Consider the following 71,358-nt stretch of genomic DNA (forward strand, 5'->3'; position numbering starts at 1 on the left):
GAAAACTCAGGAAACTATTACTGATGGCATGGTAAGGACAGAGGGAACTTACAGACATGTTAGGGGAACAGAAAGGAAACATACTTGAACAGGCTGGAATAACCAACAATCTTTGTGCTGTAGATATTTGACTCCTTTTTTTTCCAGAGTTTGATCCCAACTCCCTTTTATCTTCCAGTGTAGGAAGCCATTTTTTCTTCAGATACATTAGCAGATCACCAAGTTATGTTTTACCTCTTAACTACAGAGAAGGAAGAGTAGAAAGTTCTTCAGCTGAGTTTGTTGTTCCTTTTTTTAGAACATCCATTCAATAACTTAGGACATTTTCCAGTGTAAACCACACCGTAGTCCCTCTGGGTGTCTGTCCTGTTCTTAATGCGTGAGCTCATCAGGCATCAAATTTGCCCTGAGAGCCTGAAGCTTCCAGTACAATTCCCTTTTCCCAGCTTATGCGTTAAATAGCAACCAGACAAGAAGACAACTGAGTACATGATCTGCAAAGGCTGCAAACTGAGCATAATACCTCAGAGGGAATACCCATTCTCCACCCACAGGAAGACATCTGCTGAAGAAGAGACCAGCCACTAAACAACCCATAGGAAGCTCATGTACATGAAGCTGCATGTATGTGGGACCACTTGCAGCACACTGAAACACTTAAACCCCAAACCCAGCAGACAAACCAAGTGAGGCTACTAGTAAATGTTTTGTAAAAGATTTATTTAAGTAACCTTTATCACAAAGAGAAAAATACATATAAGATTAGAAGCATGCAACCATCTTCACATTTCTATTTATTTTTCTTGCATTTGTAGCACATGGTAATAGATGTCCTGTGCCACTCTCACTTCTTCCTGAAAACTCCTATGTTTCAAGACATAGGATAACAAAGAAACCCACAATGAAGGTAAGATAACATATCAGGAAAGTGCAAAGTAAAAAAAGTCACATATATACCACATTCAAACCCTGTCCCCCTCCAGAAACTGGATAAAGGCAAACTGTCATATTGCTGCACAACCAGATTGTCTTTATGACCTACTTTACAAAAAAAATATAAATTAAGGGTATGATCCTGCAGATGCTTATAATTGTAGCTAACTTCAATTGCAGATTGGCTCAGTTGGTATTATTAAAAGCCACAAGTTAGTCACATGCATAAGTTCTTGCAGTATAAGGCCCTAAGGCAAGAAAATGTTTAAGAGCATTAAGGAGAACAAAAATTAAAGCAAACAAAATCACTCTCAGATGTGTTTTGCTTAGTAAAGTTTGTATCAAACAGTTGAAACAGAACAGTTTGCTCCTAAAGCCCTGAATATTTTTATTTGCAAGATTAAAAGACAGAACCCCCAGGAAGCTGGTACAGATGTTAATCAACATAAAAATTGCTTCAGGCAGGTATGTAGGGAGGTGGAGGTTCCTTCTCAGGCATCTTCACTGCCATTTCATAGGTGGGCAGAACATACTGAGGAGAAGACATTTTGAAGAGATTAATGTAAAGGTTTAGGAAAAAAAAACAAACCCCAAAACAACAAAAGTGTTGTTGCCCCATCAGCATCTTAACCCTCTGTTGCAGGTAAATGTTTAAGAACTTGCTGCTGTTTCCAGTAAGACAGTGATGAAGCGGAAGAAGGTGCAATGGTGTTTACCGCTCTGCTGAACCTAACCAAAGGTCATCCATTCCACCCCACCACCTCTAGGTTTTGCAAAGCAGCAACAAAGAATTTGACTGGTGTCATCAGAAAGCTGCACTACAAGAACATTCACGGACTCCTCTCTATAAAGCCTCCTACTTTATGCACTGTAAGATTGTAACTAAAAAATAACCCACCATAAAATCAAGCTGCTTTAACTTTTTTTCATTTTTCTAGTCTTTGTTTAGAAAGCTGGACAAGGGTTGTAAACATACATGATACAGTGTTTTTATACAGGTTCCTTTTATTTCAAAAAAGAGGTTTTACCTGTGGAGGAGCTTCAAAAGCCGGGTACACAGCTATCTCTGGGAAACGTCCGTTGCTGATGTATTTATAGCAGTTCCATACACAGTTAATTAGATATGCCTAAAAGAAGAGAGATTTCTCTTTTTAAAGACCTCATACAAATTAACTGATTCAGAAATCAGATGCTGGCTTACATTCATATGACAAAAAGGAGCATAAATCAACTTAGTCAACACATCCCTAAAGCACAGTTGCCATTTCCCAGATGTAGCCATGCATTTAGCTTCTGCTATAACAATGACTCAGAGCATGAGCCACACACACGTTTTAGCAAAAGAATTCACGGATCCATTCAGCTAATCTATCTGCCTCAGCAGTGCTAGTTGAATTAATCCTCAACTGGCTCGTGCTTCTGTGGGTATCAGTCCAAACTTGCCAGGAGGAAGATGAGGAGGAGGAGGAGGAAGATAAACCAGCACAGTCCTACTCATCCCTGAGATAACATTGCTACTTGTCCAACTACCAGTGAGAAAAAGAAGGCACAAACGCACAACTGGGAAAGGCAAGAAGATGGCAGAGCAGCCTGGACTTTCAGTTCGCATTAACTGCTGCAGAAAGACATCCTGTCATGTTGCGTAGATTATTACGTTTTTTATTATCATCATCTGTATAACATTAATCTCTCAATTTTTCACTGTCAGGCTAGCATGTGGTTATACACAAGGTACTGAATTTTCTAATCATTACAAAAATCTACCATATTAGGCTTCCACTCCCTCAGCAAGACATTCCTCTTGGAAAAAGTACAGAGGATTAGGAAAATTCTTTTTTATTCATTTTTTCTTAAATACAATATAGAATCATAGAATAGTTAGGGTTGGAAAGGACCCTAAGATCATCAAGTTCCAACCCCCCTGCCATGGGCAGGGACACCTCACTCTAAACTATCACCCAAGGCCTCGTCCAACCTGGCCTTGAACACTGCCAGGGATGGAGCATTCACAACCTCCTTGGGCAACAATATGAATGCAGTAAAGGAATATTATCATGGCCAATGTATATTACCAACTCGTTTCTCTAACCTGCTTTGTCAGCACAACAGTTTTTGTAATTCAAATGAATGCCTCTGTATTTAGATTTGCAATAAGAAAATAACTGGTCAGATCACCCTTTAGTAGATAGAAAGATGCAGCTCTGAATTAACCTATGCATTTCCTCCTTCCACTGCCTTCCTTTCAAAACATTCACCCCTGGTTTGTTAGGCACAGTGAGTGACAACATCAAGCACTGGGAATTAACCCAGACTGATAACATCTTTATATAGTAACTCATGGAACAGACACATGTTTAAGTTTTAACTTACCTTTAAGATGATAAATAAAGCAAAGACCACCAAAACAATAAACAAGAGACAGCTGGAGTCCAAGGCAAGAAGATCATCTTTGTAAGGGAAATCCGGCTAGTTAAAAAAAAAATAAGGAAGGGAGAGAAAGGGAACAGATAAGCGTGAACACTGCATAGTAACAAATATGACAGAACATCCAAACTTCACACCAAATGCAATCAAACTCTTGCATAAACTACTCTGCCATAAACAAAGAGCTCTGTTTCTCACTAGTTTCTTCTTTATCTTCCCATGAAGCACAGTATTCGTACTGCCTGTTCTGCAAGAACAGGTCAGTTCAGAGAAGGGCTACCTATACAGCAGCCTTGTACTATGCCCCTACTCACTTCCTCAACCCCATGCTGATACAAATATCCATGAAATTTCCTTTTTAACAGCCGTAGCACAACATTTGTACCTGTGGTCCACTACAAGTCTTCAATGACTTACATGTCAATTACCCCCTGTCAGTCCAACAGTAAGTAACATGTGTGCAAAGCAGAACACAAAAATTTGCCCAAGCTTAAGAGCTAAAACAAACAACTTGTGAGTTTCACCCTTCTGTTTCCCTGACCACAGTAACAAAGCCTCTCTCCAATACAATTTTTTAATCTATTTTTAAAAGTTGTTTTTTTTTTACATCTACTTGAACAAATCTAAACACCAGCCAGAAAGAACGTGTAAACACCATTAACTCAGCATATTCTACCCATTGAGTCTTATTGCAGTTAAAATATAGGCAGTGTTAATGAAAACTCTTTTACAGTTTCCTTAGAAGATATTGTTGCAAAATAAGAAGAGCCATGCAGAACGTAAAAAGGAACCCTCAGAATCCCAGATCCCATCCCATAATCGTGTAGGATCCTATACAGCTACACTTATCTATGCTTTTCTTCCCTTTCCCCACCAAATAAGCATCAACACATTTTCAATCTGCAGGAGCAAACCTACAGTAGAACCACATTGCTTAAAGGGTCACAAACATTATTGTTTTGAGTACAAATGCAGCAAAGACAGTTTAAACCAACAATTCCCATCACAATTCTTTACTCTCACTGGCTTTCCTTCTAGGGAACAAGGACACCTTTAGCACTTCCACCTCTGTTAAAGTCTCCTTCTTATAACCACCCTAGCACTCACCCCCTGTGGCTGCTGTAGTCTGAATTTCTCATTCTTAGGCACAGGAAAGTAACTATAGCTTAGTCACACAATTAAACCAAAGTTTAATTTCAAATGTAAAGGACTAACTGAAGCTGAACAAACACTTACCAACTGATCCAGGTAATCCTTGATTCTGGGCAGGTAGGTTAGAGAACTGATGGCAACCAGACAGCTGAGCACAAAGTCAAAGAGCTGGTAACAGAAGAAGGGGATGAGCCAGCCTACACGATGCTAAGGAGTGGGGGGGAAAAGAAAAATAGTGACCCTCTGGAAGATACTCGGTTAAAAATTAAAGTAGCAAGTTTTAAACCAGGGGCTATAAACATACTTACAGCAATTGCACCATACACCATCATTGCACTGATTGTGAACATGAGGAGGGAGATTGCAAACAGAACACAAGCATTTTCTGCATTAAAAGAAAAACAATCATCAGTCATTTCCTGTAGCTGTCACACTGCATCTCACAGATACCTGAGATCTATCCATCACCAGGTTCTGCTCTCAACAGTTACATTTGATCAAACGAGCAGCAGCAGAACCAAGTTAAGTCTCATCTTTACCAATGGGAGAAGACCTGATTCAAGAAAACCAGAAGGCATTTGTAAAAATCCCTCTGCCTTAATCAAAAGCCTGAACAAGGCTCAAATACATGAGTTAGAAGCCTGACATAGACTGACAGTAATGCAACATAAAGATGCTGATTTGCAATATACGTCAGTGCTAAAGTTATGTGGGTGATTATCTTTACAACTGGAAAGAATTTTAAGTAAAGCCAGCCCAGTATCAACCTTTACACTTTAAAATGGTTTGATTATATAATTCAGTCATTGGTAGCAAGAGTAGCACGGTTCCTTCAGTAACAATAAGGAAAACAGGAAATCACTGCATGGAAGGTATCCCATTATTTACAAGAAAAGGCAGCTGAACAGAAGCCAAGTGGTAGCAGAATCCAGGACACTCAGGGAAACTGAATGATAAAGATTCTTCCTGTGTATCACAATTACTGATGACAGAAAAACAGCTGCTTTCCACAAGTTAGGTTATACTCACTCTCATACAGCAAGCACAGTTCACACTTTTAAACACAGAGAAAGAAACCAGTTTGAGAGTCTATAGATGTGTTAAGTTAATGCTTTTAGCAATGCTGAAGCCAAACTGTTGTGGTTCCCATGCTTGAAAGAGATGATCTGAGAATCATAACTTTCTAGTCTGCAACTGATTTGAGAAGATACAATGCAGAAGCACTCATTTACCCAATTCAGTACAAGATAGTATCTACACACACAGATGGCATCAAGAAGGACGTCCTCCCATGACCAAAATACACTGCATTGATCAGGAAACCCTAAGTACTCAGCATAAGCAGCAAGTACTGTTACTCACAATAGCCACATGGCACAATCAAAATCGTAATATCCCTTCATGCATACAAAACCCTCTGGCCTATATCCTAACATGGCAAACAAGAATCTTAGAGTCAAAAGCACATGATAGCCATTTGACACTAAAAGTGTTTCAGTCATATAAGCTTAAGGCTACCAAGAACACCAACACTCATTACTGAACATGTGACATTTTACATGTATCTGCTTTAATTTCATTTGAAATCTTGGCAGAGGTGTTTGTCCCTTTTCCACTCTCATTTCATTACTAGCAAATGTGAGATACAGTCACAGGTCAGAACTGAGAAATCTCCTCAAGCCAGACCATGAATAATTAACATGAAGACTATAAAACAGAACTCTGGAACCCTCAAAAACAGTCCTGTAGTACAACTCAATCCCAGAATAATTAAAAAGAACTTCAGACAACAAGACAACCATATAAAAAAAGCTGTATGCATGTTACACATCTAGTGTAAGGCAATTACACCACGATATTGCACGCTTTATTTCTAATCAGACAACAGAATTGTACACCTACCAGTCACTCTCTCAGAAGCATAGTAATTTCCGATGACTTCATAGTGGATATCAACAGTTGGCACTGTATTTGGATGAGTCACCTCTACTGTCAGCAAGATGCCCATCAGCAAGTTCACCACCTGAGAAGGATCACAGTTACCTAAAGGTTATTTACACTGAAACAGCTATGAGCTTCTCAAAGACACATTAACAAAACTTTTATTTTAGTTAGAATCTTTGCTTTACCGGGGGGGGGGGGGGGGGGGGGGGAAAGAACAAAACCACCCAACACAAAACTGAATAAAGTTTCAATATGGTTTAGTTAAACTACTAACAACCAGAAGAGCACTGAACTCTTGCTAGTTTTAATGAATCATAACTAAACAACTTTGTAAACAAACAGGATGGATAGGGTTTGTAGAGAGCAAATGATATAGTTTAAATGATGCTGCATGATGAATGCAGAGATCCATGAACCAGAAAACTGGAAACAGTTAAAAAGGCCAGGAAGGAAACAGACACAACAAGGGACATCTGGAAAGAGTTTATGCTTTCTACAACAAATTGAAAGGCAGAGTTAACTCAATGCACAAATACGGTACTGTACCCTTCTCTCAGACAGCACTGAGGGGGCAGGCAGAACAAGGCAATGTGTAAGCATCACACAGTAAATACTGAGAGCATGAGGAATAACTTCCGCTACAGCTCTGATCAAATGTAGCTTGCTTCTTGGTTTCTTCCAAGAAATGAAAATTTAATACAAGGACTGAACGCACATGCAGATGTCTCTCCCCTCACATTTTGTTACATACCAGAAATGCTTTCAGTACTAGTAAGCTCAAGAGAATCAAAAGTAGCTGAAGATTCTGGAGGGGGGTGGGGTTGGGGGGTGGGGGGAAACAAAAAAAAACCCCATGCCTTCACAGTATTTACAACTTATTCAAGACTTACAGGGCACAATTTCTGTTACTAGTATGTGGAGAGACATGCCAAAGGTTGCATAACAAAAAGAAGTGTAATGGTGGCATTTTGAAGCTGCCAATCAGTATTCAGTGCAGGCACCGCCAGCAGGATCTTTCACAATTTGCCTCAAGAGAAAATAACCAAACTGGTTTGCACTTTCTTACAACTTACACATGTCTGCCTGATAGTTCTTACACTGGCTTGGTTCCAGGAGTTAATAATAGCAGTAGTGGCTATGCACAATTACAAAAGTTTTCAGTAACATAAAAAAAGCTTTTGACCATTTAAAAGGAGTTTTAGCTTTTAAGACTTAAGAGTTCCTACCATCAACTCACTGTTGCTACCAGGTTTTGTTTTTGCGGGGTTTCCCCCCCCCCCCTTTAAACAGGATTTTGTTGTTTGGTTTAGCTTTAGTGGTTTGGGTGTCTTCCGCCCCCCCCCGGTTTATAGCTATCATGGCAATAAGCTCGCTTACTCTTTCTGCTAAGAAGAACCTTTCAGTGAAATCAAAGCTGATCGCTCTGTAGAAATGCTATCATGTCATCATGTATTATACAAACTAATTAGAAATTCCAGCTACTTTCATCCACTTGTATCCTTTGTTTTATGCCTTGGAATGTAAAAATACAGTAACTAGTACAGCTGCCAATGAAGAACTAAGTTTAGACACCAATATGTTTAGCCTTGAAACGAGCATATTTTTCCCCCTCACAACACACTTCTTTCAGGGCTTACTGTCAAGTTGTTCATCTGCCACTTGTCTTAGGTCTTGTATTTTGCTTCCCCATTATTCAAATGTATAGAATACTACATTCTCTTACTATTCCCATTTCATCCTTCTGTACTCTGGCTTTCTGCTCTCAAGGTATTTTCCAGGCTTCTATTTCCTCCTCTCAAAGTAAACCAGCGATACTGACCTACACTTTATGAAGTAACTTCCTGCTCTATACCCGTTTTAAAAAGCCTATGTCAAGATTCAGATCTCTGGCAGTTCAAGCACTGATTTCTACTTCATAAAACACAAAGAGGCACATTTATTTATTACTTATACACAATCAAAATTATAATTGAAACAGTGATAAAGTTCAGGACAAAATTCAATTATTACTTAAATACCAAGTTTTACTGCCATGATTGGCACTCTGCCTCAAGGCAAAGAGTAAGCAGCACTTGAATTAATATAGAAGTACTCAAGAACCTGAATGCCTTGGAATGGTGAGACTGATCCTGCATTTGTTGCTTTTTTATCCTATTTTCATTCTATCCGTGGTCCTAATTTAGAATACTGAAGTCCTTTGCAATTTTCACTAGTTACTGAATGCAGTTTTAAGTATTACTTTATTTTCTCAACCTGAAATGGCATGAAGGAAAACAGAATATTAAAGAGTTGTTCAAAATCCAATCTATTAGGTTCAATCAGTGAGAGAGAATAAAAATAGTAACTTAAAAAACAAGAAACCCAAAGCTCTGCCAATAAACACCCCAGGGTTTCCAGGACTCCATTACTACTATTTGTCAATCACATCACAGCACTGAGCAATTCATCATATTCAACATATGGATTTCAACTAAGAGTAACCAACAACTCAAAACTAGTAGTCCTTTTAAGCACAAAGCCAGAACCTGCATTTTAATCACCAACATTCTTCTTTCACAGAAGCTTGATTTAATAGCAAGACCACAATGCCAGTTTCAACTTGATAGTCAGTGTGACTAGCAGCAAGAGTACAGTTTGAATTGCAAGGCATCGTCAGAGCTTCAACAAACATACTCGCTGTGAATAAAATATAAGTTCACAAATGGTGTATATGGGGAAGTCAGAAAACTCACAGCACAGGTAAGCACCAGTGTCAACTGAAGATTATAACCACCATCCCCTTAAGAGCTGACAAATCCAACTTGGTGAAGAGTGCCCTATTCTGAGGCGATACCTCAGGAGACCCAGCAGTCTCCAACCTAGTCTTTTTTGTTAGAAAGTTTTTTTAAAAAAAAAAAGAAAAAAGAAGTACAAAATGGATGTTCAAATTCTGATTCAAAATATGACTCCACTAAGATGAAAAAATTTAGTTTTCTAGTAATTTAAGAAATGTATTTTGCTGTTATAGTTGGGATAACTGATCTCAAAGTTTCATGTAGCTTATATTAAAATTAAAAAATACAGTATCTGGTATTAAAGTAGAAAGTCAGCTTTTTTGGTACAAACTGGTAACAAATATTAGCTCCCCATATGATCAGAACTCAAATGGTTGTGGGATAAGCATTATCTTTTCAATCAGTGAGCTGTATCTCCATGGTATACATTTAAAACCCAATTATGCAAGTGCTTTGTCTCTCTGGAGGCCTGAGCACAAAGTCCAGGTTTCCTCAAGCACTACAAGTAACTAAAAGTATTGGACATAAACAAGAATTCAACTTATAATTTGCTTATTCCTTCTTAAGAGCGAGAAAGAAGAAAATTGCCCTGCACTACTCCACCTTCTCATCTCTGACTTTCCCTGTGTTTTTTCTTAAACATGCTTCTGAAGAAACAAACCAAGATGGGGGGTTTGTTTTGGTTTTTAACCATACTGAAATAATAAAAATAATAATTTTAAATGGGGTGCTTCAGACCTTCTAGCACTTTCAAGATTAGGCTGGGACAAGTTACATTTCTTCATTTCTGGTGATCTTGTTCAGTGAACAAATGACTCGAGATCCTCCTCACCCTCCTGCTAACCAGTAGCAATTGCATCATTTTGATTCCATCGCTGAAGTCTGCTGCCAGAATGAAACAGCCACTCCCTCCAAAACAATGCTAGTACTTTTGAAGTGTTTATTGAACTTTGATCTGATTTTTGCTAGCACAGTGTTCATACTTCCGGTTTCTGGAAAACATTGCCTAGTAAGAAAGCTTACAGGAAGAAACAAACTCCAAAACCACACATTTGCAATTATGGAGCTAGGAATAGGAGGTTTCTGTTTCCTTCCTACACAGGACAGCAGTGGGTGTTGCAGAGTAAACCAAACTGTATTAGCACAAGAACTTAAGTATGAGTATGCTAGAAACATTCTTAATTCATCTTTTTGCACATACAGCTTTATGTATTTATCAGAAACAACAGCACATGCGTAGAAGACAGTTTGACCACATAGCATCAACAGCAGACATTTTTATAAGATAGTATCTTATATGTCTCTCTAGACTCACTACTCAATAAGGACAGTGATATAATTGGTCTAGCAAGGAGACAAGTTAATTAGATGCAAGGCTTGTAAGTACACAAATAAGCAAGGAATAGGAAAATGCCTAAAGAAACTGTTACATAACGCATATGTATTAAGTAGCCAAAACTCTTATCTTACTAAAAACATCTGGAGTAGACTGCTATGCAACTCCATTTTGTGTTTGGTATCAAATTCCTTCAGGACTGCTCAGCACAAGAACATAGTCTATCCAGTAAATAAAAGCTGACCAAGATTTTCAGTAACATGAAGCTATTGTTGAACTGAGCATTCTCCCCCACCAAAAAGCTACCTCCCTTGCAAAACAAACAAACAAAAAATAAACTAAAAAACCCCCACAAATAAATGAAAAATCCCACCCTAAGAGTTACTATTTGTCCCACCTACAACTTTCAAGCACTAATTTTAGAACTAATTTAGACATACTTATCACAAGCTAGTGTCTGAAAGACTGAAGTTAGTGACACACTTAAATGTTGCATTAATCACCTTAATATGCCCTAGGCCATTTAATTTATTGTCAGCAGAAAAGTAAGTTTAATTACCACTGCCCGAATTATACTTGGCTTTCAAAAGGTATGAATTATAGTTGAATTCTGATTTAAAGCATTAGGCAAGACCACCTAAGGCTTCATGGTAAGACCTTACTTATTTCAGCTCAAACAGCTAATAATTGTCAGACTTAAGAGTTACCACCTTTTCCCAGCTGACAGCTGGAAAGAAATGGGTAAATATTTTCAATACGTAGTTAAGGTGATACAGTTTATAGAAAAAGCACAGCTGTGAAGTACTTCACATGCACACTGCTACCCTGAACTCACTTTGTTCTTCCCTTCTAGCAGCCTGAAATCTGTTGCAATTACAAGAGAACAAAGCAACACTTGGTCTCACACACTACTCCAGCTCTGAAGCCATCATCGATGACCCACATACTTCCCACTGTCGGTCTGTGAGCACTACAAATACTTGCAGAGACTCAGGCAGGAGGGAGAGGTACTACATCCGAGCAACAAGATGCTACGGAAGCACAGCAAGAGAGGTAGAAGCTGTAAGTACTACTGGGTCTGTGGCCATAGAAAATACACCCCTGTCCACCATTCCACCAAGTTCCTGGGTTTCTAGATGCTCCTGCAAGCAGAAAACTAAAGCAGAGAAGGCAGAAGGTTTGTAACAAGAATGAGTGCCTCTTTACTGTTAACAATTTATGCTTTTACTTGAGGTACCAGAAGCATATTCTTGATCTCCTCTACCAGCACAGGGTAAAACTTCTGGAGGGTCTGCAGGTTACCAGAACAAGTCTCCTGTTCAGTACTGCAAGGACCTTACTTTTCTATTTTACATGAACTAATAACAGAGCTTAATCGAGGCCACAACGTTTTTTTTTTCAATTTCCTTTTGAAAAAGGAGAAAACAAAGAGAAAAAAACCAAACACCCCCAAAAACAAACATACAAAAACAAAAACCAAACAAACAAAAAAACCAACCCAAAACCAAAACAAAACCCCCAAAGCCCCTTTCCTAGAGTTTTGGTACACTTCCCACCACCCACCTTGCTTTTTCTTCCACTCTCCTGCCGTTTTATTGCTCGTTTGTAAATATTTTTTTTAATCAGTGGAACTACCAATATGAAAGGAAAAAACCCCCAAAAAACCTCTACCCATATATTTGCTGAAGATAAACCATGAACTCCACAAACTTCAAACCCCCACTGCCTGTAAAAGCACTTTCTGTACATGGCTCCTTTATATCAAGGCACAAAAATTCAGCATTGTCTTATTTTTATAATCTGGGGAATGATAAAGGAGAATACAGGCTTTGGTTACAGCTTCAGGAGAACAGAAAAGGTATGATGTAACATTTTTAAACTATCCTCACATTTTTTTTTTTACAGCCCATGAGGGTAAGGGGAAGGAAAAACGAGGAAATTACTTCAGTAAAGAGGAACTCAGCTTACCTTTAAGAGAACTAAGGGAAATTAACGCTCCATGTCTTAACTTGCTGGTACTATTGTGAAAACAGCATTTCACTCTACTGCAAAAATATCCCTTTAACATTTCAGCTCCACCACTACAGCACTCTCTCAGAAAAAGCACCCACCAGTCAAAAAACGAGGTGTTTTGGAAACCAGATCTCTTTGTATTACCCCTCTGTGTTGAGAATACAGAGTACCAAACAACTGGAACTTGTTGAAACGCTTTATGGAAAGCTTTTCAACAAGTGGAAGTCATGCTCATTTTGAAGACCTTCATCTTCCTCTCAGAAGTTAAACACTACTCAGGGGAACCACATCTTAGAATTATAAAATCACAGAATGTTTGGCTTGGAAGGCGCCTCAAAGCTTATCTAGTTCCAATCCCCTGCCACAGGCAGGGGCATCTTGTACTTTACCAAGTTGCTCAAAGCCCCATCCAGCCTGGCCTTCAGCTGGACAGCCACAACTTCCCTGACGTACCCATATTCCAGTTTCCCCAAGCATCTCCTCTCTTACCAAGGATATTTTCAGGACTGCCTGAAACACAAGTCCCTATGCCTCCAATCCAAGAAAAGTAATAGTAACAAAACCCCTCACGGAGCCACATTAAGATGCCCTGAACTTCTACTTGATTTTCTTTCCCTAGCCGCCACAGATGAGGCCACCGGGGAACAACTGTGTCAGGCAAGCTCGAAACACACTCCAGACGGAAGAGGGGCTCGAATCGCGCGGATGACTGCAGGAAACCCATGCAGCTTCCCCCGCCGGGAACACGAGGCACAGTCTTAACAGCTGGCAAGACACAGCCGACTCCCAAAGTGGGGACAACTGCTGCGGTGAGAAGCAGCCCCGCTGTGCCCACCCCCACAACTCCCTCATGGCCCCACTACAGCCTCGCCACAGCCCCCCTCAGGACCCCCCGGCCCGGCCGCATGCGCGCTGTCCCACACCCGCGCACCAAAGCTGGGCAAAAGCCCAGCTCCACGCATGCGCGCTGCACACCCATCTCCCTCCCCCCCCTCATGACCGCCCCCTCAGCGGCGCCGTCCCTCCAGCGCCGGGCTCTCACCATGTACCAGGTACCCAGGATGATGGTGCCGGTGCGCACATGGCAGCAGCCGCAACAGCGGGTACTGTAGAAGCGGTCCCGGCTCCGCTTAAAAGTCATGGCGGCGGCGGCGGCGGCAGCAACAACTTCCGTCCTGCCTGCAAGCTTACGACTCACCCTCTCCAGCCACTTCCCCTCCAGCTGAGAACCATAAAAACCCCGCGCACGTCACTGCCCCTCTGACCAATCAGTCGCCGCGCGGGGAGTGCCTGCGGGAGGGTTAACGCGTTGCCGCGGCAACAGGAGATTGGCGGAGGTGCAGGCCAATCAGAGCACAGCTGGGTGCGATGCCTTGTAGCTTACCTGCAGCGGTGGGTTGGGGTTAATGGCTTGCTTCGTGTTTCAGGCCGTTCGGCGCGGCTGATTTCTCTCGGCCCCTTGTTCCCCTCTGGGCTCTACTGAGGCACAGCTCCGGTGGTTCCTCGCGCAGTGCCAGTGAAGGCTGGCCGGGGCAAAGGCTCGGTTGTGGCCTCCGAGTAGGCAGCCAAAGCCCTAAGGGGAAGATTGTGTTGCCCAGCGACAGCCCCTTCCATGAAAAACGGGAGGAGTTGTCTCCTTAGTAGAGCCCGAAGTGGCTTGCTTTGAGGTGCTACCAACATTCCATGGCTTTGGCTGAAGTCCAGCCAGTACTGTACAGGGTTTAATTCATTTAAACTCTTTGTTCTTTGCTTTAATTTCTTGGATTAAATTATTAATATTTTGTGTTACATGCTAAGAGGATGTGTGATAAAAGGGTAAATAGGAGAGTTTTGTGAGCCAAAGTCCCTGTAGATGAGTAGGTAATAATAATAGTGCATTCGTCACACTGAAAATTGCAGGTGCTGCCAGATACCTGTGTTAATTAGAAACTGTTTAAGTGCTGCCTTCGTATGTGTCTGGGTTAAGAGGTTGCTCCGCCACTTGGACACCAGGTCATCCGTTCCCACATGGAGCAGGACCTATAAACCTCCCCCAGCTCAGGGGCAGCTGATGGTTTTTGCAGACCTGAGCTGTTGGTACAGATACACACGCAGTTTATTTAAACCTTGGTGCAGCTGCAATTATTTCCTTCTTGGCCTTGTACAACCAACACTCTGTGTTTGCTGTGCGTATATACACAAAGATGTATGTAATTTGTCAGTATTAATACTGAGTTTCCTCATTATGAACAATGGGAAGGTAATGAGGGTGACTGTACTTGTTCTTTTGATATATTCCAGATCCTACAATTAACACATTTTATTGTTTTAGCAACTTAGTCTATTTTTAAACATGAGCTGTTGCCGAGTTTTCTTTATTTACTTAAAGGCTTTAAAACTGACCTTTTTATTTTAAATCCCCTGTGTTCCACAATTGGTATTTTTCTTCCGTAGGGTATATTTCGTTTTTGAATAAACATGTTGTAAGTGCTGCTAAGACTGCTCTAATGATCCTATTATAAACTATTGTTTATTTCTTTAATGATCCTAATGTTCTAAGCCCTGGGCACAGATGCTTAATTATCAACAGTCTGATTTAATGTAGCCAAACCGGAATGATTTTAATCAATACCCATGCATGCATGTAAATAAATAGAAAAGGAATGTGCATTTTGTTGTAACCAGTCATTTAATAAATCAGTTTTCTCACTAATGGCACTTGGGAAGCCAAAGCCAACTGTACGCCTGAACTGATTACATTGTTCCTGAAAAGCTGAGCACCTCTCCCTCCTGTTGATTGGTCCCTGTGTGAAACAGGAATCCTTAGGAACAGCTAAGAGAAAGCAGTAGCCTCTTGCTTGAGTTTGGGCATCCACTTGGAAACACCTAGATTCCATTCCCAACTGAAATGGTTTGCGAGGGCAAGTGTTCCCATGAAGATCTTGCAATTGGACACTTTGCCTTGACTAGCATTGCTGGCAGCTCTCATATCAGGTTCAGATCTTCAGAGCTGTTTTCATGAGGTGAAAGAACTCTTAATTAAGTGTTCGTATCAATGTCAGCCAGGGTCAGAATAAAAATTGATGTGATTCCTTTGAGCTTCATGGCTTGTTATACCCTGTAGACAACAAAAGACACTGGGAAGAATAATATGAATGTCATTTAACATCACAAAGCAGCTTTCCACAGCAAGATAGGCTGATGACAAAATATTGAGTGTGCATAAAAAAAAACCGAAAAATCACTCTCCAGTTTCTCCACCCTCAAAAAAAAAAAAAAAAAAAGTATTTTGAGAATTACTTCCTTGTTTCCTGTACTCTGGGGAAGAGAGAATAGGCTAATGATTTTAGTCCTACCGTCTGTGAAAGACTCCAGTTCTTTCATGCCACAGGCGGCCCAGATGACCTCAGGCAAGAAACCTCCTTCTCTGAGCCTTAATTCTGTCATTTTTCCTAGTTCAGAGAGGATTTGTGAGGCTAAATGTTTTAAAAATTCTGAAGGACTCCACTAATGGACATGGCAGCCAGAGAAAATCTCAGAGAAACAGCAAGTACTGATGATAGACTTTCCTTCCCAGATAGCAGAGCAACCTTGACACTGCAGGACCAAATCATCCACTTGCACAACAGTGAGAGCAAAAGCCTTACTCATTCTGCAAGTGAGAAGCAGCTGCAAAAGAATTATTCAGATTCCTTTACCAGCAAGGCACTTAACTCCTTCCCTTTCAGCAGGTAGGGAGAGAACAAGTTTTAATATCACGGTGTTCCTCATTAGCCAAACTTGTTCGATCTTTCAAAATCCGTGTCTAGACAGGAGATTTGAACTTCTGTCTTGAGAGGGCCTGGCAATTTTATACCAAGCACATTAGTTTTTAATAATGATATTTTAAAATAATACATGTGACAGCAGAACAGTAAGGATCGGGCAAATGAGTTGCCAGAATCCACTCTCCTTCAGCTGCTTCAAAAAGCTGAGTTCAAAACCTGCAAGATGTCAGAACAACAGAGCACTAAGACTGTTCTACGCTGATTTTTGTAATTCCCCAGTCTCTCCCTTTTGTTCCATTCTTCAGTCTATCCCTGGCTAAAAGATGTTGGTTTAGACTTATGCTGTAATCATTACTGCTCTGTGTGCACTGAACTCTTGCCAGGTTGCTTATGAAAGACAAGCTGTTACTCTCCTTCAGCATTTGCTCTGTGTGTGTGTTTGTGTGTGTGTGAATGTGTGAGGGGAAACCTACAGACCATAAGCTGATAATCATACATAACCTCCACAGGCAGAGTTGATAGCATTTTATAATTAAAATCTTGTCCTGCTTGGAACTGGGGACACTGAGGCACGGTGAGCTGAACTGATTTGATCAGCACCATGAAGGCTAGTGAATGCAGTAGGAACATCAAACATATCTCCTGTCATATGGCTTCTTTGCCAGGGAATAAAAGGTAGAGTGTAGGACATGTGGAGCTTTTCTATCTCAAATGGAAGGCACTTGAGTATAAGCATAGTAACAAGCTACTTCTGTTTTTTTCCCCTAACTATTCTCTAGGCATGTTTCTCCTACTCTATAAGATAATGTAATAATTAAAAAAAAAAAAGAGGATAGGTGACTTGGCTCTCAGACTCAGTTATTTTCTGCACTGAACAACCATTTTTAAATTAAAAAAGCAAAGTTTTTTCAACATCAGAGAGAAACTAATGTCTTTACATAGATACTGCAGTACATAACACTGGATCCATACAACAGAATTTAGAAAAACCAATAGCACTGGTGCAGAAAATGTGAAAAATATCTGGTCGGAGAGCATGGATTAGCATTTTGCTTCCTTAAAAAATATAAGAATGTATTGGAGTAAAAGCAAAGCATTAACATATCAAAAAAAGGAAAAAAAAACCCAGAAATAAATTAGTCAGGAGGGAAACTTTCCTGTTGGTGACTCACACAGTGAAATTCTAATGTTCCTGAATTCAGCATTAACAAATTTCAACAGGCTTTTTCTCCAAGATGGATTCTGCTAGAAGAAAACAAGCTAATTCAAAGATTCAGTAGTTTCTTGCAAGAGATAAGGAAGTAACAAGAATGTATCACATGGAGTTTTGTGGTTATTGGCTTTTACTTTTGTTTATTGAATTAATCAAAATCACTTTGGGGTTCCTAATGTAATGGTCCAGGCTTCTGTAGTTTTTGTTGTAGTTGAATACTGTTAATAATATGAATTATCCTTTACCAGCAAGGGTCAATTTAACTCAGTTCCAGACCTTTTAACTCATAACAGATGGATCAGAAAGTCAGAGTTAGACAAAGCAGCTAAAATATGACAGCGTGATGTAAAACTTCTATTAGCACAAGACTGTGTTTCTGGGTTACTTGCTGTTCACTTAGCTTTTCTGAATATTAAACATTGAATAAAAATTCTTGTATCCATTCAGAGAATCAAAATCTACTAAACTAGAAGAGCTGTGGTTCATTTATAGCAGCCTTCATGCATCAGAGGAGATATAAAAACGTCTAAAAATAATGTAATCTAAATTGGTACTTGCAATTTCAGATATCTCAGTACTTTCACATGATGAAAAGTGAGCAGTAGACTTCCTGGCAGTCTTCCCTTCCAGCCCTCAGCCCAAACTTGCCTCTCCATGAATCTTGGCACGATAAACAGGAGGAGCCTGAGGACCTGGATGCCACCTGCTCAGTGAAGTAGGAAGAGTTACCTCCAGGTGACTGTTATTTCTTTACACGTTGGCTCTTTGAATGGGTTTACAGTTTGAGACATGGGCAAAGTTTTTCATGAGAAATACAGTGGCAGGCATCTGATGCTGCCAGAAGCGCTCAATAGAGTCATGTATCACATCTCTTTAACTTGCTTCCACCACTAAAGGAAAATAGTGCATGCAAAGAGCAATCAAAGTTTGACAGGAAATAAAGTTCACCACATTTGTAATAGACTCCTGATGGGACAATACCAGGGTCAATTACTGTTAGAGAGGCTTTTTCCCAAGAAGACACAGGGAGTTTGTTTCTGAGACCAATGTATTACACTGTCCTTCCAGTACAGGAGGACACTTCCTTTGCAGATGCTGTGGAGCTGAATGCTGCCCATACTTGAAAGTTCAATTTGCCTTGAAAAGACCCTTGGGTCTGGTTCAGTACTACCACAGAAGAAGGACAAGACCTCATCTTTGTAGCCCATCACTTAAAACCCCCCTCTTCTCAGAAGGAGTCAGCTACCCTTAGAAAACATTCAGTATTATGGAGCAGGTCTGTGTGACTTTCTGCCAGGCAGTTAACATGTCTACCTGCAGATATTTTAGCTGTGCCACTGATCTGCAGATTGTGTGGAACCCTGATAATTATATGATCATTTACAGATAATCATGGAACAACAAGCAAAATTCCTCTCTGTGGTTGCCCCACTTAACCCTGATGGTATTATACCACAGTTTAAGTGTGAAGCAAAGCTCCAGCCTCTGCATCTGCATCCTGCAGTCTGCCTATGAGTAAACACAGCTTTATAGGTCATGAATTACAGCATTAACCACATCTTAATCCCTGAAATACTCACAGACCCATTGCTCATGGATATGGGATGTAGCCAATCCTCCACTTTCAGAAGGCTTCCCACAAGAAAGAGCATCATTACAAAAATAGAGCAGACTGAGAAAGTTGAAACTTAAAGCAGTATTTCATTATTTGCAGCTGCTGATGTAACAATTAATTGCTTGCTCCTAACCAGATCATAGATGTTTTCTCAGCCATGCTTCATCCCACCTCCTACACTGTGGCTGTGCCAGAGGCTTGGTTTCCAGCCACTGGGTTGTCTGCAGGTACAGGGAGAGCTTTTGGGTGTTCCCAAGGCATATGCTACTCAAGCAAGTAATAAATTGCTTGGGGAAAAAGAAGGGGGAACCAGCTGGATCTGGCCCATGAACTGGTAATTAGACCACAGTGGATTGATGAATGAGAAAAGAGAGGCTACCCTAGACTTACCCTTTTAGGGGGTAAGTTACACAGAGGATGGAAACATTCAGCTATAGCACAAGCAATGCTCCAACTTCTTGGAGGGATGCTGAATCTCCTGTCTGAGGACTTATGCTGGTCTTCAGCTGCTGAAGATCAGAGACTAGAAGAATGAGCATATCTAGCACATTCATTTAACACTCCCAGTGCCAGAAGCAGCATAGCAGGCTGTTGATCTGTGCAGAAGAGTTAATTTCCACAGAGGAGAAGAGGAAATGTCTTAAAAGCATAGAAACCAGGGAGCAGCCTGAATACACAGTGTTGAAAGGAAGGGAATTTCCGAAGGGACTCAACAGTCTGGATTTCAAAGGTGCTGGCCATCTGCAAAGACAGTTTGTTAAGCTGAGCAATGGTTTTTCAGCCTCTGAGGACTAGGAAATGAAAAAGTGGAAGTTAACAGCAGTTGCTGAGTGATTTTATTTGGTTGTTTTTTTAAACTCAGTCCTCTCACTGAGGAACCAGACCCTCAGCACACTTGTCCATCCCTGGGAGTCCGTGTAGCAGCAGATCTGGGGAATGCAGCGCAGAAAGGCTTCAGGCATGTATCAAACAGTACCCAAATACCTTCCTGACTACTCTCAGCAATGGTACCAATACTGCACATGAATCACAAAAACAATACAGACACCAAACTTTCCCTGAAGAGAGGTTTGCCTTAAGACTTAAGACTTAAGAAAGCCTACAATCAACTACAATCAAGTATTCAGTTGAAGGAATGTATTTTCTTTGCTTACGTTACTATGTATTATTAAATCATGTGCTGCTATAAACTACTGAGCCCTTCTCTATTACAGTGATGACTTCCCATCTGTGGAACAGTGGAGGCAGAAGAAAAACACAGCTCTCCTGATACCACTGATGGCAGTAAGAGTGGTACTGATGAATTTGTGAGAAAAACTAGGTAATACAATTTACTGCTGCTTTTCATCAGCATCACAGTCAACTTGTCAGTATTACAGGTCTTGATTGCTATTTTATCCCAACAACAGAAGAATGTCATGAGGATTTCCTAAACATAAAAGGGTTCAGATGAAGTAAATATATTAAAAAACATTTACAGTACACCAAAAAAGCTTGAAAATTAAATTATTTTAGACAAAACCACATGCTCTTACTCGCACACATACAAACTAATTAAATAATACTGCTCTTGAATGCTGGGCTTTGGGCAAAAGTTTTGATATTTATTGTTAAAACAATGAACATTTGAAAAAACATAATTACACAGACATCAAAAGGTTTGCAAGCAGATACAGAGGAAAAATACAGAAGAAATCTGGAGCCTCTCTTTATCTCCTTCATTCTTCCTTTTTTTTTGATGACAGAGGTTATCTTCAATGTTAAGCAAAGACCTTGAGCAACATCCTGGCCCCAGTGAGGTCAATGAATGAATGTTTTCCATTGGCTTCAGAGATAACAGAACTTTAGTCATTACCCACATACTCTTCTAAATCCTTGAACTTCCTGTACTTGTTTCTCCAGTGACGCCTTATATTTTCGTGTTATGCATCTGCTCCAAACCAGCTACTTTCCAGATAAAAGCTCTTTGGTCTATTCAGTCTCCTCATAAACTGCCATATTTTGCCTACACTGAGACACAAACACCAAGACATGCAGAGTCTAGATAGTGGGCTTCTAAGTGGTAGGAGTTAAGAGTACCCTTCACCTGCCTGTCTGAAACAATCCTGCTGTGCTGAATTTTCAGGACACGCTGTACTGATAACTACCCAAACAGTCACAGCACAAGCACATATAGTAGCTAAACTCCAAACACAAATACAAAATCCTCTGAAGGATACAGCTGCGTTGACAGCTATGCAGATGAAGGCTGTCAGGTAATAGCATAGAACTCCAGGTAAAGCTGAGGCAAGCCTGCATCAGGGACTGGGTGGCTGCAATGGCAGAAGCACATGGCTCTCTTCCATCCCAGTGATGCAATCAGGAGTACTGCTGTGGCAGAGTAAAGCCATTATCATCCCTAGTTGCTCAGTGTTCCATGTGAAATGAGTTTCAGCACATCAGCCCAATGCTTACAAACTTGCATACATTTAACACGTTACCCGTGTAATCTTCCCACACAATATCCAAAGGCACAAAGTCCAATGCAGATGGAGATTTGGCAATCACTGCCTCATGTTTGAGGCAGCACTTCTAGGATGGGTCAGGTGGAGGCACAGTCTCAAGACCCTCTGATGGAACCCTCATAGCTGCCAGTAAAGCTACAGCTCCTTTAGAGATAAAGGGGTTCAGCTTTTAGTGCTGACAGCTCTGTGCTTTTTGTAAACCTCAGCATTCAATTGTAACACATTCCCTCCTCCATACCATAAGCCCTCTGACAACGAGAAATACACACTCTTCAATAAATACTAAAATGGCATTTTAAAAAACTTCATTCATAAATTACATTTATATTGGAATATTTAACAAAATTATAAAAACCTTCAGATATCAGATTAAGAAAAATTATTTTTAAAAGTTACTTCAGTCTAAGTACAAATGCAACATGCTTTGGACATACAGACTTTAAACTTTAGCCCACCATGAAACCTGAGGAGAAATAAAGGGTTTAGATCATCTTTCCAAATAATTTTAAAACCTCCTTTAGAAATTTTCCCTTGTAGAACAAGTTAGCCTGATGTGGCATGAAAAGTATAAATTCATCAAGGTATGAGACAATAGTCAGAAAACAGCAGCTAATGAAGTTTAAAAAGATTTAGGAGGTTTAAGAATGATCATTGTATTCTCCCTTTGTCTCTGACCAATGGTTCCTTCTGTACATTACTAGCCTGTCAACGAGTACCTCTGCAAAAAAGCCAGAGGAGACCAGACTAGCTGGTGGATCCCCCATGGGACCAAAGTACAGTCACAGTCAGGAGCATCCTGACTATTTCTACAATGGCATATAACATTACAAGTTGACAAACAACATGACAGTGAAAAACTGAAAGGACTTAATGCAACCAGTCAAACCCCATTCAACAGCTTTTAACCAAGGGCAGCAGTTGGTAAATGAACAGCTACTCCGTTCCAATGCCACCTCCTGTGCACAGTGTGCGCATTCTCTCCGTTCTCTCACTCACTCACGCTCTCTGGGTCACTGCTCCTCTTCTCCTCTTTCTCTCCCTGGGAGGTCTCCTAGAGCCTCTCTTTGCTTTGGACTCAGTGCAGCACCACAGAAAGCAGAATCCTTGCAGCTCACTAGCATGCCTGCCCCATTGTGTTTTCACTCTGGCAGCTGCGCAGCTCCTTCAAGTCTCTTTCTTCATTTTCTTCCTCTTCCTCCTCTCCTTTTTTCCAGGTACACCTGCCATACAAACAAGGGCGCCAGTGCAAAAACCTTCTACATGCAATCACATCCCTGGACACTGCTGAGTTTTCACCTGAAATGAGTATTTTGGGGTTCTCAGATATGTGTTACAAGGGCCACCTATTTTCAAGGGTAATCCAAAGTCATGGGAAGGGCTGTGTATGTTTTTAGCAGGCTCTGACTCACTCACACACACATCTGCTTCTATTTCACATTTAAAAGCACTGTGCAAAATACTAAATGCAATAGTAGTTTTGCTTATTAACTCTAACAGGAGCAGGAGTATGTATCTGTCACAGAAAAACCTCAAAGTTTTACAGAGCCTCTCTAAAATATGACACAGTTAAAGAAGTGTTTCACATATCCTCTTAAAAACACATTTGTGAACACTCCTCAGATTATGCATTATTCTGAAACCAAAATTCATCAGATGTTCAAAAAACAATCACTTACCATTACTGGGTGAATTAATAGCAACATCCAAGGAGTTTTTGAAGGAAGCACAGACTGCATGACCGCTATGCTTTCTGGATAAAAAGTCCCTTGGGCCTTTTTCCATTCTTGTTTCCAAACCTGGCTGGGGCTTAATTGAAACAATATGTTTCACTAAGTATATGAGTTAAATAAAGCATATGCAAGTACAAAATATCAGAGAAAATGTCATTATTGGAGGGAATTAGGGTATTTGAAGAAACAGCAGGACAAATTAGTTTATAAATTATTAGAATATTCTGGCATGTCATCTACCTACTTTGTTTTAGAAGGGATTAAAATGTTGAAATTGTCTTTCATTACCATCTTTCCCCTTGTTTCCCTCAGTGAATAGAAGTACGGCAAGATATATTGAGGGGAAAGTACTGTAACTGTATAGTGAGACTGAAGACTAAGACGTGATTGCTAAATGACCACAGTCCACAGAGGTAGCACAGAGTGTGTGATGAGCAACTTTGTATATGTGGCTTCGTATGTAATTTCAGTTTTTTATGTCTATCTCCAAAGGATGAGCTTGCACAGCAGCAGGCACCAGCACTTGGGCCTGACATGCAGCATGAGCTCCCTGTGGCCCATCATAAACACGCAGGAAGAAACTGCTGTCCTGAGGAGTCTGAACAGCATTATTAAGATTATTCATTAAGGTACATACAAAGCTAAAGCAACTAATTGAATGTGCAACAGAGAGAGTGGCCTGGCAGCACCCTGGTAACTGATGGGTTGCTGTAATGACCACATGGATTGTGGTCAGTGAGTCAGTTAAAAGTGTCTCTCTTAAAATGAGAGCATCAAGAGTTCAAGGGAACAAAACTGTCCTGAGGATCAGGGAAGATCAGAGTGGGTGTGAGCGGAAGACAATGATATTACACAGCATACAAGTCCAGAGCCACATTCAGTGACGAGTGAATAAAAAGCAATTAAGACATTATGGGGGGTCCCCCATTTCACTGAGCAGCAAGGACATCACCACCAAGGACTGGTCCAAAACCCAGTCAACAATCTGTTCCTTTGTACCTCCCATTCCAAACAAGCTGACATTTTCCACAGCCTTTCTCTGTTGTGCTCTGAGACATTTTGTCCTCAGTGTTTTACTGGTGTAACACTGGTCTTGCTTTATCTTCACTAGCTTTTGGAAACCACATTTGCATTACTGTTAGTATCTCCAGGTGACCTTCCACCATGGATAAAACACAGCCCAGCTGTACACTAAACCTGAAGTGCATTTTCCTGAGAATGCATTTCTTCTTCCATGATTAAAGCCATCTGTTCCTCTCTGCATTGCAAAATCAAACTATTTTGTAAATGTGTTGGGGAATACTGTATTGCAAAAACTCACTGGTCACTGTGCTCACCCTTCTTTTATAGGAAGGCAGGGAGAAGAAAGAAGAGGAAGTTAGAAGATGGAGAGGAAGACAAACCCCCTTAGATCACATCACCCTAATGGAGAAGACACCTCTCTCTGTTCTTGGAAAACCAGATACTACTCTGGGAATACAAAATACTCACAAGCCTCAGTCCTGCTCCATCCTTTGCTTTCTTCACTTCCATTTTCTTCTGCTGCTGCTGCATTTTGCTTTTGAGTCCAGAAAGGCAGAAATGAATGAATGCTTCGCTTTTCAGCAAATCCTGAAAGCATCAGGGATTTTATGAGAGGAGGTATGGAGCTGCTGATCCATTTTTTTCAGTAAAACTGGTTACCTCCAGGAGCATGTGCTGACACTGTACAATCAGGGCATGTCTCTGGGTAAGGTACACACCTCAGCTTAAGACAGCTCTTTGCAAAAAGCTCAATATGCTCTTCTCACTGCTGTCAAAGAGGGTCATTGCCCTGCCCTACTACAAGGCAAGTCAAAGAGCAAGTCTTCTACCTCTCCACAACTGCATCACTGTCAGCAAACTCTCTCACTTAAGTAAACACATCCCAGCTGCTTGCAACAGTGTGAAGGCTGGTGCCAGCTGTGGACTCTGCACCTCTTTTAAGCTCCAGGTATTCAGGAAGGTCAGTGGCAATAGAAAGAGTTCATCACACAGGGTGGCAAACACCTGATGTTTGCTGCTCAGGGCAGCAGTGCCACCACATGATGAACTCCCAGAACAAGCCAACTCACACATCCTGCAAGTGTGTCCCAAGCTCCAGCTCTCTCAGACAGATCAGGGGAATTACCATTCCAAGTGCCTCCTCCCACTGTGGGAAGGCCCCCACAACCAGAGGAGCCCGTCTTTGGGGCAGGTTTGGACACCTTGGTCTGGCTGAGAGTGATCCCAGTGGAGCAGCTCTTCCTTGGTCATAGAATCATAGAATAGTTAGCAGCAACACTGTCTCACCTTCTCCTTCTCATCCCCCATCTGGTGCTCCTCATCTCCTGTCCAGTTTCCCCACTCTTCCAAGGGAGCCTTCCAGTCAGAGTCTAGGTCAATAGCTGAAGGATCATCTGTTAGGACAAGCATACAAATTAATTATGTTCAAATCCATGCTACTTCCCAGGCTCACACTAGTAACAAAATTGCTGCAGAGATCTTGTCATCTTCCTGCTTGCCAATGGGCTGACTGGGTGTGCATGTACTCACACACGTCTTCAATGTATTTTGAAAACTACAACTGACTGCTGATTGACAATTTGTGACTGCACTCTTCAGGACAGGAGGAAAATTAAGGAAGGGCAGAAAAATACATACAGGAAAAAAAGTGCTTCCATACTGCACTTCAAGAAAACAAGCTTTACAATATTAATAGCATGGCTTCTCTAGCATTTTCTTTATTTTATGGAGAAGGATTCAGGCATATCCAGAAACACTGGCAGACACAGCAGGCTCTTCCACTCACTGCAACACACCATCCTCAGGGCAGTTATTTGTATGGAAGAGTAATATTATTAGCAAAGGAGTTATGCATTTGTTAATGCTCTCATTGGTGTTTTCTTTCCTATCAAAAATAGAACCAAGTGCGTTCTTGACTTAATCTTCCTGGTTTATTTTCTTTTCTTGAACGTAAGCCAGAAAGGCACCATCATGGCATACATGCAACTGTAAATATGCATTAAATAGGTAACACCTACCCTGCATCAATTCTTATCATTTCATGAGGGCTAGGCAAAAAACTTTTGAAAATCTTCTAGGTTTCTCTATCTGCCAGCATCTGGTGCCTTTGAAAATCTGGCCACAAGCCCTGAGCTGCCTCTCCATCCAGCACTCAGGCAAGAAGGCAAAACAGAGCAGTCTTAATTCCTTTGCCCAAACTGAATGAGTTGCAAAAAAACAGATAAATCAGCACAAGATGTTGAAAGGACTACTTGATCATTTTTTAATGGTTTGAGTGCAACAATCTTAAGTCTTATCCTAACAGGGAAAAAGATTTTGAAAACACAGCATATAATAATAACAACTCTTAGCTGGTCACATCTCTTAAAATAAAAACAAATACAAAAAAATCCCAAGCTGCATGGAAAAACTTCTCGTTGAAGCAGGGCCAAAACCAAAAGCATGCTGGGGAGGATAGAAGAAAATTGTTTCCAAAAAGTTGCTCTCTCCAGTTTGCTGCCAAATGTCATAAACATGATTCTAGACATTGCTCAAGTTTCTCAGTTTAAAATCCATGCATAGACAGTATTTCTTTCCTTCTTCAACAAAATAGAGGCAAGTATTTTTGAACACATTCCTCAATAAAATTACAGTCTAAGTATTTTAGGCAAATGAATGCATCTCGATTTGAGAGATGCACAATATACATGAATGAGTTAGATGTCTGAAGAACAGTTTGTGTAAGCTGTAGCATGGGATACCAGCACCAAAAAGCTCCTGCTGATTCTCCCCAGTTAGGTAATCTGAGGGTCTGGCTCAGAACTCTGGAGCATTTAGCTGTCGTGGATGAAGGCAATAGTAACCTGCATTCCCCAGCCCATTAACTATGCCACAAGGTACACTGGACGGAGGACACAGCAAGTCCCAACTCCTTAGCCTGTGCAGTGCACACTCTGCCTGTGGTTTAAAATCTCTGCTCTTGTGTAGCATATTTCCCTTCTACACTGACATCTCCTGGAATGTTTTTAAACTCTGAATAGTCTCTAATATTTTTAAATCAGCAACTGCTTTTCCATGGGTCATAAATTCTCTCACAGGCTGAAGCTGGTCAGTAATTCCTCCAGTAGGAGAAAACCAAACACAAAAAGTAACGTGCCGTGCAGCAACAAGTACTCCTGTTCCCCTGGTGGGTTTAGCACTCATAGAAGTGGTATCTCCCGATGTACCTATAGACCAACATCTTGATAATTCCTTCTGTTCATTTTTACAGAAGCAGTGCTCAAGGCCAGGTTGGACAGGGATTTGAGCAACCTGGTCTAGTGGACGTAGTGGAACAGGAAAGTAGCTTTGTCTGGGTGGAGCTGCTGGGGGACTAAGGTGGGTGGCAAGCAAGAATCCAGTTGGAAAATCATAGAATCATGATTTGGGTTGGAAGAAACCTTAAAGACCATCCAGTTCCAACCCCCTGCCATGGGCAGGGACACCTTCTACTAGACCAGGTTACTCAAAGCCCTGTCCAACCTTACCTTGAACACTTCCAGGCATGGGGCATCCACAGCTTCCATGAGCAGCTTGTTTTAGTGTTTCACACGCTCACAGTAAGGAATACCTTCCTAATATCTAATCTAAATCTACCCTGTTTCAGTTTCAGCTGGGTGTAGGAGTCCCTCATTTGGCACCTTCCTCTAGCATAACTCAGTAGATGCAAAAATACTAAGTAAATCCCAGACTAAAGTCTTCTTTTAATTGAAAGAAGCTGCTTATTCCCATGAAACAAAGAAATTAAAATTCATTTTAACCCCGGGACAGAAGAAGGAGGGGAGTCAGGAGACAATGGGGCTGTCTGAGGGTTCCAGGCAAAACCTGCCTTGGCAATAAAGGATTCACTGGGAAGATGCCAAGTCACACGTAGAAAGACAACCTTCGTTGTCATGAGATGCTGCATTTGCAAAGCAGAACATGGGACTTCTGAGACTGCCTTGTGCTGTTGCCAGAGCACAGGTCCACTGCACTCTGAAGCAGAAAAACTGGATAAAATCATTATGTGCTTCCTTAGAATTTGACACAGGTGCTCTACAACAGCCCAGCCAGCCACTCTGTGCGGGTTCACATTTTGTAACAGCAAACCCACCCGCGGCCTATAATGTATTTTGTGAGATGGGTAAGCATAAGTACATCAATGTCACCAAAGGGGCAGCAGCAGACCTGTGGTACAGGTGCAACAAAGGCCGTATTGCGAAATACCTGTGTCCTGGGTTTAGCAGTAGCAGTCAGTTTTTCTCCTTCTTGGTAGCTGGTGCAGCATTGTATTTTGACTTTCAGCCTGGAAACAGTGCTGATAACACCGATGTTTTTAGTTGTTGCTAAGTAATGTTCACCCTGACCAAGGACTTTGTGAGTCTCATGCTCTGCCAGGGAGGAGGGGAAGCCGGGAGGAAGCAGAGACAGGACACCTGACCCAAACTGACCAGAGAGGTATTCCACACCACAGCACATCATGCGGGGGGGGTAACTGGGAGTTACCCGGAAGGACATGGGGTCTTCTGGGTAGGACTCGTTTTTTTCGGTGGGGGATATTGTATTCTCTTCCCTTCTTATATTAACTCTTATCATTGTTGTCGTTGGTGGTAGCGGTGGTGATTTGTGTTGTACATTGGTTGCTGGACTGTTCTTTTCTCAACCTGTGGGAGTTGCATTCTTTCGATTCTCCTCCCCATCCCTCCGGGAGTTGGGAAGGGAGGGGGAAGGAAAGAAAGAGGGAGGAAAAGGGGGGGGGGGAGTGAGTGAATGAGCTGTCTGGCTGGGTTCAAACCATGACAATATGCAAGCAGTAAAGTTGTTGAGATAAAGCACAGGAGGAAGAGCAGGAGGATCCAGAACAACCCTGCAGATCAAGCAAGAAAGGTGCCTGGCAAAACCAGAGCAGTTCCCGGGCTCAAGAAGAAAGTGAATTATGCCAGAAGCAGAAGAGATTCACCCCCCTTTCTTTCAGCTTCGTGGCAGGGATTAAAAGTATGCAAATACTAATGACGAGCAGGGAAAACTGACTGAAGTAAGTTGCCCATTTTGGGGCCCCCTTCCCACATGGAGGAGTGCTGACCACTTCAATTTCCTGCTGGGGCTGCAATCATCAGTGCTGGCCATGTGGCTTCAGCTCCAAGACACTCAACACCCATAGCTAATGGCTTAGATTACTAAAGACTAATTTTTTGAATATGCAGAGAAAATGGCTGATGACAGAATAAGGATTACAGAATCGCTGAGGTTGGAAGGGACCTCTGAGGATTCCACCCTGCTGCTCACTGCAGGCTCAGCTACAGCAGGTTGCTCAGGGATGTAGCCACCAGGATCTTAATATCTCCAAGGGTGGAGACTCCACAACCTTCTGGGCAATCTGTTCTGCTGCCTGAATACCCTTAACATAAAAAAAAACCCACAAATATTTTCTCATGTGTAAGTGGAATTTCCTGTGCTTCTTGTCAGAGGCAACCACCCCATCAGGTGTTCATACACATGACAGACTTTGCTGGGCCTACTCCAGTATGTCCATGCCCATCTTGTACTGGGGAGCCCAGAAATGGGCACAGCACTCCAGATGTGGTAGTGATTAAGAATTAACCATCAGCAATGTGTTCATCAGCAATTAATGAACATCACCCTAGCAGTGTGTAATCCTCAAATAAGCCTGATTTGTCAGTCTTTTAAACACTCCCCTATCACAGTGACCTCAGTTCGCTAACTACTAACTCCCTCTCTCCGTGTACATACACTTTCAGTGGCAACAACATGTAAGCCTCAAACCTTTTGTTGGTTAGGGTGTTGTTATTACTGGTATACTTCACAAAAAGATATCCCTAGGAGGAGCAGGGAGCCGGCCCAGGCTGCTCTGTGAGCCTGGTACAGAACAAAGAGACTCATTAAATGTACTGATCTGGATTTGATAAAATGACCCCAGCTCATATTCAGGTTATGAATGGCTTTATTTCTTTTCAGTTCAGAGGCCTGCAAGCAGTAACAGGCCTTGTTTAACTGTCAAAGAGCTCATTTTGCCTGCAGTGCAGGCCTTACTGCCAACCATTACCTCATCTAAATTCAGGGAATACATGTTTGTGACACTCCCCTCTGCATCAATATCAAGGCTGAAGATTTAAAGGAAAAATAATACTACTACTAAGAAACGTGCTGTAGGGTGGGCTGGAACCCTACCATTTCTGCTTTCTACCAAAATGTTTCTGCTCCAACGTTTGAAAGAGCAAGCTGCTGTACTTGCCCCTATCAGTTCTGCTCCCAGATGGGGGGGCATTGAAAAAGTGGAGCTCTCCCTGGCTTTGCAACTGCAGATCAAATCCCAAGAGCACCAAGTGTGACATGTGCTAAATGCAACGCAAGGAAAGGCTGCTGGAGAGCTACCTGCATTGCCTCCCTCCTTCCTGTGTGGGCAAGCCTGGGCTCAGAAGTTACACAGTGCCCAGCAGCAACATGGTGATGAACAAACAGCACTAAGGGAAGGGGATGCTTAGGGTTGAAGTTTTTTTGGTTTATTTTTTTAAAGGGTTTTTTTTGGTTAATTTTTTTAAAGCAAACTATGCTAGTTACAAAATCCTCTGATGGCCAAACTGATGCGTCTGCTTCAAAGTCTCAGTTACTGCTGGGCAGAGGAGCATAATGACTGCAGTGTGTTCTCAATGCATTCAACCAGTCTGGGTTCCCCTGCAGTTAAGGTAATCAGAGCAGCTAGAAGAGCAAGAAGGGGTCTGCTTAGCTCGTCAGCCATCATTCCTGCAAGAGCAGGGTAAAAGCCTCCCAGCAGCAGGGGTATAAATAGATACTTCAATCCTGACCAAAAGGTCAAGAGAAAAGGCCGTATAATACCCCCACTGTTCATGCCAAATTATTCCAGCCACTCAGGACCCACGCTGGCCTATCAAGCAGCTTTTAAAAGTAACAAAAAAGCCACCAGTCATAAAAAGACTACAGTGCTCATTGTCAGAGTCCACTGGAGCCGGATTCTGCATGTGGGTTCTGGGTATTACAGAGGAGACTTCCAGTTTTGGCAGAGGTACCCCATGCTCTAGCAGCACCCTGTCCTCCCTGCAGCTCTTCCTCGGCCACCCCACAGAGCCCAGGCCAGGGGCTGCCTGGAAAGGAGCCATCCAGCTCCACCTTCGCCACCCAGCAATGGGAGGGCAACAAACACAATGCTCCTGTTACGAAAACCAAACCCAACTTTTCATTCATTGCACAAATTTAATAATCTGCGATGACTGCTAACACATGGGGTTTTGAAGTGCAGAGACCATACTGTTGCCTCTGGCTCAGGGAGTCCCTGACCCACTCTCAGCTGGGTGTGGAGACGGATCATCTTGTGCTTGTCCTGTTCCTGTGCTTATCTGCCCTTAACTACTATGTGCAACTGCCAGAAAGAGGACACCAGGCTACAGAAGCCTTCAGACAGCCTCCCTACAGCTGGTCTTGCTACCCACAGTGTCTAATTACACTTTGCACAGCAGTATGAATGCACTGAACAAGACTGTATGTACTGTATCCCTTTTTGTCACTTTCTAAGTAAAAACATAAAGAAACTGCATGTTCTCACACTTCTCAAAGATCCCATGCAGGGCACCTGCCGCTCTGGCGGAGCTCACAGCAGCTCTGGGCATCTGCCCAAAACCAGACCCAAGCTGAATTTCTTCCTTACCTCTACCAGCCTTTGTGCGGACAAGCCACATGGGAAGTGGACCCTTATTTTTGAGGCTTAGGGAACAGACTGAAAAGGGTGTCAGCATTGGTGCACTTGTGTTTCAACAGAAAGAGAGCAAAGGGACGTACCCTGCCCCTGCCATGCATTGTCTGTGGGGAGGAAACTCGAGCTGGTGTGCCAACAGCATCTGGAAGGACTGGCCTCAGATGATTTATTCTTCACGTTATCTGCATACAGGAAGACATCTTTTTAAAAAATAAAACCAAGCAACCCCCCTCTAATCTAAAAGATAATCACACAGGTATATTCACATTATTAGAACCAATTAATTATGCCTTTAGCTGCTCGCTGTGTCACAATGCCTAGATGTTACGTAATTTAAACCCCACACTAATATGTGCTGCTCATCACAGTGGATTTATTAACAAAGGTTGGAAGAGGACACAGTGTGTATAAGTTACTAAAAACACAGTATTTGGAGATGCAAACTTCTGACACATCGTTCTTGGGGACATAAGAAGGGAGCTACAGCTCCTGCAGAGCAAAAGCCACATCCAGTGTATCCAGCTCCAACTCTCACGCCTTCAGTGAGGCGGCTTCTGCTCATTCTAACAGAAATCCATAATTACCATATGAATTACTCCAAGAAAGAGCACAGATGAGAGAGAGTTCCTGGAGGAAAAAGAAGAGTTAAAGTTTTTTTATTATTATTTCGAACAACTAAAACTACCAGTAGGATTCACATGCCTCCCTTTAGCCCTTTTCTAAGGCCTGTACATAAGTAGCATTTTCTTCAGTTCTTTTATACACCAGATTTATTTTTTTTTTCACATATCTGATCTTTCCTTTCTTCCTTTCAAGTAAACAACTCCCTTGATTCTGTATTGTTCTGTATTGGCTTGATTTTTTTCTGCATAAATGCGAATGTTAACAATGTTAATGTTAATGTTCTCCCTGTTGAGTACTTGCACATTAGGAACTGCTTCACTCCGCTGATGCAGTGTTGGAAAATAGAATATTAAATATGGCATGATTATTGATTACCAAGTCTGGCTTTAGAAATTAATTTCAGCATCTTGGCTTACACCACACATGCTGTTCTGTGCACAGATCTATGTGTATCTCTGCTCGCCTTTAGCATCTCAAAAAGATTCAGGACCAGACTTTGCATTCATCAGCCAGCCAGCTGGACCTCCAGACAAATGTGAGTTTCTGGTAGGCAGAGAGTGTATGAACCAGGCACCAAGAAGGACTGACACTTGCAGAGAGGTGAAGTGAAAGCCAGGAACAAGGCTCAACTTAATGCAAAACTAGGAGGTGTTCCATCCTTCTCAAGGCCATGTGTGGAGATGCTTAAGCTGGAAAACCTTTGCTGTGCTGGCCAGGAGGCTTCTGGCTAGGCAGCCTCTAACAGGACCTCTCCAACCTGGGCATCTGCTCCCCGCTTTGGTCTGAATTCTCTGAATTTGCTGGTCATCAGAACACAACAGAAGCCCCCCGTGTGAGCAGATGTAACAGGGAGAATACGCTGGCAACATTTTTTTTTTTTCATGTATTCAAAGATGAGACATGAGTTTGGAAAGTGCCAAGTAAAACATTCTGATGTCACTTCTTCAAATGCTGGTGCTCTGGACTGCAGATGGTAGCAAGCTTTACGTGGGAGAGTGTCTAATGAAATGTTGCTCCAGGGGAGAAGATCCGTATGTGAGCAATGAGAGTACTTTAGGCCAAGCATCTAAGAAAGCAATAGAAGAATTCACATGGAAGTCCAAAGAGAGAGCACTCACCTAACTCCCTGGACAGGTCTGATAATGTCCCAAAGGTCACAGGACAGGATTTCACTTCTGCAATATCCCATGTTCCTGCATTTAGAAAGCAAACAAACAGTAACTGAAAATGCGATGTGACATTCACAGCTGGCAACTGCAGTTCCTACCTGACACTCCCAATCTCAGTGCTGGAGAAGAATCAAGCAAGGAGAAATTATCTTTTATGGACAGAAAGAGTTCAGCCCAGTCACCATGTACATGTTCTCAGCCCTTCAAAGTGTGCATCACACCAGCATGGCACTTTTCTGGACTTAATCAAAGTCCTCATTCATCTGAACTGATGCCTGTCCCCTTTACACTCAAGTGGCAGAAGCTGTCATCACGTATCAGCTTGGAATTTGGCCTTTTGAAAGCATTAGAGTAAAAAATGGCACTAACATTCTCCATGCATCAACTTATACTTTGCAAAGAAAAGAAAAAAAAGGACTCTTGCAGAGAAAGCAACTCATGTAACTCATGTAAGGGCAATCTAAAACCATTTTCTGAATCACCAGAGTACTGGATTACTGATACCGAAGGTGATTCATTGTGTGGCCTTATATACCCATCAATCCAGTCATCAAGACTGATTAATCATTGAGATTGTAGTGAAAATCAAATGCTTTCAAAAATTAACTGAAAAGTAGTAGTAACAACTATAACTTGTAACTCTCCCACCCCACCAAGAAGTCAGGAAGAGAGATATAAAGATATAATGGTCCAATTACCTCCTCATTATCGATTATTGGGTTTGCCCTAGAATCTACAGTACCACCCACAATAGAAATACATTTCGAAATATAACTTTGCTATAAAAATGCTCCATCCCTGGCAGTGTTCAAGGCCAGGCTGGACAGAGGCTTGGGTGAAATGGTCTACTGTGACGCATCTCTGGCCATGGCAGGGCATTTGGAACTGGAGATCTTAAGGTCCTTTCCAACCCTAACTATTCTATGATGGAAATGAAAAGTCATCAAATACCAGTGAAAGAGCTGATATCAGCTTCTCTCATCTTTAGCCTAATGGCCTGGCAGTCCACCCCTTTACTGCTTTAAAGGCGTCTGAGGTTATAGAGACGCAGTTTCCCACCTCCAGCTTATATTACATAGAGAATGTCCCAATAGCACACCTGAGAGCCAAAGTTGCTCTAAATGACCTTGTTTGCACAAGAACAAGGGGTGAATCAGCTTGGAAGGTGAGCAAACTATGTAGGTACAGCACAGCACTGACGGGAACAGACTATCTCCAACTGTCAAATACCCAAACTGATATAGGAATACCCTGGCTCATACTGCCTTGATCTACATGCTGCAGATATACCCTGAAGCCTAACTGACCATGTGTGAGCATCCTTGAAAAGGAAAGGCTTTGTCTGCAAAGGAATAAAACACTGCAAACCTGTGGGCAGAAAACAAGTTGTACCCAACAGGTAGCCTGCAACACAAAAAAATCCTGCCACAAAGACAGGAATTATTATTGCTGGAAAATAAACAACAAGTAGCAGGGTTTAAAGGGTTGGACAACATTGCAGGTGTGCAGGATCAATGTTGGTGAGGCTGTACTCTGCGGGACATGAAGCTTTCCCTCTGCAAGGCTTGACGGTCGACACTCACCTACATTGGAGAAAACATCCTCTTCTGCCAGGGAGAGCGCCGATTCTTCCGGTATGGCTCCTGACACTTTCAGTGCAGTCCCACACTCTGCTTTGGCAATGACAGCACCTTTTCCACCACCGCTGGCGTCCTCCGTGAGTGGCCACAGCGCTCTCTTCTCATCCCAGTCAAAGGCTTGCTCAGCCACCAAGCTACCCAAAGATGCTCTGCTGGGGTCTTCTTGGGAATAAACATGATCACAGGGTCATCATTATTTTTAATTACAATGAAGAGTTTGTACAGGGGAAACAACAGAGCAAGACACAATCTAAACCCATCAGAAGTAATAGCTATATGCAAACTGAAATTATTCACAATGACAGTAAAGCAGAGCCCCTGGGAGGGGACACTGAAACAGCAGATACAAAGACCATGTGAGAAGGAAGGCACTATGCAATCCATCAACGTATTCCACAGGACATGACGCTGTACTACAGAGGTCTTAGGCATCCCTAACTGCAAGGGTGGCTCAATGCCTCCAGAGTCCATCAGGGGACCCAGAGCAATAAAGGGAGAGAAAGAGAACAGCAGGACCTTCAAGGAAAAAGAAAACAAACCTTTTGGGTGTTGGTAATTCAAGGCTGCTACAGAAATCAGCACCAGGCACATGGATATTTATAAATAATTACAAATATCTTCAGCATCTTTTGTTCTGAAGGGTTCCTAATGTACTTCATGACTCCAGCCTTCACAATAGCAAAGTTTTTTACTAGGGCTTTGGTGAGGAGGGGACCACTGCTGTCATTAACCCCACCTTCACACACCTTAATGCTGATGCTTCTTCCCTACTAGGAAGCAGCAATCAGCACTTGACAGGGTTAGGGATTTCTCCTGGAAGATCACATTTCTCTGTAAATATCCATACCTAATAGGACCACCACAATGACCTGGTTCAGCTTGCTGCATAACCCAGGCTCCAGGACTGCACGAAGGACTTCTGGTGCTTCAACTGCAATGTGGTCAGCTGAGCTCCCTTCCCTTGGGTCAGCAAAGCACTTAACACCTGATAGGTCTTACTGTTAAACCATGCATTAACCTTCTGCATATAAGGCTGGAACCACCAATGCCAACAGGCCAACCTGCATGAAGAAAGGCAAATACAGACCCATCTACTTTGCCGGAGAGCAAGTAGAGACCTCAGCACTGTAAGCCCGTAGAGACTGTCATGAAGATATTTAACTCAACTTATCTAAACTCAATGTTTAATTTTATATAATCCAAATGATAAAGTGGTTCCAAAATGTCTGTATATTTTTAGATTAAAATTTCCTGTTCACTTGCCCTTTGATTTTAGTAGATTGCCTGAGAGCACTTTAAGACAGTCTTACTACAGACAGTGCACAAACACCCATATTTATCCAGCTATGTCTCCCAATTTCAAACTTATAAATTTCAAGCTTATAAATTACTTTAATATTTTAAACTTAACAGGTTTCATTATTATATTGATCATTTAACCACAGATAATTAAAATATTTCCAAATACCTTAACTCCATGACCTGCTTTCATATATAAACATAACATTAACATGTTATAACATTAATAACAACATAATTAGTAGAAATGTATATAGACACAAGTACATGGCAGACTTTTTAAAATCCCCAGAAGAAAAACGTGGAGTGAGCACAAAGCTTTGTTTCATTTTATCCCCCTTTTATAGCTGTTTACTCTATGCAGGTCTGGATTAAAGAACCTGTTTGGAACTGAGCAAATTACACAGGTTTTTATACATCCACTATCAGAAAACTTCTCTCAAGTCATGCAGAAGTAAGTAGTCCACATTACAACAAGCCTTTAGCAGACCTCGGATCTAACAGACATTTATTTGCTTTCAAAGTCCTATGGGTAATACTATGTGTTTTAATGAAAGCCTGGAGTAAAAGGCAAGCTCCCAAGTAAGAGCTCCCAAAGCTGTTTTTTCCTAAGTTAAGAGCCTACGTGAGTGTGAAGATTTTGCTGCCGAATGATGAATAGAGCAAAGAAAGATGTTGGAAAGTGAGAAGGGGTGACCAGCTCAGCCGGGGCAGATGTGTAAACTAAGCCTGTACATTTACCTTTTTGTTTCAGCCTTTCCTTCCTTAAGTGTCTCTTTTCTCGGCTGCTGATCTTGGTCTGCCAAACTCCTACAACATAAAGCAAAGTTCATTTTTAAGCAAACAAGAAATTTCCTTTACTGCTTTTATTGCTTAGCACAAAGGTAAACAGCTATTTGGTAGTTTCTGATACTGGCTGTAAAAGTGGCATCAGGGCAGCGAGTACTGGCACGGCCTCATACAGCATCTTCCCTGAGTGCAGCCTTTGCTGTCTCTGCAGAAACCAGTTACATAAGAAATTCCCATCACAAACCTGTCTGTCATATGTCCTGACTCATGTAACTGCACATATTCTTCTGTCCTTTCTGTCAGCCTGACATGACACCCCGTTCCCTTAGGGGAGATGTCACAGCAGAGCATCTACTGACTTGTACATCTGACAGCAGAGAAAATCTTAATTGTCAAATAAGGCTTCAATTTACTGGCTTTCTCTAGTCCTGAACATACCCTCAGACTTGTTCTGCGATGTGGAGACCCTCTGCCACACAGCTGATTTCAACACATATTCATTCATACTGAATGGGCCAGGTTCTGCCTCCATCCATGTTCTCCATGACCCAAGAAGCCAGCAGAGGGACTGGCACAAACGGTTAATAACAAGAAAAACACAGTCCCTGGATTTCATCGAGACAAACTCTTTGTTTCTCCGAAGTACCCCCAAATAACGTGTGAAACAGTTCAGCTGGCTCATCTGATCAAAACTAAACATCTGTTTGAAGAAAAGGCTTTTCTGCTTCCAATTCTCTACAGGCAGCCTTGTAGGCACTCTGCTCCAGGCATAAGGGCCCACAGGGAGGACTCTGGTCCAACAGCAGTGAGGGCTTCTCTTTTGCTCTCACCACCCCATGAATCACATGATAAAAGATTTTTAAGTCCAGAAAAGCTTAGAGTTTCTTTTTTACAGTATGACCCTTGATGGGTGGAGACAGAGAGGGGCTCATAGGATGCAATGTATTTTCCAGTGAAATTCTAGCTGCCCAAGCCTCACTGGCCCCTGCCAGATTTCTCTGCAGATTTGCTTGCAAGCAAAGATCTTGACTTTGTTTCATGGGCATGCTAGAAGTTGGCTGTACATTACCCCAGTGCCTTTACCAGCTTCCATCATGGGCACCACAAAACATTGTCTGGGAAGACCACAGCTTCAGCTGTGCATCAGCATGGCAGAGGCCACAGGAAGCATGAAGACAGGACTCTGCTACTCAGTGGACCTCTGGCCACTTCAGAGATGCTTCCTCATCTGCAGATTGGCCATCCCTGTGAATGTGGTAAGAACCTGAGAAGTTCTTACAGGAAAACACATGGTCCCTGTCCTAGTTACACATAGTAAGGAGAAGAACATAGAATTGTATCATAGAATGGTTTGGGTTGGAAGGGACCATAAAGCTTGTCTAGTTCCAATCCCCTGCCATGGGCAGGGACACCTTCCACTAGATCAGGTTGCTCAAAGCCCTATCAAATCTGGCCTTAATATATATAATTACCTCTCAAACTGTCATTTTTCCCCAATAATGAAGAATACTAGAATAGCAGAGAAGACTTCCCTTCTGAAATATTTCATCCCGTGTTATTATTTGGTAATATAAATCACATAACAGAAGTACCAGATCTTTTGTTACCTTCCTCCTCTTGCAGTTTGTCTTTTTCTGCAGAAAGCAGGTCTTTTGGCACCTTCTTATCTGAGCACTGGGCTTTCCTCTTCTTCTTAGGCTACAGTATACAGGAGGTAAACCAGAAAGATAAACCAGGTATTCGTTACATTTCATCATGAAGGAAAAAAGAGTCAGGGTCATAGTTTTGAAACAGAGACCACGCAGTGGTACTCAGAGGGACAGCAGTTGTCACTGGAATCTTTAGGGGGGTGCAAAAGTCTTCCAGATCAGAATTTTTTGCAAACTCCAAACGAATGCTGCAGCTTTTGGCCTACAAATTTGTCTTATCTGCTAGCTTAGAAAGCTCAGATTTTAATTCAGATACCTGCTCTATAATAAGATTTGCATTCATCATTCCTAAAAATTAATTTTCATCCTATAAAGGGGGAAACCTTAAAATGATTTACCTCCTTTACAACCAACAATGCTGAAATCAACTGTTAAGACCCTGCCTATGCTTAACCAAAAAAAAACCCATGGAACAGACTTTTTTAAACGAAGGTGTCTGTAGTTTACACTGATCTGAAAGGGCACAGCAGTGGCTGAGGCGATTTTCATGCCTTGATGAAGCAGTAGAGCTAACCTTAAGCCTTCAATTTTGAATATTCTAGATTTAACACAGTGGTTCTTGACTTTTCCAAGGCAGAATACCCCTATCAGGAACACACTTCTCTGCCCAGGGTGGGGGCTGCTCCTCACTTAGAAGTATCTGTAAAAACAGACACTTTCCTCCATGACAGTACAAGTGCTCAATGCCCAAGATAAAACCCTTGCCCAGACCCAAGGAAATGTCCCTGTCAGAGCTTGAACTCACACATGGACCACAAGACCGTCCAACTTGTGTCAGTGACAAGCACCACAGTGTGACTGTACCAGACAGTTACTTGGTCTCCTGTTCCTAAGTCATCTCTTAAGTGCCACAACTTATTTTTACAAATTATCCTTACAAAGGACTGCCAAATAGGAAATATTCTTAAAACAAGTCTCTTGAAAGACAATATATAAACTCCAAAACTCTTGCTGGTACCTTGACAAGCTTTTTCTCGTTGATGTTGACTGATGTTATAATTTCACCATTCACTGGAACCTAGAAGATGGACAGTAAAAATGCATTACGGACTATATATGTGCGTGTGTGTATATGTGTAAATATGCATACAAATACAATTATTTCAGTACCTTCACATGATATGTATGATAAGCTGAAAGACACAGCTAAATAAGTTCCAGTACAAATCTGGGCTAGAATTTGTGGCCCAAATCTAACCAAATAAAAGAACAGCTTGCATCCTATCTAGATCCTGTGAAGTAAACCATGAAAGTTTAAGGACTTTTCACATTAAAGTTTGATTCATGTCTTGGCTAAGAATTCAGTGGCAGTGACCAACCTCCAGCTGCAGGGGGAGGGTGTAAATCTGCAGCTGAGACAGCAAGGACTGTGCCAGCAAGAGCCACTGCACACTACACAAGCAGCAGCATCCAAAAGAAAGCAGACCTCCCTCTTGCAGGTGCCTCTTTCTGCCTGACACACACAGAGCATTTTGCTGAATGTATGGCACTCCTGTCCCTTGCCTGGGTTGCCTTCCTTGTGCAATGCAACCCCTGTTCAATGCTGCTTAGGTTTCCTTCAGTTCCATTAAACCTATTGCACTGCCAAGCTGAACCCAAAGCTTGCAGCAGGGAGTCTGACCAAGACTTTCACTGATCCACTGTCACCTTTGCCAGTGGGGGACAGGGAGCCCCAATGCCTGGTAGGTGAAGACAGCCCTGCAGGGGGCAAAACCCCTGGCTGCAGCCCAGAGCTGTCCTTCAGCATCAGGAGGCACCCTCTCACAGGTTTTTGATGAAGGGGCTTCAGGTGCCCTCAGTCCTTTTGGGGAAGGGAAGACTGCTGATGCTTTCCACCATCTGCTCCTCCTCCCCATCCTCACAAGTCATCTCTGTCCTCAAGATGCTGTGGCAGAGTTTAGCCACACACACTCTAGAAGGCGAAATCTGCTCTGATTCAGCTGCAGAGTGGTACCCACTCTACACTGTCACAGATACCATCGCAGGGCTCAAAAGTAACGTGCAATTAATGAATAGAGAGATAGAGATCAGCACGCTCCACAAACACTGTGCACTAAATCAGGGAAGCTAGAACCTGATTCTTTTTAATATCTCACTGGATGGCCACATCCCTTTAGGAGACCCAGATGTGAGAGGCAAAGGCTCAGAGCCACCTTGTGACAAGTGAGATTACAGCTCTCAAACAGACACACGGGACACAAGGAAACTTTTCCACAGAGCAATACATTTTTGTGTGTTATCCCAAAGGCACCTTGCAACATCATCAGGGCTCGAAACAGCTTCTTCCAAGAGATGAACCAGTTATTTCTTAGACACCAAAAAAATAATCTCTGCTGATGTTTGTGATGATTAGTTACCAGCAAATAAAATCCTGTAGGTGACTGGCCATGCTTATCCCCAGTAAACCCAGTGGGGCTGCAGTCCTTTAGCCTGTTAATGCTTAGTTCTTTGGTATTGTGGAGATTTTGGAGCTATTTTTTCACTAATCTCAGAAGGATTTGATTTGAAGAGCATCTTAAAGACAGCATGACAGGCACCTGTATGCTGGCAAATGCTTCGTCCCTGGAGGTGCTTGCTTGGGAACTCAGACCCCTTGCAAGCTCATGGTGGACAAGGGCATAGCATGGATCTAGCAGGATGGTGTTCAACTGATGCACCACAACTATTGAGAGGGGAAGACCCAATATTGCAGACTTTGCAACATACCACTGTGAATACACAGACAACACCGACTGTGGGTCTTCTAGTAAAATATCACAGTAGCAGGAGGTAAAATCCCTGCCTGATTACACCAGTAATACCACCATCTCCAAATTAGAATCTTAAACCAAGTTGTCCTCATCTCTTTCATCTCCCTTAGCTGTCAACTGTAAACAACCCAATTGTTTATAATTATGTTCTTCTGAATATTCACTAGCAAAATAATGACTTCTGTGTTAAAATCCAGCAACACTTTCTAATAGTTAGCAAGGCCATCTTTGTTTTTTTCCACAGGCAGTCATTTCTCTTCTGAGATTCTCAGGTTCATTTACTAGAGGCACTCCACACAATCAACTCCAAACCAGACCATTTTCCATATCCTGCTCTGCCCAAGGGAAAAATACCACTCTGCCTGCAGTCTCTCACACAGGACATGAGACATAAAATACAAACCCAGGGGAATTTTGCTGAAAATTTGAACCCCTTAGATATGGCAGATCTTGACCTTACACTAGTCTTTCTTTCTCAGGATATGCTTCTGTCCACTTAAAAGCATGAAAATACAAATAGATTATGTTTCAGTAAACAACAATTCCTATGCAATGTAAAATGTTGAGGCGGTAACTTTTCGATACATGACACAGGACTTCAGGAAAACTGAATTTTATGGGATGAGTGCAAGAAGGGATGACTGGGGGAAGCCACACAACATGTAAGCACAATATTCCTTTTAATCTCAACAAACCCTGGTGATTTCCCTGTTCCCATAATGAAATCTTCGCCATTTTCTTTTACCATTCTTTGCAAACAGACCTCCCAAATTAAGGCACCTTCAGCAAGACTGCCATTAGCAACAGAAACAGCAGCGCCAACTTATGTGGCAAAAAGAAGGATGTTTGTTGCCTTCTTTCAGGCACACACAGAGGATAAGAGACATCTGATCTCCTGTTAGCCTCTTTTTACGTCAGGATGCTTCTGCAAGCATGAGGGACTACATGCAAGAGACCAGGAGGTGTCAAGATTAAGGACATGCAACTGCCTTCCTCCCTCAGGCTGCTGTAAGTGAGCATGGCCTGGGGGCTATACAGAGCCCTCACAGAGGCAGGGAGAGCTCCAGAGGGAAAATTTTGAGTGCAACAGAGAATTATGGAAGATGCAAACTCTGTTTGCTCTGACAGACTTGTCTCAGCGGGGCAAGATCACATTTCTGGACCTTCTCTCCATATAAATGACAGCAAAGAAGAAGCTAGAAAAATTGCAGCACTTCAGTGCTTTGCCAGTCTGACTGCTGTATGCTTTTATTAGACAAGCACAACATTCGCTACTTAAATGATATTTCATCTGCTAGGCAAACATCCCTCTCTCTCTCCATCACTGACTAAGAGGATAAAAATAGTGTTGACAGTCATTTACTATATCCCAGGAGTCTTCATGATGACTGACTGGCTCTAAGTACCCGCCTGGGACTCCTGAACCTTGTTGCATCCTTCCTAATGAGCAGCTGAGTGCAAGAAAAATACCAAACCACCACTGACTGATGATCCCCAAATAGCCCAGCACTCTGGTGATGCTCCTCTTTCAAACCTGAAATATCCGTTGCTTCTCCACCGTCCTCCAGTAATAGCAGCAACTCCTTTCCTTTCATCACCAAGTATTTTTACCAGCTTCCTTTCAGTGGAAAGATATTATTCTAGCCTGACCTTTTGTATTAAATCCTGCCTTTATCCAGCCCCTTTTCAGGCAGTGAACTGGCTGTATGGCTGAGGAACTCCATCCTACCCCATTCTTCCCTTTCAAACCCCTTAGGATGCGGGATTAGTCATGCCTCTTTACCAGGCCTTTTGGCCATTCTGAAAAGGGAAAGGGAATTTTCATGATTTTATTGCACTTAATCTAATAGACTCATTAAAGATAAATTAATTTTTGTCAGGGTAGATTTTTCTCAATGAAAAATGTAGGTTTGTACAGGGAGAATACATCTAGACCCAGCACATTGACTGTATAAAATCATCAATGCAATTCCAAATACATTAAATACACGCAGAGAAACAGTATGAATACTTTTAGTGGATTTGGACTTAGCATATTAATTTCTACTCACATTCTGTGGAACAATAGGAAGATTATTTTTAGTTCATGGCCATTTGCTCATGACCCAGTGGAACAGGATTTCCCCCCCCCACCCCTGCCTTTTTTTTTTCCTTTCTGTGTAACCTGAGGTTATATTCCTAATGATTGCTCTGAAACCTTGATTCTCTTGAGCTAGCATTTAATTTATTTTACACCATTAATGCAGTTCTACGTAAAGTCACAAAGAAAGAAGATAAAGTGACAGGTCTTCAAATATTAAAAAATAGTGGGTTTAATCATGAACATATAAGCCCTGTATTCAAAGCCATAAAACTGTACCTCTAGACACCTTTATGCATTTCAATAGCTTCATGAGGCTAGTCATTTTTACAAAGCCAAACACCTCTGTAAGAGTCTATCAGATCAGGAAGCCTGCTCTCAAATCTCAGTGCTACCAACTGCTTACAGGATTAATTAAAAATAATGTGAACATTAGCTTCAGGCTCACTAACTGCCCCTTGTGCCACATGGGGAATGTGCTTAAAATTGCCTTCCTTAAGAAGGCATGCAAAGCCTTCCCCAGTAGAGGGATACTAGGACAAAATAAACTCAGTGTATGAAACCCAAGGGGAGCTATTATATGCTTCACACATTGGAAATCAGGGAATTTGTTCAAGAACATGAATAAAGATTCAGATAATTGTTTTCAGTTACCAATTTCAGAAAACTCGAATTAAGTGGCTTGGACACTGGAAATGAAAGGAAGCAAAACTACCCCATTCTGGCAGGGGGTCTGTGAACACAAAACCATTTCCAGATTTAAGAAATACTTACATTAAACTGTTTCCTAGTGCTCATTTCCAGTGAAAAAACTGGTTTTTTTTTCCCTTTATGTTACACCACAAGATTAATGGTGGGCTTAGGACAAAAGGCTGCACTGGTACAGGAAAAGCAACACCAACATGCACTAAATTAAAAAACAAAAAGGGAGAGGAGAAAGAAAAGAACAAGAAGAAAAGAACCTTTAAGCAGGGTACTAAATAACTTCTCTGAAATACGTTATGTTGCTATTGAACAAGATAACATTGCACTCTCCAGCTTTCTCAGTAGACCTTCAACAAGCTGAAAACTGAGCAGGAAGTCTTCCCGTCTCTCAGCATCCTCTGGAAGAACTGTTTTTTGCGCCCTGCACTAGGGATGACTTGGATATTTGCAATACCACTTGCAGTCTGGTGTTTACTCTCTGAAGCTGGGCTTTCTCCCCTGCACACAGACACAAAAGCTCAGCCACAGGGTAAGCAAACCAGAGCACTGCTGCCACCAGCCAACAGCTTGTGTTGCTCCATCACCAGACAATGAGCAATCTGCATGACAAAAGTGTTGGGAAATAAATCAGCACTGAGTTGCATTAATTCTGAATCAGGTTTTCATAAATGGAAGCAGACATCTTGGCCAGTCTGGCTTTGCCACATGGTCCTGTGCTGATGATGCACTTATCAGCCTGGGAGATTTATTTCCTAAACCAATGCAATCCAGGTGAATGGAAAACGACAAGCCTGCCTTCGTCAGAGGAGATGGGATGGGGTTTAAGCAGAGCAAGAGTCCACCAGAGACACAGGAAGGCATAATTTCAAAGAAAGTTGGAGAGGGACTTTTTACAAGGGCATGCAGTGACAGGAAAAAGGGAAATAGTTTTAAGCTGAAAGAGGGCAGATTTAGGTTAGATATTAGGAAAAAAAAATTCCCTGTGAGGGTGGTGAGGCACTGGCACAGGTTGCCATGAGAAGCTGTGGCTGCTCCATGCCAGGTTGGACGGGGCTTTGAGCAACCTGGTATAACGGAAGGTGTCCCTGCCCATAGCAGGGGGTTGGAACTGTATGAGCTTTAAGGTTCCTTCCAACCCAAACCATTCTGTGTTTCTATGAAAATTACTCATTCAGTCCTAATAGCTGAAGAAAGCATAACACAATGGCAATTTCTGCTAAGGTGACAACGGAACCCACAAAAACATATTGGGTTTGTTAGCAAAGTAAACTGAGAGGCTCTTCATGCATGGCAGAAGAAGATAAAGGAACATCTTTGGGCCACGCTTGCTTACAATGCTACACATGTGTACCTCCACACGGGAGAGAAAAGAGATGAGGATCTTGGTTTGTGATCAATATTGTAAATATTAATAATCTTATTAATAGCTATTCTATGTACATTATATATTTCATATATATTATATACACATTAATACAAAGTTCCCTGGCAAAATCACTTCAGACAAATGTATTCCCAGTAGGAAAGAGTCTGTTCAAATAGAAAATTACATGGGAAACATACACAATTAATAGACAGTTATGTGGGAAATATGCACTGGAAATACATGAAATTTTTCCCTTTGTTTAAGGCCCCTGCTGGGGGAAAGAAAGACGAGCTGCTCCCATCAAATGCATGCTCAAAGAACTTTGCAGAAAAGGATATGCACCATCAGCCCAGAAAACCTTTCCTCTGCACGTATTCCCACGGATGAAATTGCTTGTAGGAAGCCCCTGAGCACTAACAGGTAACAAATACAGGCTGGTGGCAAGAAGCAGGAGCCAGAACTGCAGCTGTAGCCATTCATAGCCAAAGATAATTCCAAGAGAAAATTAGAGAAGCAGATGTAAGATGCTGTTACCTACATTACACATTCTCCTGCTGGCCAGCCTGCTCAGGATACACAAGAGGCCATGTATAACAGCCATAAATACAGGGAGCTGACAGGTACCTGCCTCAGCTCAGCTCCTCTTATCATCTCATGAGACATCTGGGGAAAGGCAGAAGAGAATTCACAGGGTGAGTGGATTAAAACCACTCTTGCAAGGAGGGATGAAGAAATCAGTTTCCTGGGATTTTGGTATTCTAATTAATTAGAGCAGCATTACAAGAAGAGATCAAGGCTCCATTTTAGAGGAGGCAATTACCCAACTCCAACACCTTTCAGGATACTTACAAAATCAATTCTCATCCAAGAGAACTGTATGAAAGTAATTGTGCAATTGTTTTGCACTGGCATGAAGAATACGGTGTAACGAAAGGGAAGGAAAAAAGGTCTGTCTGCATATGTTTGCATAGCACTGGTCCTGTTAAGCAATCCCTGCAAGTGGCAGAAAGTTATCTCCAGTTTATAAAGACACTTGTGAAAAGCAGAAACCTTTCTTTTTGATGCAGCAGATAATACACATTTTTATAAGTTGCCTAAGGAAGGTGATATCCCAGCACTCGTGCAAAAAGCTTGTTTGGAACTGACCAAATTCCAGAGCAACCCAGAAACTTGAATAAACATAAATCCCAAAACTCAACAGCAGTCTTGCTCACATCTGTTGGCTTCCAGCAAATCTTGTTAGCAATTTCCTAGAAGACTCTTTATTAGGGAAAAGGTTATCTTGAAAAAGACTAAACACCTTCCAGCATCATTTCTAGAGATTTTGTGTGTGTGATAACAAGCAGAATGTAACTTGTTATGTGCAATGCACATAAGATCACATTCAAAATGTGCTTGTATTATTGTGTGCATCCATTTAAACAAAGTTTGTTCAACAGACTTCTTTGACATGGGCTGTGAAAGCAATTATGACTGGGTCTTACAGCCTGCTCTGAGACAAGTAATCATCCTGTTAGTCTGCTATACGCAGATGTGCATTAAGTTAACATGTAGTGAGATTAAAAGCCTGAAAGCTGCCTGCTGGCAGCACTGGCACTGGGAGAGACTGACATAGCTATGCACTGCTGCATTTAGTGACTTGGACCTGGGCAAGATGGGATAGAGTTGGCTGATAGGGCTCGGCTGTGGCCGGGACCTTCCGCCTCGCAAGCAGCCCCGAGAGATGAGGTCAGCTGCACCCTCTAGTGAATGTACCCTGAGCAGGCACTGGCTGTACATAGCTAAGGGGAATAGGGGCAGGCACAAGAAAGGAGATCAGTCCCACATCAGAGAAACTGCAGCCCTGTAAGAGCAATTCCTGGGAGTCTCGCAGCCCACCCATGGGGCAGCAGCTGGGAATCACCGGCAAACATGCATTCCCAAACTGAAAAAATAATTAACTGCCTAGTTTCTTTTAATTAAGATCTTGACTTATCCATCACTCCAGGATATGCAGATGTTTGGCTGCTGGGATGTATCAACACACCTGAGCACTGGAGGCAATTCGTCTCTTGGCTTCATACCTCAGGAGACAGCAAAGAGGAGCTCACATCCTGTAATACCTGTGCAGCCCAGCTTATAGCATTGGCTGTGTCTATGGATGTAAGACTTTGTTACTAGTAATATCCCTGATGCTGCCTTGGTAGAGATTTTCATATGCAAATTTTTGCATGCTAAACGTGTTCTGCTGTTCTGGCATCCTTGCATCAGCTAAGTGCCAAAGTAGCATGCATCATTTTACACTTATGTAAGGAAATAAAGTTTTTGCCTCAAGGATATGATGTTCCAAAGACAGAGATAACATGATGGGAAATGACAAGGAGCAGTGGAGAAGGGGGGGTATGGAAAACAAAAGAGACAAATAGAAAAGAGAAGGGGCAGGGTACTGCCATGGGAAGACAAACCTGATTTTTTCATTTCAGCATGTAAGATGTTTTCCCCAGGTTATCCTTCTTTAGGATTTTTTAAGTTAGTTTTTTGAACATCGTCTTCTCATTTGCTACCTCCTTAGGACCATTATTTTGCTTCCTCTGCACTTACAGAATAATCAGTGGATCTTATATAGAGGATGATGCTACTCTGTGTAAATGCAGCCCCTAAACAATAGGAATCACTCAGTGCCATGAAAAGCAACATTAATGATAGAAACTGTGGACAACTGTAAACAAATTTATCCCTTCAGTTTTTCTCTTCCTCCTTTTCTTTATTTTCTGTTATTCAGGCCTGTGAGTTACAGCATCTCTGACCAGAAAATATCTGTTCAAATCAATGTCTTCAGCTTGAACTAATGACCCCGCCACCATTGCAGCACCAGGCCTGTCTCTGACAGAAGCGGGGGTGTCCACCCCATTCTGTCCTGCACTGCCTCCAATGACTGGTGGCTCTGCAAGACTTTAACTCATGCAGCCAAGGCATCTAGTATTGATGATTAGAAAGATAATAGGATTGTTACTGAAATCCCTTTTCATCCCTTGGCATGGGCAGTTCTGTTTGGATTGCTGTTTATTTTTTACTAATTCAGGGATACCTATGCTGTCAGGCCAAGATTCTGCTCTTACCTAAAATACCCTAAAATGGAATACCTTATTAAAATATAATTCAGCTAAAAGTTAAAACTTCCATGACAAAATAATAAACCCCTGAAAGCTAGTGTCAGGATGGAAAGCCTGATACATACGTGTTCATGAAGAACAAACCTGCTTATTTTATAGCCCACCTAGAAATCCATTTTGTATGTCTTTCTCAGAAGTGAGACATGGGAGGTACTAGTAACAGATAACATTGTTCAGAAATGCTTGATGTATTGATGTTAAGCACATACTTATATTCAGTGTGCTCTCCTGTTTCCATATTGCAATACCTTGGTGAAATTGTTTTGTACGCTGAGATTTGCCACTACAGACAGCTTACAGAAAGTCAAAGTGAGACAGTCATGACAATGTCATATGGAAACGCCATTGGTGTGCATCACTTCAAATTCACAACATCGATTCAACAAGGCAGCCATGGTCATTGGCACACAGTTACTAGATCTCATTAATGCAATAATAACAAAGCTTTGATTCAGAGTAAATACACATTATTAACACATTGTATTAACACCACAGCAAAGATACTATACTCTCATCCTCCTCAACATGATGGATATTAACCAGAGTTTTCTTAATTCTCTGCAGAGAGGATCAAGCCCATATGGAGTTACTATGCTAGACAAAGTGGTGGAAGAAAAGCCAGCTCCAGCAATCCCAGGCCAGGTGCTCCAGCAACCTGCTGCTTTACACTATACCCCTTATGCCACCACAGGGCTCCGAGATGAAAGCTGAGCCCCCTAACCCCTAAACCGTTCAAAGAGGTTTGGGACTCTGCATCTCTAGGCAGGACCAGCTGCCTGAGCATGCAGATGGGATGGGATGGGATGGGATGGGATGGGATGGGATGGGATGGGATGGGATGGGATGGGATGGGATGGGATGGCTGTAGCCCCTGGGAGCAGGGCGCGCACCCCTGGCTGCCCGGCGGTGCTGTTGAGTGCAGGGCAGGCAGGAGGAGAAGATGCTGGGGAGGAGAGAGGGAAGGATGCTCCTCCTGAGGACACCTCCGGGCCGACAGCTCCCCCGCCGCCCTTACCTGCGCCGTGCGCCTTTGTTCCTCCGGCTGCCGCTCCGGTAGCGCCCCGGCCGCCCGGCGGGGGCCATCCTCGTCCTCCTGCCCCCGCGCCCCCCCGTTGTCCCGGCGGAGGCGGCGGGGCTCCGTCGCAGCCCGGCCCCGTCTCAGCCCCCGCAGGACGATGAGCGCGGCCGCAGCCGCCCCCAGCAGTACCGCGGGCCAGAGCATGGCCGGCAACCGGGCCGGCAGCCCCAGCTCCCCCGCGCCCAGAGCCAGGCGCACCGCCGGGCCCAGCATGGCCGACCCCGGGCCGCCCCTCCCCGGGGTGGGGAGGGGAATGGATGCTGCGCTCCGCTCCGCTCCTCCGCGCGAGGAAAGTTGGTGCCGGAGCTGCGTTGGTCGCGGCGGGCGGCGGCGGCAGGAGGGGTACCGGGGGCGCGGACACTGCTGTGCTCACGGGATTCCCGATGCGAAGGGCTTGGCCGTGAGGGCGGTTGCGCGGTGCAGGAGGGTGGGGACGGAGCCCGGGGGATGGGAGGAGGGGGCGAGTGCTCGGGATGAATCTCTGCAATGGGCGAGTGAATGCGGGAGAAGCGATCGCGAAGGCGATGCGGTTCAAAGCAGCGGAGCCGCAGGCATCAGCGTTAATTTGAGAGCAGGTCCCGAGGGGGTGGACACGAGTGATGTGTTTTCGCAAAATTCACCTGTCTAGACAGAAGAGTTTTTAGGACTGCACATCTCAGGCGCCGTTACAAACGTGCCACCATCGAGCAGCATCCTTGTGATGATTACAGGAATTGCCGGTGTAATGCGTTCTCATCTAGCGCTGAACCTTGGAGAAACAACCGTTCATCACCGCTAGAACGCTAGGCAGAGTGCCTCAAACCACAGACCTCTCGGCTTCGCTGGATGGAAAATTTCTCCACCCACCTGATGAATAAGTGCAGGTGATGCTCTCACGAAGCATCTTTCAAAGTCACAGAGCTTCTTGTAAAATGGCAAGTTGTATTTCATCTTGGCCAATCTCGAGGGGTGACCTCTGACAAATAGGCAGTCAATAGCAGTGAAAGGAGCCCCCCTTGCAGAAGTGTCTCTCAGCATGGTCATGGCTCACACCTGGCACAAACTCAGGTGTGAGCAGGGCATTACTACAAAGATAGTAAGTAAAGCTTATTTAAACACAACAGCATAAAATGGATAAAACTATGCACAAAAAGCATAAGCCTACATGTTTGTAGTAAACCAAGTGCAAAGAAGGGGTTGGGAAGGAAATGGCCTTTATCTGTCTTGGCTTTATTTCACACCCAGTGGGGACCAGTCTTCTCCCAAGCACGGATCCAGACACTGGAGCTTAAATCCAAACACACTCTTGCCAGAGACAGCAATGGGGAAGGTTTGTTATCCATCCCTCCACTGGATTACCGCCTTTTCAGGGATGAAAGATTAATCATTCCTGGGCCTAATTCCAATTCATTGAACAAGTTTAGGCTTTGAAAGCACAATAAGGTGTCATAGCACTTGAGAAATTTCCAGACAAAATACATGAGGATTGTTAATAAAATGATGTGCTGATTGGCTTTACGGGGAGAAGAAGGTTTTATGGAGGGAGTGAAAAGTCTTTAATAATCAGAAGAGGGCCATGGGGGTATAGTGGTATTTTAAATGCTGTTGTTGGGATGGTAAACTTCCTTTTAAACATGGGTCCCACAAATTATCTGTTTTCTGTCTATCTCATCCTGCCTGTCTTCTAAAGTTCAGCACTGACTAATCCTGTGCTCTGAAACCTCAGGATTTTCAGTGTTTCTGTGCCTAGCTCTGATACTGATTCCTTATGAGAATATGTCTTGTACCTATCTGGAGCGGTAAGGTGGTACCTGGGTAGTTATGTGCAAATATCAGAGACTGGGGGCTTCCTCTGAAGTTAAAAAATAGCAGTTATGTGATTAGTTTTATGACAATTTGATAGTTGTTTTTTCCCTGTCTTGATTTTTCGGCTCATAAAATGCAGATACATCTCCGAGCTGTTAAAAAGCAAGCAATCTATACCTTGGATCATAAATAAATATCACTATTTTCATCTCATTGAAATTAGTTTGCTTTTCTTTTTCCCAGGGAATCATAAGCTGAAAGACATTTCAGGAGTCGGTGTTGCTTCACTGACTATGAGATCACTGCTTCACACCATTCCTTTCTATTTCTTTTTATTTTCCTCCACAAAATAAAGGCAGTTACTGTGGCTGGCCTGTAACAGGATATATTTTTGAAGAAAACCATCAACATATTAGACCTTTTTCTAGTATTAATACAGGCTTATTTAACAGCATACCCCTTACAGCGTTGGTCTATGAAAATAGCGTGGATTCTCATGATGACGTTATATGGAAAGCCTGAAATTTTACTGCAAGCTTGAGAAGACATTTTTCTGTTTATGTGTAACACAAACTTACTGCAGGTGTCTGATGGGAGTTGTTCTCCATTCGGACTCAGGAAGAAAGTCCAATAACCAGGAACTGGAACCATCTACTCGTTATATATCAAGATCCAGTCTTATTAATGTTTAAATGTTTCATGAAAACAGTTTGATTTTGACAAAAACACATCATGATTTTTAAAAAAGAGGCAAAAATCTCATTTTGGGTTGTTTTCATGATAGAAGCAGACCAGAGTTTTCTAGCTGAAATTAAAACATAAACTTTTATTTTATTTTTGTATTGAATTGTGAAAAATTGAAGTTTTCTGGAAAAGAAAGTAGGCAACAAAATAATTGTTTTAATAGCATTTCCTAGAAATTATAAGTTCTTGACCTGATGTCAAGATAGCAGTATACTTAACGATTCACCCGTGGAAGTGAAGTACCTTACACCAACACTGCTCATGTTTAATCAGCAACAACAGATGTGATAGGAAAAACAAGTGATTTCAAACAAGTCAGAGATGTAAAGAGGAAGCTTTTAAACTGCCTCAGCAAAAGTACGTTTGAGAGGCAGCAAGAAGACCTCTTGACAGTATTTAATACTCCTTAATCATCTTCCCTCAACTGAAGTTCAGAATACTCTAGCTGAAACAAGGCAGATCAGTTTTGTTTTTATCAGCTGCTTGGACAGCTTCAAGTAAGGGCAGAGAATGAGCCGTGTCTTCCCTGCTAGGAAAAACTGGCGCTTACCACTTTGCTCAGAACAGACCCTGCCCTTAACATTACAAGGCTGTGTCCTCCCCTCTCTGAGACTATGGGAATCTTGGGTAAGTACACAGAAAATAATAGGGTTTTGCATTGGTTTAAGCAACTCAGAGCAGCTCTTCTTTCTTTACCTGGTTTCTGAGTTCTCTGTTGGAGCTGTTTCTGGTGAGCACTGTGCAGATGCAGGCGACAGGATGTTCAATGGGACAGAGATGAAAGCACAGATCTCCATTTCAGGCATTCATGGTTAATGAAATGCAGAGCTAGGACATGTTCCCCAGGCACTGAGTCTTGACAGGAGTCCCTGCTTCTGGCTGTGACCCTCTTGCTCAGCTGTAATGAAGCTAATTTGCAAGCTAAGATGATCTTGCAACCTGTGGCTTAGTTACTTATAGGCTTGAAGGGACATTTGCTCTAAATCCCAATGTTCATCTGCTGATGTACAGGAGAAGTATTAATAACATATTTGTGTAATTCATAAACTTTCCCATTTTCCTCCTGTCTGAGGCCCTCGTGCACTAGTTACTTCCTGCGAACACATGTGAAGCTGATAAACTTCCGATCTTGCTTTGCCTATCGTTGAGGAAACTGAGAAGCGTGATAGCTGCATGCCTGGCAAAGCATGACAGTAACCAGTAATGAGAGACGAGCGTTCCATCTGTTCAGGCTATTCAGCTCTTTGCATGCTGCCCACGTGGCCAGGTATTTGCCGTTAAAAAGGATGATTAAATCCTTGACAAGCTGATGTCTGGCCTGGCAGTCCGGCATTTCCTTTCGGCATCTGTGGCTGATTACAGGAATGCAGCTTTATAGATTTTTACTAATTATCTAATAGCTTTTCAATCTCTTGTTTCAGTACATAGAACTGGTGTTAATGAACTGCAGATCTTCAGCATACCATTCTTAACTGATTCCCCTAGTAAGTATGTTTAACACTTGCCTCGGTTTCCTGTACATGATTCATTCAGCTGGTAAGTGATCCATCTTTGTTTGCTGTCAAAGTCTTTGAGTTGGAAAAGGACTTTAATCATGTTACTTGGCTTTTCTGAACAGGGAGAAGAAATGGAGTCAAATAAGCACGCAATGGTAATGCAGTCAAATAAGAACCATGGCCTGAGTTTCCTTCACTAATAAAAAGTTGTGCAAGCTTCAATTTCCCTTTCATTTTCAGAAAGAACATACTGGAAGCATCTATTCAGACAAAGATGTGAAATTAAAACAAAGAAACAAAAACATCTGGAAAGGAGGAAAGAAAGCACTTTCCCAGCTTATGCGTTAATTAAGACCAGTCAAAGAAAACTGCTTCAAAAGGAAGGAGGAAGCCAGCACTAAGCACAGCCGCAACTGCTTTTAATTGGCTGTATCAATGACATGCATGGTAGACAAAGCCATAGAAGACATTAATGCAACAATGTCAGTTCAGTGGGTACATCGAAAAAGTTGGAGGCAAAACTGAAGTTACTGAATAATAAAGTTGTTTCACTAGCAGATTTGTCAGCAACAGTATGGGACAAAGGAACTTGTTTAGCAGAACATGATCATCTTGAGAACTGTAAACACTACTGGTTTAAAGATAAAATCAAAGGCCTTGAGAGCAAAGCAGAAGCAGACATAAAAATATGCATAGTTGGCTTTCCTGAAGAAGAGTTTTGCATCCCTGACAGACAATTCAGAAACAAGCTGTTAAGTGCCCCAGGTCACTCTTGCACCCTTAGCATCCACCTCCCCTGTGCAGAGCTGCATGAATATACAGCAGCACTGGTAGGTTTTCTGCACATGCCACTGGCAGTGGAGATCTGGGAATCTGGCAGAAGAGTTTATTCCCTATTCCCTTCCCCGCTACAAAAAAGCTGAGTGCAATTATAACACACTAATATTTAATACAATAAAAAATTTGAGTTGCCTATCAGTAGAAGACAGGACTGTTACTATGTTCCTTACATGCATATTTGCCCTCAGTGTTGTTCAGCCTGTGTCTCTGATCCATCTGTCTGTGAAAACAGAAACTGGTGATTCTCTATTTCTTTTGACAGTCAATTCAAGCTCTTGCTTTAAAAACTTTCTAGGCTCTTCATCAGAGACTGGCAGCACGTGTGCATTTTTTGAAGATAATGATGACTACAAGGAAGTCTCCTAAAATGAGCATAAGTGTCTGTTCTTGCTTTATTCCAGGCTGGCACATGACACAGTGAACACAGACTAGGTTAGTGATGACACACTGTTTATTGCTATCAAAAACAACACTCAGAGAGATGCAGCTGACACACAGGAGGGAAGCGATTGTTACCCTCAGGGAGGCTTTACTGTCAAAAATGCGTAAGTATCCATAAGAGTGGCTTATGCTACGATGTTCAGACAATATCATATTCTCATGCAATCTAGGTTTCAAAGGCCACAGAATTTTCCCTACGTATGCTCACACAACTTTGTGTCTGAAGACAATCTTTCACTTTGACCTGGAGACATGAACGTCTGAAAAATGTACCGCATCCACCACATCCTTCATGGTTTCTTCTCATGTTTAGCCATCCTCCAAGTGAAAAAAACCCATCTTGTTGCTAAATTAATGTTATCTCTTTTTGGCTTCCCACCACTGATGTTGGTGATTTTCTCTGAGAGATATCCTTCTCCTAGCTGCTGTGTTCTTCCTGAGAAAGTGCTTCAACGTCACAAGCACATTACCTCTTAAACTCCCTTCTGATAAACAAAAGATATTAAATCTCTTTACAATGCTCACCAAAAAAAAACATTTCCACCAGGTCTCAAGCTATTTTTGGAGGCTTTTTTTTTGCACACCCACTTGACATCCTTTTTTCTGTGTAGTCATATAGAGAGGTGATATTCAGCCTCTTTAACCTAATTACTTGGTCCTAGCATATGCACTGTGGGATCATTTTAACTCTCTTCTATGCACCAACACATTAGGGGCTCCAGCACAGCTGCCTGCTTATGTTTGTCCTGTTTCCTAGCCAGTTTACTAATTTTAATTCAAAAACATTTATTGGATTACTATGAGTAATTACTAGAGTAAATGACAGGACTTGTTGGTTGCCAGAAGGTGACTGCTCTGTACTTAGTTCCTTCCTCTGCAAAGAAGAAATAATGTTTCTACAGCACTTTGTCTTGCCAGCACATAGTAATCTCATCACAATGTTGGGAAGAAGAACTTTAATATATTTTTTTTTTTTTGTGATTAACAGGGAATCTGGAGCACTTACAGATAGATATTTTTGAGGATACTGAAGAGATTTGTGGTCGTTGCACAGGCTGGTAGCCTTGGTCAGTATGCCATCAGCAGACAAAAGCCTGATGCATTACTGTTGCTTTCAGATGGTTTGTCCCATCACATCTTTGCAGCAGGTGTGGTCAGTAGATTAAATTTTGTTCCTGCACTGTTTGCAGTACCACTTCCTGTAATGAAGTGGTAAGTAATAAATGCATTTGATTTCTTCTATTCCTGGCATACCTCCTGTGAATAAAAGTAGCTCTATTTACACTAGGGCTCTCTAGTAGCTCTATTATATGGAGGCTATATTTACATGGTGCTCTGCAGATACATGCTTATTTGTTCTACCCACAGTACACAGGCTGCTCAGACCTGATTTGTGTTCAGCGTTTTCACGTTGGAGGCAGAGAAATTGTGAGTCTGGGTTTAAAAGACCATGGGGAGTTCCCAGAGCTGACCCATCATTAAAGCTCATGCTCCTGAGGGACGGCCAGAAGAGCTGGGGCAAGTCATCTCAGCATGGGGAGTCAGACCTGAGGCTTATGTGGGACATCTGCCCCCCCAGATGTAACCTGGTTATAGATGATTTATTGCTTTGCTTTCTCTTCCTATAATTCCAGGTCTCCTTATACGTGAAGGAGATTATCCTTCTTGGGCTTTGCCCGTATACTGTGGGTAGATAAACAGGTTTGTTTAATTGAAGACTCTGATCTGTAGGCAGCCAGACTGGAGGCCTGGAGTCACTATGAAGAAGCTTCCGGATCTAGCTTTGCAGAAGAAATTTCTATTATTGACCAAGCAGTTTTCAAACTGCTGTTTTGTCCAGATCCCAGGCTTGTGTTCCTGAGTTGTGCCCCAAGGATCCAGCCAGAGTCAGAGCAACCCACAGGATTTGTTGGAGTTGCTGCTCTTCTGCTCACCCTGCCTCACAGAAACACAGCCTCTTAGGATAAGTCCAACATTTCTGGTCTCTTTCTATAACTCAAGGAGCCACAATTTCACCTTAAGGCATATGACAATGCAAGCAATGACAGCAATGGTTTCCTATTTTATAATTGCCATGGCAACTATATTGTAACTTAGACCTGCAATTTCATTTATTTTGTTGTCTCTCTTAAAACATGATGTAATTTAGCATTCAAAGCCATCCCACCACCCTGTTCTCACACCACCCTGCCAGCCACCCCATACAGCATTTTATTGAGGCAATGCTATTGGTGACTCCTGTGCAGAGGAGTTCTTCCATATTTCTTCCCAAATAATGCAGCATTTCAGAAGCGAAGGCTGTGATTTGCAGGCGTTTTTCAGAATCGGGTCTCTTGTAATTTTCCAAGCCTCTGTAAGAGTGTTTGTTTAAGCCAACCTCAAGTCCTTTAGCTGTTTCCTACACCCCAGCTTCCTTTCACATCACATTTTATTAAATTTAGGGTCTTCGGTTTAAATTCCCTGTACAAGGCATCTCCAGAGATGAGATGGCTCTTTTCCCAGCTGTCAATAACTATGCTGCCTGCAGCTTACTGTGGTCTTTAGATACCATGCAAAACATGCAGTTTGATGCAGCAAAACAGGAAAACAGAAAAATCTTCTTACCCAGCATGGATCAGAGGCAGTCCTATTTTTAATTCCCTAGCTTGGGAATCATTTTTATTCACTGGGTTGGGAATGTGGGTAGCAAAGTGTCTCAGGAGGAGGAAATACAGTCTGGAAATGGTAGGCTGCCACAGCAGGGCAGGGCAAGCTTTCTTGCCTGAGGTGGCCTGCTGCTGGGCAGAGCCACAGTGACCTCGGGACAGGCAGGAGAGGAGCAGGCAGCTCTGTGCCCCAGTCCACCAGCCACAGAGATATTGCAGCGAAGGCTGGACCCTGAGGCCTCTCTTAGGAGGAGCTTGCTTCCCATCACAGCTTGCTGTTGCTGAAGTCCTTGTGGTCAAAAAGTCACAGCCAATTCTGCCTCCTGCTTTCAGCCCTCCTGTTTCGTTTGTAGTCCTACTGCTGATCTGTGGCCCCCTCTGAACCCTCCACAAGTCAGGGAAACAGGAAAGTTTTCAGCATCACATAACCTCTTAATAGCTTTCCCCTAGTTAGCCACAGGTTATGGGCAGCATGGGGGGGGGCAACTCCCATTGAAAAAGAGTTGGAGTAGATGGCATGTCCTGTGGGAAAAGCCCAGATGCTGGAAGGAAGTGCTGACCATCATTATGTCAAGACTGTCTGCTGACACTTCATCGTGTTTCTGTCTGAAAATGAATCATTTGCTGTTACAGGCAAGTTCTAAGATGATTAAATGAAGGGGAGGGGGGACAGGAACATCAGCCACATTTTCACTCTGCTAAATGGATTTTTTTAATGTTCCTGATAATTTTCATTTTACTTCTTAACTGGAAAACATAACTGTCTGGTTTAAGTGCCTCTCGGTGGCTATGTTCACCTCCCAGCTCTGCTGGGTAACTCTGTCCGAGTCATTTTGGCTCAGGGTTAATGTCTTTACTTTAAGATCCTTCATCTGCTTGTCTCCTCAGATCAGTGTTCCCCGGATTCCACCAGCCCATGGGCTACAAGAGGCAACAAGTTTTCCAGGCAGCATCACCATTTGCTTTCCCAGTGAACCTCAGTTTTAACTTTGGAATTTCCTGTGTCTGTGAGAGGCATCAGGACGGGTTCTCACAAGCCTAAGTGTTGCCAGTGAGGCGACGTCTCAGTGCAGGAGCTGTTGATGTTAAGATGGGCACCTAAAGCATTGAGGTCAGTGTTGCTGTGGTGTTGTGCCAACTGCAAATATTAACAGTGCTTATTGAGCTGGGAGTTTTTTATGTTGTAGAGAGAAAACCAAGTCTTAAAAACTGCCTGAATCCTGAAGCAGCATGGGTCTGAATGCGTATGTCTCTTATTTCTAACCAGTTTGTTTAAACAGTTTCTTGAATGCTATGCTGGCCTTTCTCGGTTTGCTGCCTAAGCATATACCACTTCTTCATTATACAGTCTAGATGACAAAGAATCAGGTCCTAGAACTCACAGTAATAAAGTCCCATTAACTAACTGCTAACATAATTCTGTGTCTAAAACATAAGATCTTTCCTTTCCTTTGTGTCAGTACCCTAAACATGCTAGCAATTCAAAGCAGTTGGATGTAAATTATATCAGGAACCAGGAGTGTGATTAAAAAGCTCCAGATCAGTTTTGCCTCCTGAAATATGACTTTGTCTTCCTGGAGAGCTGATCTGTATAGCAGCCACCTGATTTCCTGACCTGCCATAGACAGGTATGAAATACAGTGTGCTTGTTTTGCAGTGACTGCCAGGAAGATGCCCCTTGTTGAAATTCTGAAACTGAAAATACATTTGCTGTGATTTCCCTGATCAGGGAAGGTGTCCCTGCCCATGACAGAGGGGCTGGAACTAGGCAGTCTTTAAGGTCCCTTCCCAAAAACCATCTGTGGTTCTATGATATATATCCTAATTAACTCTGCCTCTCAACAGGACCAGTTAGGTTATTTGCAGTACTATGGTGATGTTCGTCTGCTGCTTCCAGATCAAGAAACAGCTTGTTTGGTACTAGCAAGGTGGTCTGCACTGGACTGCTGGGAGAGGAACTCTGTGCTATATGAAGCCACCAGCAGAGAGTACTGCATGTGCCTTAGGGACCGGGCATATGATGCATTCAATATATGGTCGTGTGTGAATGCACAGAACCACTATGTGAGACAAAGAAACTCCATCTATGTGATTAGAAATGTCACTGGAATAACTGTGTTACTAATTCGTACACCAAGAGAGCTTCCAGACAGAAGCAGACAGGGCTAATGAAATCCAGTGGGCCATATTTTGAAGAAGGTGGGAAAACACCTGTGAGCAAGCGAATTTCTCGAATCTCAGGGATGGCAGTAGCCCCATAATGAGGATCAGGAAGAGGCACTGACAGATGAAGCCATGGGACATCCTAAGAAGTGTCTTGGTTTTAAACCACTTTTTGAGACCCAGTATCCCCACCTTGCTGAGGGATGCTCCCCTCTGCCCTTGAGAACCTGTGGTGCCCTTTGCTCCTCTTTCTGTGGGACTGGCCTCCAGTGTGCCTCTTCCCTTCCTGCTCAGTTTACTTGGAGCTACAGCCTCCCTCAGCAATTGAAATGATACCTAGAGCTAGCAAATATGCTGGGAAGCTGAAACTGCCCATTCCTTAGCTGTCTGTGCAGCTTCGCTGCTCACGGAGCTGAAGAGCAATCCAGGAGGTTCAATTTTGTGTGAAAATCTAATATTGCAGAATATGGGCCTGCATTCTATGTGTGACATACCACCCCTGATGAAATTACTTCTGAGCAACAGGGACAAAGGAAGGTCCTTACATGTGCATGCCAAATCAGAGCCCTTCAAAACGAAACAGTGGAGTAAATGATCATGGGAAGGTTGAAGACTCCGATGGAGATGGCTGACAGAATCACCTTGCATCTGTCCCTAGCATGGGAAGAAACCACAGTCACGAGCAGACAGGCTATCGGAGCTGGTGGTTGCGAACTGCGCAGACCCAGGGAAATTTGCAATTCCAACAGCAGATGGCACAGTCCTAAAACTAAAGTCAGCCCGAAAGCCAGGCACGAGGAAACATTGCCTGACCCATGAAACTGAAAGCTCCTGCAAGAGGATCCTGTGGAGTAAGTCTACTCATCTGTCAACATAAGCAAGCTGGTTTTGAAAACAGGGTATTTTCTCATTAGGAGAAATCATCTACAAAAGAAACTGCATATATGAGACAATCTGGTAGCAGCGAAGTTTTGTTTAAGACTGTAAAGTACAGATGACATCTTAATGTAATTGTAAGGGTTTTTGGCACCCATGCCTCATAAAGCATTCTTTTAGTTATGCTTATATGATCTAGAAACAACTTGTAGTGGTCACAGATGCAAAGAAACTCTATTTACTGGAAGGCAAATGAAACTCCAGAATGATTTAATTGAACACTAATGTCTTAAATTTGCTTTCATGCAGACCAAATATTCCTGTGCTTCTTAGCTATTGTCCAGAATCTTTCAGAATTTGGCACAAACAAGTGCTCTGTTCTGTTTGGAATTTTATGAACTGAGACTTGAGAGTATCAGCCCCAAAGCCCCCAGCCCTGTAATGTGAGAAAAGCAATGCAGCAGACTTGGCACTTTGGTTCCAATAGAATCAACAAGATTGTTGGGCAAACACACTTATTTTGGTACTTCTACAGACTTGCAGAATAAAACCTCGACATCTTCCCTCCATAGGCAGTATGGTAAGCCTGGATGTATAATCCAGGACAACCATTTCATGATGTTTAAGGAATTAGGAAAATATCCATCCTTTTGATGCACTAAGGAATTGCTAGAGGAATTGTCTAGTGGTTAGATCAGGAAACTGTGAGTCAAGGCGTCTGTTCCCCCCTTTGTCAGTGAATCATTTCCTCTTCTTTAGGTCCCACAAAACACCCAGACAGAATCTGTCCCCAAGTAAAATAAACTTTTTACCAGATTCGGTCCCCATGCAGCTGCCAGGTTACTGCTTGCAGGAGAAGCTCTGATGTGTATTACAATTAGAAAGCTTTAAACAACAAAAGAGAAAGACATGTTGTGGTCCTGCATGTGAATTTCCTTCTTCAGGTTTCACAGAGCCCAGAACTCTGTTATCAGCTACCCTGTGGTAGCACATTGAAGCAGCAATCTCAGCATGGTCCTCATTTCAGTAGATGTTGAAGAGCAGAGAAAAAGACTTTTCTAGTGCTAAGAAGCACATTATTTATATAGGTAACATTTAAGGACTGGACTGTCCACCTCGATTAAGGATCTGGACTGTCCACCTCGGTTAAGGATCTGGTGACTTTTTGTAGTTAGAAAGAGGCTGCAACCTCCAAGCAATTCAACCCTCAGATTTTAAATCTTTTCCTTTGGATAGGATGAATGGTTTTCTGGAGCTGTCTGTCTCCACTGTTAATAGAAGGAAATGTCAAGCGATTTTACTCCTAACTTACTGCCTCTGTTCAGTGTTTGGATGGGCATCCTGGACTCCTGCTGTAGGTGTCAGACCATATTAAGCACCAACTTCTTCAGTTTAACAAAAGTGTATTTGCTTCTGTGTTCTACTTTCAACCACTGCAGTTGCTGCTGCCATTTTTTCAGTTACCACATGTTCCCTGACCCCACTACCTCAGCACACTGAGAACTGCTGCTGCTCTTCGGTTCCATGGTGTTTGTCCAGAAATCAGCCTCTCCCAGAGGCAGCCTGTGGCTGGCAAACAGAGAAATAGTACAGTACTTTACTGTCCAACACACTAATCGGTCATCCTCTCCCACTGCTATTCAAGCAAACAAAAATATGTGCTCTCAGAGATAAAAATGTCTAAGGGTTTTGCAGATATTACCCAGAGGGATTCCAGGCATTCCCGTATTTGCAGTAATTCCCAGAAGTTTACATCCCAGTTGACTATGCAGGGAGAGCAAGGGTCTTCAACATTCAGAGAAACATGAATTCTGAGTTGAATAACGCTGCAGAAATATCTTGAATATTTGGGATTCCTCCTTCAAAAATACATCTGACACAGAAAGAGATTAACCTTACCTAGCTTCAGCTTTCTAAAGGATAGGCTGCTGAGCAGGAACCCTCAGTAACCGATGGAGGCAGAGTAGGATTTCAGACAAAGGAAGTATGAAAAAAATAACACCTTCAACAAGGGAATCACAGTAGTCTATTCTTCAGCTGTTTGTCTTAAAAACAATTAAAAATTGAACTTTCCCAGAAAGAAAAGAATTTTTAGTTTCATTTCTCTATGACAATTCAGTTTGCGTTTGCCTGATACCTTCCAATTAGTATTTTCTACTTATCTGTCATCAAAGGTTGTTGTGGTTCTGGTATATGAATGTAGGTACATGATTTGCAGATATTTACATCTGATCTAGCTATGTTAAGCTCTGCTTGCAAACATTTCTACTGAATGGTATTTCTCAAAGGTAGAGTAGGCCTAATGAACAGAACCTCAGAAATGCTTATTTCTCACCATTCATAAGGAGAGCCTGAAGTCACTAGCTCTGGTGTAGATCTCTGCACTGCAGGCTTCTACAATTATGTGGGATAAATCTCAGGTAACAAGCCTGATACTTTAAGCCCCTGTTCAGCAAAACACTTACTGACAGTATAAAACAAAGTCTGAGCTTAAATGCTTTGCTGAACTGAAGCCTCAATTACTTAAAGAATGAGAAGACAGTTGTGGGGGATCATAGCAGTTAGACTTGCACAAGGCTTATGTTGGATTTCCAACATGCAGCCCTACATACCGCTCTATCCCCCTACAGAAAACACTTTTCTTCTTTCAATTTCCTCCTCCAAACATATTTCTCCCGGCGCTCACTCCCTGGCTGAGTCATACATGCAGTGTAACCCAAAACTGGGGCAGGTGAGAAAAGGCACTACAGATTGCTGGGATTTGCAGCTCTGCCACTGGCTCTTATCCCTTTATTTTTGCTTCAGTGTTTAGCATCAAATTCTTCACTGCACAGCAGAGAGCTTTGCTTAAGTGTTGCAAGACTGCATAAATATGAGGGGGGTGGGATGAGTGTGCTTTGCGTAATGTGGGGCTTGGTGTGTAAATTACAGGGCTAGATAGCTGGAGCTGAAAGCCCAACCTGGTCGTCTGTGTTTTCAGCAGCAAACCCCACGCTTGCAGGGCATAGGTCCAAGCACAGGCGCCAGTACCCACATCCTGATGCTGGCCTTGACCACCGTGCTGTCTCACGCAGCACCTGGGCACATCCAGCCCCAAAACACCCTCTGCATCCTGTCACCTCTTCCTGGCTACAGGAGTAAACCTGAAAGTTACAGTGATTATTTTTTATAGTCATCTTGCACCTTTGAGTCAGAGGCCTAGTCATTACCTTTATGCAAAAAGAAGTTGCTCCAGTTGAGCTTGACCAAGGCTTTTGGGTGGAAATAAGAAATGATGGTAAATTTCTTATGCTGTAAATATGTTAGAGGAGATGTCAAAAAAATCAAATGTACATGCTTTTATACATGCTATCACTGTGCTGCTACGTGAGATGCGGAGAAATGAAATTACTGAACTGAGATCAGCCATCAGAAAGAATTGCTACAACCCTGAGGATGTGCAGAGCACAGACTAAGAGGAAACCGGTAAATGTAAAAATACAGGCACAACAATGTGATACTTTTTTTTTCCCTGTTCTCACGATTTAGGATCTGTAGTCCCTGCTGCTCAATAAAATCAATGGAGACACAATCCCAAATATTGAGCAATACTGATATTGCTAATCACAGACACCTGAATTCCATGGAATGCACAATAGTTAGCTACCTAATAAATCAAACAAGTAAATTAAACCCAATAGTAGCAACACAAATGCAATTGAGAATTCAGTTTAAGAGCAGTGACTGTCATTGCCATGGGCAAGTTGACCATGTTAAGGGACGAGGGAGACTGGGGTCAGCATTACTTGAAATAGTCAGCAATTTTCTGGGCTAAAGTGCAGTCTGTTTCTTTCCAGAACTCCCCATAGCTGACTTCCATTTCTCTGTGTCAAGTGCTTATGCCATGTTTACAAATGAAAGTATGAGTCATTATCAAATGCATTTTCATTTGTTTTTTTTTCCTCATATTTTCTATAAAACAAATAGTAGCAGACGTCTATGTAAAAAAATTCATATTACCATGTCTTTCACTCCATTAGTGCTGAACAGCTTTGGAAGATAATGAGGCATACTTAAGTTTCTGCTTTTCCCTCTTGATGATACGTTTATAATTTTGTAATGTGAAAAAAAAAGCTTTTTCTTGCAATTAATCCATGTCTCAAGTTTTTATTATTGGGGTTTTATACATTTAGCAATAAATATATATATTTTTTTTTAATCTTTTTCCCACCTCTGTAAGTATTCCCAGTAAGCTGCAGGCTGGAAAATAGATGCCTGTGTGTTATAACTTTCTGAAATGCTCTTTAATAACATAAATGCATTGGGAGCTTTTTAAAGCGGGAGAACTTTTGTAGTGAAAGTAAAAATGCTGTTATGTGATTGTTGAGAAATATTTATTTAATGTCTTGGATAACTTTTCAGGAAAAAATGAGTGAATAAGAATCGTGTGTGTTTGTTTCTCTCATTCATAATATTATGTATGAATTAAAATATACCTGTAAGATAACTTGTGCAGATATTTTTCCATTACTCCAACCGCACTGCCAAGGACAAATTTACCTGCAGTTTTTATTTCTGATTTTCAAGTGTGCTCAAAATGTAATTAGTAATTAAAAGCTACCTGCAGAGCAAAAAAATCAATAAATTCAATAAAACTAATTAAACTTTCTCCTTGCATAATTCTCAAGGTTTCACAATTCTTTAGCATTTTTCTTTTATATAAGACAACAACTGAGTCAGAGACTTCAACACACTTTGTTATAAGCTTATTTGGTGCACAGTCCCTGTTTGCTTCTGATTATGGTCATAAGATGATCTACATCCAATTAAATTTCTCAGTCTGTGAATTAGATATTCATTACACACCCCTGATGACTGCATACAGCAACATTGCATAATTCCGTTGTAAATCTTATTTGAATGAATGAATTGTTGAATAAAAAAGTGATGTAAAGCTTAGTCCTGCCCTTTCATATGTTATACTTCACTACACAGTTTTGAGAACCAGCAGCTCGGGAGATGAGACTCTGCTTTCCCCACAACACCTGGGGAGGTTATGAACGAGCACTCAGGGTCATACTCTGAGTCAGTGGTTATTATACAAGCAAGGGACTTGTATAGGTACTTGTTAAGGAGCCAGAATTTAGGCGTTTATATCGAAGCCTGTATTCTCTTGGCATTTATTTTGATTTCATAGTATTTATTTTGGGGTCAATAAGGCTTCTGCCCACAGAAGGGCACTGTTGTAAAATCCAAAAATACAATTGTATGCATAGCAACATCCTGGCCCTATAAATACAGAGAAAGCCTATTTGTTTCTGTGAATTTATGGCACATGCATTGGCTGTGAAACTGGTGTTCCCATGTGCATTAGCCCATCACGCTGCCATTGAAAACTAGCATGCCTGATGCTGAGATCGTGTCAAACTTCTTGTTTCGATGATACTGTAGAGGAATGAACTTTTAATAAGTAACCTTGCTTCTTCATGGTAGTATAAGTCACAAGGTCCAGTAAATTTCCTACAGAGTGCTGTACCACATCTCTGCATTACATAAAATCTTATCTCTGGCGTTTCTCAGTACATTTCCAAGGGAAGTGAAAATAATGCTTACTGACCTGCCTTTGGGTGTGAACTCTGCTGAAAGCTGTTGCAGCTGTTAACAATAAGCCCTCAGAAACCAGTCCCGCTTGAAAACCTGTCCCTCGCTTTTCAGAAGAGCAAACAGGCAGAACAGATAAGGGCAATGATTTCAGCTTTCCATCCTCTGAGTCTACAGGAGTGGCAGAATAGTCATACTCTGTCTGATATTACTCACAATAGTGTATCCGATATCCAGCTCAATAAATTAAACGTGTTTACCTACAGGTACATACCCTGATACTGAAGTCTCATCAAAAGTCATTTCTTGGTGGTTTCTTCCGCTTCCTTGGACAGTAAGAAAGTCAAACCTGGAGGTTAATTTTGTCTTGCTTTCCTCTGGAATTAGTCCACAAGAGACTCTGCCAATTGTCTTAGATAATTCCTCTGCCACCTCTTTCTCTGTCAGCAGCCTGGTGAGATATCATAAGGCCCGGGAAGTACATGTGGACTCATTGACAGTGTTTCTATTCATAAACTCCTTCCATGCATTGGTCAAGTGTTTAATGGGAAAGTAGGCTTGCAATGGAGTTCAACCCCCAGGGGCCAGGGCACAGTCTGGCAACAGTTCTGACCAGAAAACTGGTTTCTTGTTTTGCAACAGGAGGAGACCACTATTTTTAAAGATGGAGAAAGAATATGAGCAAGTGAGAAGCCCCCTGCTTACTCCAGCATAGCCAAATGGTCAAGGCCCTTTTATCAGGTGTCGTGAGAGAATGCTGAATCATTTTACATTTAATTCTACAAACAGTACTTTTTTCTCCTGAGAAAAAACCAACCCACCTTTAGAAATATCAAATGTATTTATAGATCCAGGTTAAGTTTGGCCAAAAATATTAACCCTGAAAATAACGGAGGCATATTTTTTGAAAACATTACTTTTATATTTGCCAAACACAAACTTTCACTTCTCTTCAGATTTTAAAATTTTCCTGAATTTACAAGAGAAAACCTTTGAAAGGCTGAGTTTTATACCTCACAAGAGTCTGAGAACATTGTGGCTTAGTCAAAAATATCTTAGATGGTAGCAAAACTATTTATCTTCTTTAGAAACCCCAAATTTCTGTTTCCTTAGTTCAACTCAAGCCAAAACTTCCCCTCCAATTGTTCATTCAGCCTCTGACTAAATGGGAAATGTGTTTTATTTATACTTAGATTTAGGTTGGAGATGAAAGGTCTAGTCCCTGTCCTCATGTCCAGCTTGAGGACATCTGAACTCTGGTCTAGGCAAAGGTGCCTGACACTGACCTGTTAGCTACCTTAGTTGAATATATTTATCTTGTGTGAAGCAAAAAATCTCCACTTTTTTTCCCCTCCAAGTCAGGAAGGATAAAGAAGTTCTCACTTGCTTTCCTCAAAACAAAGAGAAATAAGGAAATGAGAATCTGAGAAAGAAATGGCTAACGTGCTAATTATATTTCATTATGTTGTTTGTTGCTAAGCTTAAGTGATGCAGATCCAGTGTACATGAGTGAGCTCATCACAGTCATTTACGGAAGGAAGAGAGGTAGGATTTGCCCAGGGTGGTTTTTCTGGTGATAGAGAAACAGATTTAAATAGGACTTATAATGAAGTTGCTCCACTGAAATATGAGCCCAAATTGGCAAATTGCTGAGTCCCCAAGTCTCTGCTCTGCCTGAGGATGTGCTGCATCACCACATACCCAGGCCAGGGGTTTTGTGTTGTGTTTTTTAAACAGCATAATCTCTGATGCAATACACTTGAATTCTTGGATGCTTTCCCCTTTCCTGTAAAGTAAGGATGGGTAAAGACCATCTGTATGTGGTACACAGAGGACAGACGATGGGAAAACAAAGGCAAGACATCCTTTAATTCGTGCCTGAACACATAATAGCTGATGCCTCTGTAGCTGTGAGGAGGGCTGCTCAAAGATCACCCACAAGTTGTAACAGTTCCAGGCTATGCATGCAGCAGCAGATTGATTTTTTGTTGTTGTTGTTTTGGGGTTTTTTAATGTGAACCAGACTTCTTCAACAGGGAAAGTCTCCATTCCTTCCCAAGACGACTCCTGTCAGCTGTTGGTCCAACCCGATCCCCCTTGGGCTGCCAGCATGTCCCAGGCCCAAAGACAGCCTGTCCCAGCACTGGGTGCTGAGGACTCTTTGTTCTTCTGTTTCTCCTCCCAAGTCATCCTCAGCACTGCTCCAATGCTTCTGTTCTCCAGTGAAAGACCAGTGGTTGTTTCCCTGCTCTGAGAACACGTGATGTATGTGAGTGAGCTGCCTGCAGAACATGAAAGCGCACGTAAGTAAAAAAGTAAAAGTAAACCCCACATTTTTACTAGGAGAAGGTGAGGAGAACATAAAATACTCAGCGTTTCTCTTGACTACTGTATGTCTGTGAATCACATCCTTGGGAGCAAGGCAGCCTGAATAGGGGGCACTGGGAGACAAGTGTTCACAGGGTCCTGCTGTTAGGTTAGTCTGCCATAGCTTTTACCTCCCAGCTTCCCTCACACTCCATTACCTCCATACTCAAGAGACATTTCTCCACACCCAGGCTGAGCCAGCACCAGTGCCTGTAATTCAGCTGCAGCTTCAGCCAAACCAGCCCTGCCCAGATTTTGTACCGTTTCACATCTGCCACCCACAGAGAGCTCCAGATCCATGCTTGCACATGGGAGAAAACATGCTGAAAGCTACAATGGCCATGGCCCATCTTTTAAAAATGTGGGTGCTGTGAAGACATTTAACCCTGCGCATGCTGCTCTGTGTTCATGGGGATGGGTCACTGCTCAAAGGGAGTTTCTGTAGCACATAATAAGAGAGAGAATATATCATTGAACCTGGTGGGTAGGTGTTGGGAAAATACAAATATGGATTATAATAGCACTTGGCAAACCTGAACCAAATGTAATTCGTTCATTATGTAAGGACCTTGGAGGCTAATATCAGTGTCAAGTTATGCCGAGGGACAAGGAGGAGAGGTACCAGTTACAAAGATTTCCAGGCTCTTTTAGATATCACTAGCACTGGTGTCATTGCGGCTGTCCAGGCAAGAGGTGTCCTGGTCTGCAGTCCCATGGGCATAGTGCGTGCTGGTAGTGAAGTCTTAAAGGGAGAGAAGGGAGAGAGAGGGGTATCCTCAGGGAACACTGTAGGTAGGAAATGACTCTACCTTGTCTCAGGTTGGCTGTTTCTCTGACCCATCCTGCATTCCTGCCCCAGCTAACATCATGTGCTCTGCTCATCCTTTTCCCCCCTTTCTATTCCCTGTGTTTCCTTTCCTTACTCTCCTTTTGCATCATGCCTCCCCCTGCACCTAAGCATGCATCCATCTTCTCAGGCATCAGATGGCTATCGTCAACCACGTTCTCCATTGCAAAGGGGTCACCAATTCACTACCTACACTAATTTTTTTAGCCCACATCTCTTTGCATTACATCAGTTTTGGACATTTGGTAGAGTTATAATCCTCTTATGGACCATGTATTATTTTATTATCAAAGCCATCATTGTTACTTACATTAGTCATAGCTGTAAACTTTACATTTTTTGGCCTTGTTACAGTGAAAACGCATGATAGGAGACAACTGTTTCATCCAGAGGGCTTGTAAGTATGATGGCTGGTTTTCTTGAAAGTGTGGAGTCCACTGGCTCCACTGGTGAGCCTGGAGAAGAGCCACCTCCAGTTTCTCAAGGGATCTCTAGGCACATGGCCCTGAGGTGAGGAGGTGGCCTGAGAGTGATGACTGTAGGTGGGAGCAGGTCCCCAGCTGTAAGAAAGAGGTGTTACTGCATAAGCCACAGCAACCCATGGAAAAATCGGCTGCATGGAGACTACCAGGCACCAGTCAGCAGCGACTGGGGATATCTGCCTACCCTGTAGGTTGCATGGGGATATCATTCATCATCAGTGAGTCTGGGATCATCGTCCATGGGACGTAAAGCCCTGGAAATGGCCTGACCAGTCACCCCACTGAACCATCCTGAGCATAGGCATGCTTCAAGGGGAATGTGACTAGGGAGGAGAGCAGCAGCTGTCCCTTTGGCACCATCATAGCTGCAAGCAGAAAGCTGGGTCTAGGCTAATACTTTAATAACTAGGCTGAGGACCTGGGCTGGGGCTTGCTGACTGTTAATTCAGGCTTCCCAGACTAATGCTTCCTTCTGTTTCTTTTCCTCTCTTCCCTCTAATAAAATTCTTCTCATTTAAAACACTTTGCTAAAGCTTTCTACTGTGACTGGAAAATGCTGTTCAATCCAGGATGCAGAGAGAGGGTTACTTAACTTCCA

At 42.4% G+C, this 71,358-nt stretch overlaps 2 protein-coding genes and 3 long non-coding RNA genes across 7 annotated transcripts; 2 read left to right on the forward strand and 3 right to left on the reverse strand.

Moving 5' to 3' along the window:
- Positions 1–699: 699 nt before the first annotated feature.
- On the reverse strand, positions 700–13,774 carry LAPTM4A (lysosomal protein transmembrane 4 alpha). Its single transcript, XM_061351223.1, has 7 exons — positions 13,619–13,774; positions 6,412–6,532; positions 4,818–4,894; positions 4,594–4,716; positions 3,304–3,399; positions 1,962–2,060; positions 700–1,465 (listed from the first exon to the last, which is right to left on the reverse strand). Exons 1-7 carry the CDS (start codon positions 13,715–13,717, stop codon positions 1,391–1,393), a joined length of 690 nt encoding a protein of 229 aa, XP_061207207.1. The 5' UTR covers positions 13,718–13,774; the 3' UTR covers positions 700–1,390.
- LOC133211103 (uncharacterized) lies at positions 6,482–9,334 on the forward strand. The gene is made up of 2 exons (XR_009725108.1): positions 6,482–6,558; positions 9,013–9,334. It is a non-coding gene; the product is annotated as an uncharacterized LOC133211103 (long non-coding RNA).
- Positions 13,775–15,225: 1,451 nt separating the features above from the next.
- LOC133211095 (uncharacterized) lies at positions 15,226–18,644 on the reverse strand. Its single transcript, XR_009725107.1, has 2 exons — positions 15,912–18,644; positions 15,226–15,673 (listed from the first exon to the last, which is right to left on the reverse strand). It is a non-coding gene; the product is annotated as an uncharacterized LOC133211095 (long non-coding RNA).
- Positions 18,645–22,498: 3,854 nt separating this feature from the next.
- LOC133211096 (protein LYRIC-like) lies at positions 22,499–50,946 on the reverse strand. 3 transcript variants are annotated; one of them, XM_061351204.1, is made up of 11 exons: positions 50,432–50,930; positions 40,322–40,381; positions 39,262–39,352; positions 37,607–37,675; positions 35,510–35,725; positions 33,876–33,950; positions 32,217–32,315; positions 25,695–25,801; positions 24,876–24,995; positions 23,331–23,460; positions 22,499–22,874 (listed from the first exon to the last, which is right to left on the reverse strand). In XM_061351204.1, exons 1-11 carry the CDS (start codon positions 50,705–50,707, stop codon positions 22,819–22,821), a joined length of 1,299 nt encoding a protein of 432 aa, XP_061207188.1. In that variant the 5' UTR covers positions 50,708–50,930; the 3' UTR covers positions 22,499–22,818. The 3 variants fall into 3 exon arrangements, with proteins under 3 accessions (XP_061207188.1, XP_061207187.1, XP_061207189.1); XM_061351203.1 differs by having other exon boundaries at positions 35,510–35,728; XM_061351205.1 differs by lacking the exon at positions 22,499–22,874 and having other exon boundaries at positions 23,349–23,483; positions 35,510–35,728; positions 50,432–50,946.
- A 554-nt stretch (positions 50,947–51,500) lies between these two features.
- On the forward strand, positions 51,501–54,741 carry LOC133211084 (uncharacterized). The gene is made up of 2 exons (XR_009725105.1): positions 51,501–54,507; positions 54,642–54,741. It is a non-coding gene; the product is annotated as an uncharacterized LOC133211084 (long non-coding RNA).
- Positions 54,742–71,358: the final 16,617 nt, after the last annotated feature.

Source organism: Neopsephotus bourkii, unplaced genomic scaffold (genome assembly GCF_033783945.1).
Source record: "Neopsephotus bourkii isolate Nb327-2 ecotype Australia unplaced genomic scaffold, CSIRO-AGI_Nbou_v1 NB_565, whole genome shotgun sequence".
Classification (NCBI taxonomy): Eukaryota; Metazoa; Chordata; class Aves; order Psittaciformes; family Psittacidae; genus Neopsephotus; species Neopsephotus bourkii.

Coding starts and splice junctions, on each gene's coding strand:
- LAPTM4A (XM_061351223.1), bottom strand. CDS start 13,717: ATGACTTTTAAGCGGAGCCGGGACCGCTTCTACAGTACCCGCTGTTGC. Junction 2,061..3,303: donor CTTTATTTATCATCTTAAAG/GTAAGTTAAAAC, acceptor CTCTTCTTTTAG/GCATATCTAATTAACTGTGT. Junction 1,466..1,961: donor CTTTTGAAGCTCCTCCACAG/GTAAAACCTCTT, acceptor TCTTCTCCTCAG/TATGTTCTGCCCACCTATGA.
- LOC133211096 (XM_061351203.1), bottom strand. CDS start 50,707: ATGCTGGGCCCGGCGGTGCGCCTGGCTCTGGGCGCGGGGGAGCTGGGG. Junction 37,676..39,261: donor CAAACTGCAAGAGGAGGAAG/GTAACAAAAGAT, acceptor TTTATGTTGTAG/GAGTTTGGCAGACCAAGATC. Junction 32,316..33,875: donor AGACCTGTCCAGGGAGTTAG/GTGAGTGCTCTC, acceptor TCCTGTATGCAG/ATAACGTGAAGAATAAATCA.